Below are 67,154 nucleotides of genomic sequence, written 5' to 3'. Positions count from 1 at the left end.
CAGCCACCCAGCCAGTGCTCCCAGCCCTGGCAGCAGCAACAGCCCAGATTTGAGCCAAGGCTGGAGAATCCTCTCCAAAAACCTTTCATTTACAGGCTCAGAGTGCCATGGAACAGGGAGGGTCACTCCAGAACTTGCTGGCTCCTTCCCAGGCTGGGCTGGCTGGAGGGAGGAACCCTCTGGGAAGAGAGGGAGCACCCCAAAGCTCCTGGGAGCTCACAGACATTCCAGCTCCAGGCACAGTTTCTGCACAGATCTGCAGTTGTGTGCGTGGAGCAGTACCAGGACCACGGATATCTTGGATTAGGGCAGGGCTGTACCGTTGTTTTGTCTCGTTGTCTGTCACTAATGTAGCCACTTTTGTTCCAAAGTGTCCCCTGAATTCCACTTTTGTTCCAAAGTGTCCCCTGAATTCCACTTTTGTTCCAAAGTGTCCCCCAAATTCTAACAAAGGAATCAGATCCTGGCTGGGGGAGGCCTGAGATGGCTCTTCCCAGTTTGGGCAACCAGCACCATTCCAAGAAATCACTGGGCTGCAGGAAGGCCTTGCACTAAAAAGCTTTTCCTATTCCAGCTGCTTGCCTGAGGTCAGCCACACGCCACAGCCAATTTTGGCTGGAGCCAGACCGGAGAGAGTCTTGACTCCTGGACTGCAAGCCAATAACCTGAGGGCAGCTGGCATGGTTTTCCTTCTATTTTGCTTCTTGATTAACAATTTAAGCCAAAACAGAGGCAGCAGAGAGGCCAGGCCGTGCTGGGAGATGCCTCTGAGTTGTGGCAAGGAGGAATCTTGTTGTTGAGTGGCTTTGCTGGGAAAGGCACTGCCAGGGCTGATTGTTCCTGCATTTCCCGGGAGCTGCCAGGGCTGATTGCTCCTGCATTTCCTGGGAGCTGCCAGGGCTGATTGCTCCTGAATTTCCCGGGAGCTGGGAGGGTTCCCTGGGCCAGGCCAGGCTCCTGGGCACTGCTGGGTGTTGGAAGGGCTGTCAGCTGCTTCCACTTCAGAGAAATGCAAAATTCCCCTTGCTCAACCTCTGTCCCTGTGCCTCCCCACACACCTCCCTTGTTAATATTGGCTCTCTCCAGCCAGCAGCACTTGAGAGCAGCCAAACCCTCCCCAGAGCAGTGAGTGTGACTGCCCAGGGTCTGGTTTGTGCCAGGCAATGCCAAGGAGTCAGGGAGCAGTACCTGGGGCCACTCAGGATGGGATTGTGGCCACAGGCAGCAGCATTCCCTTGGGACCAGCTCATGGATCAGGGGGTGCCACACTCTCTGTATGAGTTACAGGGTGGGGTGGGGAAAGGACACCTCCCCAAAATTGCGGTTTCTTCCCTCAACCCCTTTTTTTTTATATTATTATTATTATTATTATTATAGCAGTCACGCTTGTTTGTTTTAGGGCCTGTTTGCTGTTTATAAAAGAAGGCTTTGCCTTAAGTTTAACTCTTTGCACTATGGACTAGATACTGAGCAGATTAAAACATCCTTTACCAAAAGCTGCGTGCTGCCTCGTTCTTGGGAAGGATTGTTGTTTTTTTTTTTTTGTGGGGGAATGTGTTTTTGTGTCTCCCCTGTGCACTCCTGGACTCCACAAAGGGTTAGCAGCACCTGTAAGCTCAGAATGCTGTGGGATGGAGCCAAGCTCCTCACAGGGAAAATCCAGCACCCACGAGAGGAATTTACACCCAATCCTGCCCCCAAATCCTGCTCTGCCAACCCACAGCGAGAGGGAATGGTTGTGGGTTTGCCACACCAGGGGACAGGAAATGGGGCTGGGGTTTCCCAGGGTGTTCCAGGCTAGCAGGATCATGCTGGGACATGTTAATCCCTGTTCCTGCAGTTTTCTGAGGCCTCAGTGTCCTGTGCCAGACTGTCCCGGGGCTGGAGGCAGCACAGGGCTGGGTCCTGCCTCGCAGAAAGGCTGTGGTTGATGGTGAGCAGATGCATTTGCTGCACGAGGAGCGACTCCCTGGCTCGGCTCTGAGCTCCTGGCAGGTTGCTTCGTGCTTTTAAGCACTCTCTGCTTCCCCAGCATCCTTGTAAATTATTTGGAAAAATGTCTCGGGCCTCTGATGGGCAGAGACTCCAGGAGTCCTGGCTTGCCCTGCCTTGGCAGGGCCCTGCAGACAAACTGGCTAATTTTAATGAGGATGAAAACCAAGAGATGGGAGATGGGAGCTGCTGGGAGGCCGGGAAGAGGCAGATATCTGCTCAGGCACAGGGAGGAGAGCCGTGCTGGCAGCTCTGGCGGGGTCTGGTCACACATGTGTGACAACTGGGCACACTGAGACACTTCTCTTGCTGCCCGAGACTGGCTGGGCACCTGGGGAGGCTCAGAGGGGACAGGAGCAGGGTGGGATCAGCAGGGAAATCAGCCAAGCCCTGCACAAGCAGGATGCTCCCAGCCCAGCATCCCCCGCAGGGGATGGGATGGGTGTTCGGCCACCTCAGGCCACTGCGGCCGAGCTTTCCCAGAGAGGACAGGATGTGCAGGACACACCATCCCCCGGGAGCCATCCTGCACACACTCAGCTCCATCTCTGCTCCAGCAGCCAGCAATTACAGGAGGAAAACGCTGCTGATGGGCGAGGGGCCGTGAGAGCTGCGTGCTCCCGTATTTTGGGTTTCGGTGTGGGGCCGCACCTCCCGGACAGCAGCAACGCTCACAGAGCACTCCAAACACCAGATCTGGAGTCCCCGGGGCAATTCCCTGCTCCAGAACACGCCTGGGAGCCTCCCACATGAATCTCAGCTCATCAAAGCCCCAAGACCCTTCCCCAAGGAGGGAGGAGCGTGATGCTGATGGGTGACCCCGGTTTAGGGGGGTCGGCGCCGCAGACAGCTGAGAGCAGGAGCCCCCGGGCGCTGAGAAAATCCCTTTTATCATCCCGGCTGCAGCTCCCCCGCCCTAACGAGCGGCTGGTCGCAGCCTGGGGACAAGCGGCACGCTCTGCCGGGCAGCCGGGAGCGCAGATGTGGCGCAGCAGGAGCGGGGAATGATCGCCGGCCGGCGGGGAGGGAGCAGCTGAGGATCCGCAGCCGAGCCACGGGGAGCCTTTGGTCACCCTCATTAGTGACACAGCTCCGGGAGCCTCGGACACGGCGCCTCCGGTCCCTCGGGCACACGGAAGGGCTGAGGCTGCCGGGGATATCGCGGTCACCCAGCCTGGAGTGGCTTGCAGGGCTCTGGGGATAGCGGGAGGGAGACTCTGCTGCTCCTCTGAGCCAGGGTTTGATCAGCTGAGAAGCTGCTGCCTGCCATTCTTGTTTGAGTTTGGAGGAGCTGATCCTTTGTACCCTTGGGCAGCTCTGCAGGACACGGGATTCTGGCAAGGAGATCCCCGTGTCTGCTGTCCTAAAATCCTTTCCTTGCCCACCCCGCCCCCACCAGAGCAAGAATTGTCCCCTCCCCTGCCCATTCCCAGGCAAAGCTCTCCTTACCAGGTCAGCAGTCCTGAAGGTGTCTGGAGAGTGTTCCCTGCACCTCATCAGCAATGGGGGCTCTGAACCTGGGCCATAATCACAAATTCTGGGGGGAGCAGGAGCCACCCTGCTGCTGCCAGGAGCCACCAGGACACCCTTCACCCCTGGGGGCATTTCCACACCCTGACACCATAAGCGCTTATGCAGCTGTAGGGTCTCAGAGATGATCCAGCTGATCTCTTTAATGCCCTCTCTGGTGCCTGCTGACTCCTCGGGTGACCTTGGAGTGCCAAGGGCACGAGTGCTGCTGTGAGGAGAGGTAGTGGCATTTATTTTTGTTTCTAAAATCCCACAAACCAACCACAAAAACCTCGAAAGAAAGAACAAACCAACCCAACTGCTGCCTCTGTGAGCTCTACTGCAGCACCTGTGGCCTGAGCCTGGCTCTTTTATAGGATTTTTTCTTGCCCTGGCTGAGGGGTACTGGCCCCTCCCTAACCTGGGCTCAGCTGGAACGGGGATTCCAAACTCTCCTTCCTCAGGGGGAAGCTGGCAGAGCTCATCAAAAGCATCTGAAGCTCACTGGAAATTTGTCCAAGTCTTCTGCAATTCTTCCGTTATCCTTTGCTCACCCCTCCCTCATCCTGCCCAGGCAGCAGCAGTCCCTCCCTGATCCCAAAGTGTCCACACAACCAAGAGCATCAGCTAAAATTTCTGAATGTCTGCTTGGGATATTATTTAAATTTTAAAGGTGCAAATCCTCAAAGAGCATTTCAGCTTCTCCCCAGTACTTTAAAATATCCTCAGAAGATTTAAGTGAAAAGTCATAGTATAGGAATAAGATACTACTATAAAGGAAGCAGAGCGCAGAAACGGCTGTGCCGAGCACTGTGTGTGTCTGTGCTGACCGTGCTCCCCCTCATCGTGACAGGGACCAGGGAATGGTCCCAGCCCCCACACACCTCGTGCAGAAAATTCCCTTTCCTCCTCCCAGCACAGCCATCGATCTGCTCTGCGGTGCTGTTTGCCCCGGAGCGGCTCCGCTTACAGAAAAGGCCATTTCCAACCCAAACAGAAGCTTCCGCTGCAACCCGACCCCGGCGCGGGGTGAGGGGCGTGCAGGGTGGCTCCAGCACAGCCCCTCTGCACCCCAATGGTCACCCCAGCACCTCCACAGGTCCCCACGGGTCGGGGGTGGCCCATGGCCCTCAGTCCCGGAGTGGGGGTCCCATTGGGGTGGCACTGGCCCCGTACAGGGGCACACGGGTGTCCCCACGGCTGCTGCCAGCCTGTCCAGCTCTGGTAGCCCTGGGGGTCCATACAGCAGAGATGGGGGGCAGTGAGGGGTCCGGGGAATGGAAGGGTTGTCCGGCTGTGTACAGAGGTCCTGGACTGGTGAGCGATGCACGGTCCCACTGGCACGGCCGGGGAAGAGCCGGTCCCATCTGGCACCCTACAGCGGGCAGGGCAGCGTCCCAAACCCATTAAGGGGTTCGGCCGCTGGCCAAGAGCCCCCTCCCCGGCTGGTCCCCGCAGGGACCCTATTTTGGGCAAGGAATGAGGAAGCTCTTCATTCCCCTGCTAAAAATAAAGACCTTTCCCAGCCGCGGGTCAGCGCTTTCACCCTGGGGCGGGGCGGGGGCGGGCACGGGGGGCTCCGAGAGCCGCACTGAGGGGCCACCCCCGGACCGGGGGCTCTGCTCCCCCCGGGATGGCCCTGACAGCATCGGGACCCTCCCATCCGGCGAGGCTCGGTCCTCGGGGGGATCTCGGGGCTCCGCTGCCGAGCCTTGGGGAGGTGCCGGGGGTGTCGCAGCGCTGCGCTGCTGCCTCAAGGACGCCGATGCCACCATCTAGTGGCTCCCGCTGGCCTTGCGGGGACAGCACGAAGCGGTGGCCCCGGCCTTCCTTTCCTCGCCCCGGGGAAAGGGCACCGCAGCCCCGAGGGTCCCACGGCACAGGCAGGCGGCACACACACAGGCGGCTGAGCAGCCCTTTATTGAGGGGAGGGATGGGACAGGACCCGCGGGATGGGCTCCCGGCCCCGCAGCCCCGCTCGCCCTGCCCTGGCGAGCGGCAGGAACCGCGCACCGCCCGAAATTACAGCGAGCGCTCACACGGCGCCGCTCCGGGAGCGCTCCCCGCGCGGCAGTGGGGACAATTCTGTGCCCCGAGCAGGGCACGGTCCCTCTGCCCGGGCTCCCATCACGCTGGCAGCCGGGAAGGGGCGCGTTCCCCTCGGCAGCCGAGTGCTCTCAGGCGAACACGGCGGAGTTTTGCCAGTAGGAGTAGACCAGGAAGCCGGTGAAGGTGCTGTCCGTCTTGACGCTGGCGTAGAAGCCGATGTAGTCCCCGACTCCCACCTGCACCCACACCTCGTCCTCGGGCTCCAGGCGGACCAGGGTGCCCCCCGAGAGCGAGGTGGGCTTGGGCCAGTTGCCGTAGTACTGGAAGAAGGAGGCGATGGAGTGGCCGTTCTTCATGATATCGAACTGCAGGCTGGTGCGGTACACGGTGGCGTGCACGGCGAAGTAGTAGAGGCCCGGCACCTCGCAGGTGAACTTGCCCGTGGCGGGGTCGTAGTGGCCCTGCTCGTTGATGAGCACCACGTCGAAGAGGATGGGCTGGTCGGCCAGCGGGGGACTGCGCGACTCGGAGCGCTTGGCGCTGAAAGCAGAGCGAGGGGCCACGGCACACTCGCCCTGAGCGCCCTTCTCGCCGTGCAGCCCGTCCACGCCGGGGCTGCCCATCTCCCCGCGGGGCCCGGGCGCTCCTGGGCGGGCAGGAGGGGACAGGGTTACCTGAGAGTCACCAACACAGCCCCCCAGCCCTCCTGCCCGATCCCAATCCCAATCCCAATCCCAATCCCACTGGGCAGTGGGGAGCAGCACAAACGGGGAGGGCAGGAGAGAAGCTGGCGCAGCATCAGGAGATTGTTGGAGAAACCCCAGCCCAGGAGCCAGCGGGGGATGATCCAACCCTGTTGGTGATGGCCCCTCCTAAAGCAGGGCTGGAGGAGAGGGGTGGCATCGGGGATGGGGACAGGCACAGCTTTACTGGTGACAGGGAGCTTTTGCGGGGACACAGGGTTACCACAGGCAGGATCAGATGGGTGGCGGTGGGGTGGGAGGGGCACTTCTGCAGGATTTGCTCTCAGACTGGCAGTTTGTGCCAGCATCAAGGAATCCTTCCCCGTCCTGAGGGTGTTCCCCACGGGCAGGGAATGGCAGATCCCCCTCCCCACCCGGAATCTCTCCTTTCTTACCAGGAGGGCCCATCTCGCCCTTTTCCCCCGGCATCCCCGTGGCCCCGTCCCGGCCGTCTCGCCCGTCTCTGCCTGGCAAACCCTGGCCCCCGTGCAGGCCCGGGGTCCCTGGGATGCCCGGCTGCCCGGAGCACAGCCCCGGGATCTTGTTGTCTTCAATCTGCAAGGACCTGGTGATGAGCCCGAGGAGGGAGAGGAGGAAGAGCTGCTTCATGGTGTCCCGGAGGAGCTGGAAGCCGGCAGAGAAAGATCACAGCGCTGGGGAATGCAGAGAAGTGTGGAATGCTTGGCCGGGAGTGCCGGGGGTCAGCAGGGGACATTCCTTCTTTTCCCTTTCCCTGCACCTGCCGCAGCATCCCCGTGGCCCGTCACATCACCCCGCAGCCCCGGGACAGCTCAGGGGGTGTGGGCCCGGGGGCTGGGGAGGGGTCTGGGCACTGGGAAAAGAGCCCAATTCCGGGGGCTCTTTGGGGTGGGCGCTGCCCCATCGCGCCTGGCCATGGGGTGCGGGCAGGGGCATTTAGGGCTGTCAGATGGCGAGCTGCCAGCGTGCCACGGGTGGGGTTGTTGCCTCCGGGGGTGGGTGGGTGCCGGGGCGCGGCGCGGGGCTGTCCGTGGCCAGGCCCTTGGCACATCCCGGCACATCCGCGGCGGCTCCGCTCCACCCCCGGCCGGCTCCCCGCGGCCGCAGCATCCCCGGAGCACCCCTCTGGGGGACCACCCCCCTGCCCGGGCTGCCCCCTGCCCTTCCCACAGCACCGCGACCGGAGCTGAGCCCCAGGGCCAGCGCTGGCCCCCTCCCCGTGGCCCTGACTCAGAAAAGCAGCTCTCTTCCCCCTCCACGACTGCAACAAAGAGGAAAAGGAGGAGAAAAGCGTCTCTCCTCCGCCCAGACGCCGGAGGCGGGAAGCCAGGAAGTCCCAGCTCCCCCAGCTGGGTATCCCCACTCACTGTGATCCTACAGCTCCTGTCCCGGGACCTCGCTGCTCTCTGCTGTGCAAGGGCTGAGGCTCTTCCTGGCCACTTCGCTCTGACGAAGGCCCTGAGAGAGGCAGCCTCTCCACCCCCCCTCCTCCCCACTCTCTCCTCCCAAACTCCAAAGGAAATCAAGGGCCTTGGGAGCCAAAAGCTACAAGACAAGGGGAAAAAGAAAAATAATCCCATGATGTCGGAAGTGCTGTAAGCAGGGGGAAGGGAGAGCGCTGCAAACAGCCTGGCTGAGGGAGAGGAGGCACAAACTGTGAACCACCTCAGCTGGACACTGCTGGGCACCCGGGCAGGATGGAGGGGAGGGAAACACGGAAAACAGCAGCAGGGAAAGGAAACAAGATAAAAGCTGAGGAAGGGAAATCCAGCAAGGGCAGGGAGGGTTGGAGCGGCAGAAGGAAGAGGTGTGCTGGTGCCCTGACTGACAGAGATTTGAGGCGAAGGGGAGGGCAGAAATGCACAGCCTGGCAGTGCCAGCCCTGRGAGCATCCACRGGAAGCCACAGSATCCATCTGGGCAGTCCCAGCACGTTGGTGGGAGCGTGCAGGGCAGGTGGAAGCGCAGGCAGAGCAGCGCTGTGCCCGTGCCAGGGCTGGCCCCGGGGAGCTCCGAGCACGCGGCGCAGCTTTCGAGGCGCTCCCCGCTCGCCTTTAACTTGTTCCAGCGCCGAGTGCGTCCAAGGGACACGGTCACATGCTGGCCAGGGGGGCGGGCCTGCGGCCGGGGGAGTCCCTGTGCCCAGCAGCAGCTGGGACACGCAGGAGAAAAGGAGCTGGGGGGGTTCCAACCCCCCGAGCCGGGTGGGAACGGCAGAGCCGTGCTGGGTACGGGGCAGAGCGGCGCTGCCCCACCGGGTCCTGATCCCAGTGACCCCAGCTGCTCTGAGGAATTCCCCACGTGCTCAGGGCAGCAGGAAACACGATGGCACTGCCAGCCCTCACCTCCCTGTGCCCGCAGAGGAGCGGGTGACATCGCTGGCTGATCCCCTCTGATCTGGGTGCCCGTGGCCAGGCTGGTGCTGGCAGGGAGCCGCCGGTCTCCTCTCTCCCGAGGTGTGAAGGGACTGCTGTTTTTGGCCAGCTGAACGCTGGTTTGTGGCTATGGGTGTTGCCAGCCCTGTGGCCACCAGGGTGGCCTCCAGCCAGCTCAGGCAGCTCAGCCAGAAGGGGCACAGCTGTCGGTGGGGCAGGATCGTTTCCCTGTGCACCATGGGGTCACCAACAGGACTTCCTTGAAACTCATCCGTCTCCCTGGACCCTGCAAGCCCCCAGCCCCATAAGGGCACAGCCAGCTGCCCATTCTCCCCTATGCCCCCTGTCCATCTCCCCACCCCATCCCTGGCTTTCCTCTCTTGGCCCATGCCTCAGTTTCCCCTGGATCTGGCAGCACCCACCCACAAACCCCCCCTTCCAAATGAGTCACCTGCTCCACTGGCTTTGTCAGCTGCTCAGGCTGTTTATTCTGCTGCTTTGGGGCTGTGGCACACGGGCTGGTCCGGGATTTGGTGCCTGCAGCCTGGCTCACCTCTGCCCAGCCTGGCTCCGCTTGAGGGGCATTAACCCTTTTTCTGGTGTCCCCAGCACAAGCCTTTCCCTGTGGGATGTGCCAGCTGCTCTCTGGGGCTCTGCAGCTGTGGGCCAGCCCGTGGCACCAGGCACTGAGCCAAGCACTGGGCACCGGGCTGACCCCAGGGCAGGTGAGGGGCCACCCCAGCAGCTGGGTATTTATGACACCAAGAGGATGGGTGCGACATTTAGGGCTGGGAGGGCGAGTTGAGCCCCTGCTGCTCTCGTCCGGCCGGCTCAGGGCTGGAAGCACTCCACGGGGTCGTTGGAATCGGGCAGGATGTTGCAGTTGATGGGCCAGAGGATGCCGAGCAGCCCCAGGGACTGGCGGCAGCGCAGCTCGGCCGCCTGGCACACGGTCCGGCAGGGCTGCAGCACCCCCCCGTCCGGGGTGCACTTGGGCACGAAGAGGCTGCAGATGAGCGGGCGGAGGTGCTGGTAACACGCCAGCTCCATCAGGGTCTGCGGGACAGCGGGGACAGCGGGGACAGCGSTGTGAGCCCGGTGARGTGCGGCAGCCCCGCGGGCACCCCGCCCCACAGCTCACCTGGTAGTCCTGCAGCACCTCGGCCGCGCCCTCCTGGTCCGGGATGGCCAGCCAGATGTTGGGGAAGGAGGTGGCGTTGTAGCCCAGCCCCAAGCACATCTCCACTTCCACGGGCTCGCAGACAGACCCTGCCGAAGGGCGAAGGGGTTCATTTGGGACGGTGACAGTGCTGCCCAGCTGCTGTGCCAGCGTGTCCCCCGATGGGGCACCCGGGTGGCGCTCACCAAAGGCCGGGTAGGACACCCCGGTGCAGTTCAGCTCGTCAGTGCCGTCGGGGCAGTCGTGCCAGCCGTCACACACAGCCTCCAGAGCCTGGCACTCGCCATTCCCACAGGAAAACTCGGCGGGGCTGCAGGTCTCTGCAGGTGAGAGGGCAGGGCATGGCTGGGAGCAGCCTGGCCCCTGCTGACCACCCCTGTCTGCTCCTCTTGGAGAGATCCCAAATTCCCTGGGTTATTTGGGGGCAGCCCTCACTCCTCTGTGCTGGTGAGCCCTTCCAGGTCACATTCCCTGTGCTCAGATCAGTAGGGTTCCAGGGTAATTCAGGTGAGAAGGGACCCTGGGGGCCCAACCTCGAGCTGCAAGCAGGGTCAGTGTGGAGCAAGAGCTGTTTTTGTCAGGTTTTTACCCAGCCAAACCTCCCAAGGATGGCGCTGGCACAGCCCCCTGGCACAGCCTGTGCCCCTGCTGTGTACCTACTCTCTGTGGCATTTCGGGCTTGGTAGGTGGCAAAGAACCCGTCATCCGCCACTCCCTCGTCTGCCACGAACAGGACGGTCATGACGTGCCGTGAGGAGGTCAGGGAGGGTGGCAGCTGGTGGCCACAGAACCTGCCGAGGTCACGGCATGAGGGATGGGGTCGGGAGCTGACCAGCACCCCTCCAAATTCTGTCTCCTGCTGGTTCCTCCCCAGCAGCCAGCCCCGTGCCTCAGTTTCCCCAGGTGTCTCCAGGGTGGTGCAGCAGGGCTGGGGGTGTTGGGGGTACCCGTACCTGCCCATGAGGCTGGCGGTCCCCGTGCCCGCGCTGTCGTGCACCTCCACGAAGTCGAAGCTGCACTCTTCGTGCGACTCCAGGCTGAAGTTGTGGAAGTGCAGGTCGATGACGTGGCCCGGGGGCACCAAGATCTTCCAGAGGCACAGCTGAGGGGCGGGGGGCAGCCGGCGACACCCGTGAAGCKGGGCAGGGGCACCCCCCGGCTCTCCCGGGGGGGAGGTTGCCTTCCTCCCTGCCCGCCCTCACCCTCACCGCGCTCCCGCAGCGTCCCCTTCTCTCACCTGCTGGTGCGGGTATGGCTGCGGGTGGTTTGGGGTGGAGAAATGCCCCTCCAGGGCGGTCAGYGGCCCCCCACACTCTGGAGGGACACACACACACACAGATTTACCCCCGGCACCTCCTCCCYYCCCYYCCCSSCGGGSYKGGGGSYKSMRSGGGGGGCTCTGTGCCGCCCACCTTGGTGTCTCAGGCTGCAGTTGGCCTCGTCGCTCTTGTCCGTGCAGTCGTGGAAGCCGTCGCACACGAAGCCCAGCTGCAGGCAGAGCCCCTGGTCACACAAGTGCTCGTCCCAGGCGCAGCTCTCTGCACGAACACACCCGGGCTGGAGCGGCGGTTCCGCCGGGCATTGTCACCTCCCCGCTGGCTGTCCCCAGTGCCCGCCAGCAGCGAGGGACCCCGGCAATGCCCTGGGGTGGGGGACTCACTGTCAGCGGGATCCACGGCGCGGTAGCGGGCGCTGAAGCCCTGGGCGCCCACGCTGCCGTCGGAGACGAAGGTGACCCGCAGGCGGTTGGTGTTGGTGTTGAAGGTCGGGGGGCGCACGGTGCCACAAAACCTGGGGGGCACAGCGATCTGGCACCGCTCGCTGCCCCCGCATTTCCGCACCGCCGCGCTCCCCGGGTGTGCGGGGCTCTACCTGGTGGGGCCCGCCCGGGCCGGGCCGGGGGCTGTGCCGGCGCTGCCCTGCTCCTCGTAGAGCTCCACGCGGTCGAAGAGGCAGGAGGCCGTGCCCTCCACGCTGAACGCCTCCATCCTCAGCTGGATGGCGAGCCCGGCGCTCACCTCGATGCGCCAGATGCAGAGCGCGTTGGGGGGATACGGCCCGGGGTAGTTGGGGGAGCTGAAGGARCCCTCGGCGCCCCTCAGGGTCCCTCCGCAGGCTGAACAGCAGTAGCGCGGGCATGAGCTGGAGCGGGGCACCCCCGCCCCAAAGCACCGCCCCGCACGGGGCACCCCCGTTCCCAAACCCATCCCTAACTCACCCGGCGCTGCTGTGCGGGCCGTGGGCAGCCCGCTGTCGCTCGGGGTGGCGGCGGTTCTGGGGGCCGGGCCGTCCCTTCGGGTGGGTGCWGCGGTGGCGGTGGCGGTGCCACGGGCGGGCAGGGCAGTGGCCGGGGCGCCGGGCGGGTGTGGGGAGGTCAGCTCTGAGCGCAGGGAAGAGCAGGGAGTGCTCAGCCCCGGCCGGAGGGATCGCTGAAGGGTTTTGGGAAGCCCACCCAGCCCTGTGCTCCCCCTTTACCGCGGGTGTGCAGCTCCCCCGGGCAGGGATCCTGTCACATCCCAGGAATATGAAAATCTCCCTTGCTCCTACTCATAAGGTCACCCTCTCCCACAGCGGGCAGACCCCGAGATGTCCTCTGAGTGCCCCTCTCCCTCTCTGAGCCCGTTCCGTGTCCCCACCCCCGGCACAGCCGCCCCGCTGCCCTCCCAGCTCGGCACTCACGGTGGATGACGATGCCGAGCAGGAGGGCGATGAGGAAGAGCAGGACGGCGCTCATGAGAGCCACGCACAGCCAGGTGAACTTGCAGTCGGCGCGGTACTTCCAGCCCACCTGTCCCCAGAGCTGCTGGCCTGGAGGCGAGGGCAACGGGCAGAGCCGGGACAGAACCGGGATAGAACCGGGACAGAGCCGGGGAAAAACCGGGATAGAACTGGGACAGAGCCAGGACAGAGCCGGGGAAGAATCGGGGAAGAATCGGGGAAGAATCGGGGCAGAGCCGGGACAGAGTCGGGGAAGAACCGGGGAAGATCCGGGGAAGAACCGGGACAGAGCCGGGACAGAGCCGGGGAAGAACCGGGGAAGAACCGGGGAAGAACCGGGACAGAGCCGGGACAGAGCCGGGGAAGAACCGGGGAAGAATCGGGGAAGAATCGGGGAAGAATCGGGGCAGAGCCGGGACAGAGCCAGGATAGAATCGGGACAGAGCCGGGACAGAGCCGTACCCCCGGCTCCCTGCGCATCAGGCTCAGCCCTGTCCCGGCCCCTCCCCACCGCTTGTCCCCGCGGTGCCAATGTGTCCCCAAGCAGCCCCAGAGCCCCCCAGCCCTAACCCAGCCCCAAGGACAGGGGTGTGGGTACCCCCAGGCCGGTACCGAGGCCGTCCCGGCGCGGTGCGGGGCCGGTCCCATCCTTGTCTGGCGGGTGCTCCGCGCTGGGCGCTGTCCTCGGCTCCTCGCCCTCAAAAACGGGGTTGCAGAACTCKGTCTGTGGGACAGCGWGCGCGGGTGGCACCTTGGGGACCCKTGGGTGGGTATGGGGGCACCTTCAGCAGCACCCACACCCCCGGCCGTACCTTGCTGCCGTCCAGAGCCTCGGGACAAAGCGTGATTTCRGTGAAGTCTTTCATGGCAGCAGGCGGTTCTCGACGTAGCCTRGCTAAAATCCTGCCCAGCGCCCCGCGCCCCCCAGAACAGCCCCCAGCCCCACCGCCCGCCCCTCCCCAGCTGCCCCCATGGACCCCGGGTCGGCGTGGGGACCCCTGCTCCACGCTCCGGGCCGGGGGTGGTGGCAGTGCCAGCCCTACAGGTGCCAGCCCAGCGCCGGAGCCCAGCCGAGGGCCATGCCCGGCGTGCCGGGAGTGCGGGAACMCCGGGAGGCTGCAGCCCCAGTCCCCTCGGCAGGCCCCTTCCCCCTCGCCCCGTTAATCCAGCTCAGCTGAGGATGCCGAGGTCAGGCTCTGGCACAGAGAACYAGCGTCTTAAAGGGGAACGAGTGTTCGCACCCATTCCACCGGGAGTCCAGCCCCAAGGGACCCTGCCCGGGGGTGCCCACAAGGATTTTCCATCTGTCTCCAGGCTCCTCGCTGCTCAGGGCACACCGCAGGGGCTGTGTTGGGGACCCCGGGATGAGCGTGTCCCTCCTGAACCCTGGCACCTGCATTCCCGCTGCCCCTTAATGCCCGTCTCCGTCCCTAAGCAGGGGAGAAAGGAGCCATTGTTTCGGGGTTTTGAGGGAAGTGTGGGCACCCGGGAGCTTCGTGGGGCTGGAAAGGCTCCTTCTGCCTCCAGGAGACCTTTCCCCACATCTCCCTCGCTCCAGGCCAGCCCTGTGTGCTCCTGGGTGCCCACCGGTGGCATCTTTCTCCCTCTGCGAGACCAACCAGAGACAAAGCACACGCACCCAGCACCCTGTTCAAGCTCAAATTTATTCCTGCACGAGTCTCCCTTGTATGAGACACTTCCCACCCGTCTTGCTTACACAGTAAACAAGCCACCTGCCGAGCAGCATCGCTGCCCCAGCCCAGCTCCTGCCGTGGGCAGCCCCCTTTTCCCATCCTGACCCTCCCGAGCCCCGCTGGGATGCCCCAGGCCGGGCAGGATGCTCGTACCAGCGCTCAGCCCGTGCCCGCAGGGCAGCGAGGGCGAAGCCGGCCGGGTGTGGGGTGGATGGAGCTGCCYCGAGGGCTGGGATGGTGCCCGTGTCTCCTCCCGCTGCGCCTCAGGCAAGGCAGGACGGGGAGGAGAATAAATTAAAGGCTAAAAAGGCCACTGGCATTTGCTAGCTGGAGGACAGAGCAGCAGGGCGGGTCCCCGGGCACCCAGGGGGGCTCCTGATCACAGCGAGCAGAAAAGCCCCGATTGCAGATGGTCCCGGAAAGCCACTGTCCTCCCCTCCCTCTGCTGCACGGGTTCCTGTGCAGCCCCCAGGGCCCCCCGCTCCCCTAAATGGTTTAAGGCACCGTCGTATGAGGAGGCAGGTAAAATCCTACCCGGAGCAGCCCCCGGCACGAGTCCCTGGAGAGGCAGGAAGCGGCGGGGGGCTCCAGGCGAAGCRAAGTCCACTATAAATACATATAAATTCCACAAAAGGTTTTCCTCCCTCCTGTCCGTGGGTCTGGGCTCAGGCTGCTCTGAGGAGTGTGTGTGGGGCAGCTGCTGGGGATGGGCTGCCTGAGACGGGACGGAGRCCACCGCAGGGCTGCAGTCCTTTGCCGGAGGAGGTTTGGAAGTGCCGGGAGGAGGTCGGGAGCAGTTCATGAATCCTCTGGGATAGCCAAGCAGATACAGGAGCGGTGAGAGGCCAGGAGGGATGTGTGAGGCTCTCCTGGGTCCYCAGCTCTGGGTGCTGTCCCAGGGGAGCAGAGGTCCTGGTTGAGTCAATGGGACGGGCGGCCCCATTCTTGTAGAGTCCCTTGCTCAGGTTTTTTATTAAAAAAAAAAAAAAAAAAAAAAAAAAAGAAAGAAAAAAGAAAAAAAAAAAGAAACAAAAGAAACTAAAAGCCCCGAGGTAAAAATCAAATGCCAGCAACCAGGAGGCGTCTGAGCTGGCTGAGCCCGGTCCTGTCACGGGCTGCCCTCCTCAGTTCGGAGCTGGGATGTCCGCGCTGGGCTCTGCTCCAGGCTGTCCCCAGCCTCCCTCTGCAGCCACCTCGGGGTGTCTCCTCTTCACCTCCCTCTCGCTCTGGGGGAGCTGAACACCCGAATCCTGGCGGAGCCGGCTCTGAGGGGTGGCACAGGGGGTCCCCAGGGAGGCAGGGCTGGCTACATGCGGGAGGACGGGCTGGCCAGCTCGTAGAAGAGCAGGTAGGCATCGCTGCTGCGCACGTGGCTCGAGGACATGGGGGTGACACTGCAGAGAGGGGAGGAGGAGAGCTGTGAGCAGCGGGGATGGGATGCCCTGAGCAGGGAACTCTGCTCGTTTGTGGCACCCCAGGCTCACCGGGAGTCGTTGAAGGTGTGCCACTCGCTGGACACGGGGCTCTTGCAGTAGGCTGTGTAGTGACCGCCCATGGTGGTGCCCGAGTGGTTGGAGACGGCGTAGAGGTTGTAAACGGCGTGGTCTGTGGGGGRCAGGGGCACTGCTCAGCCCTGCTGCCCCCCAAAATGCCAGCACAGAGACACCCAATGTGCCAGCACGGAGCTGGCACCCCAAATCTGTGCCACCCATCCCTCACACCTCTGCCCCCCGCCACCGAGGAGCCCCAGAGTCACCGGGAGCTCAGGGCTGGGACAGAGACACACGGGGGGCAGGGACTCACTGCAGCTCTGCGAGGCGAAYTCCCGCAGGTCCAGGTCCTTGAGCGGGAAGTTGACGAAGGTGGTGAGTTTGCTGCTTCGTATCCTGGCCTCGGAGAAGCGTTTCAGGTCTGGGGATCACGTCAAGGGGGCCAAGGGACAAAGGGCAGCCCATGAGAACCCATCTGCTCCCCTCCTCCCAACACTCCCTGTGCCCATCCCTCTGCCCRAAGGATACGAAGCACCAGGATCTTGGGGAACTTCTGGATGCTGAATTTTTTTGTGCACCTCGTCCTGGCTTTGCAGCGACAACACGTCTGAGGGAAGCAAACAGCACAGGCAGGAGGGTGAGGGCAGAGGTGAGGGCACCGAGCAACACAGGCACGGGGGAAAGGGGCCCAGGAAGCCCCCAGGAAGCCCCCCGGCCCATACCGGTTTCTCGTCCCCATCCAGCACGTCCTCTTTGGTGAAGAGCCGGAGGCAATCCATGAGTGTCACCTCCCCGTAGCCTTTCTGTGGGAGTACAGAGCAGGTCAGGGACAGGGAGTGTGGGACAGAGGGAGTGTGGGACAGAGGGACAGAGGGACAGAGGGAGTGTGGGACAGAGGGAGTGTGGGACAGAGGGAGCGTGGGACAGAGGTTGTTCGGGATCCCTCACCTTGGGGATGGGCAGGGACAGGTCCCAGAAGGGGTCGAAGGCTGTGGAGCAGTAGCCGCACTCGCTGCAGGTCAGAGAACTCTTCAGCTGCCCCACAAAGAGATCTGGTGGGATGGGACAGAGCAGGGTGAGATCCCAGCTCCCAGCCCCGCTCCCAGCCCAGCCCTGCCCTCCTTTCCCCGGCCTTGCTCACCGCTGATGCGGCTGTCCTCCCTCTCCTGGTACCTCCTCCACATCTGCCGGCTCTTCTCGTCGTCACTGCAAGGATGGGGACACAGCAGGGCACTGAGCACAGCCTGGGGGATGCCAGCCGAGCCAACCAGCCCAGAGGGAGCGTCATGGTCACTGTCCCTGGGCTGCTTTGTGGGCAGTGAMCTCTCCCGGGGGAATTGCTGGGTACCAACACTTACGGGAGGTGATCCAGGCTGTCGGTGCTGGCCCGCGGCCGCACCAGCACGCGGTTCACCTCGCTGTGCAGCCCGTCCAGGAGGAACCTCAGGAATTCCTGTGCATCCTGCTGGCTGTACAACACGGGGAATGGTCAGCGAGTGGCCGTAGGGGGCTCAGCTCCCCCACCACCTCTGCACCCGCCTCCCTCACTTGTATCCGACGAAGCGTGGGGCGTATCTCTGGATCTGCGTCTTGAACTCGGAGGGGCTCAGGGTGTCGTTGGGGCACGAGGTCCAGAGCAGCTGAATCAGCTTTGCAAACTCTGCAGGCAGAGAGGCAGCTCGGTAGGTGAGGGAGCACAGCCATGCCCTGGGGGGCAGCTCAGCACCCCATCCCGGGCTCCCTGGGTCTGATTGTCATTGTGGCTGGGCACCCAGAGAGGAGCACCGAGCTGTGGGAGGGGCTCCTGCAGGAGCTGGGCTGTCCCAGGGGTGYTCCACAGGGATGTGAGGCAGGAATCGCTGCAGGGAAGCCCCGCAGAGGCCGGGCAGGTACCTGACATGAGCGCCGTGCGCATGCGGCTGTTGTTGTTGAGGTCCCGCAGGTACTGGTTCTGCAGGCAGTAATCCCGCAGCTCCTTGGTGTTGCTCAGGCACTGCAGGATGGAGTTCATGAAGCACTGGGGGAGGCAGAAGAGAAAACCATGGCAACGGGAAGCAGAGGGAGGCAGGCCGTGGCAGGGGGACACCCGGGGCGGGCAGGGGATGGGGACGAAGTGCTGAGGAGCAGGGGACGCTCCTCCTCAGGCAGCACCATCGGGAGGTGGTGCAGGGAGCTACCAGGGCAAGGTGAGGGTGCTGGGGATGAGGTGAAGGGACAGGGCTCCCTCCTGCTGTCCCCAGGGTGGGCTGGAGGCCTGGGGCCGCACTCACCGTGTTGCCGAGGTTCCGCAGACCGGTCAGCCCCTGCACGGTCTTGGAGCTCTGCAGACAGAAGGAGCAGGAGTGAGAGGGCGGCGGGCTGGCCATGCCTGCGGGCAGCCCCGCGAGGCCATGGTGCCTCAGAGCTGCCCGGGGAGCGGCCCCTCAGGGGYGAGCAGAGACCCCATCCTGCTGTGACATCATGGGCAGAGCCAGCAGCGAGCTGCTCTCTGGGCCCAGGGCTCGGTGACAAACCGCGGCTGGCCTGCCCCGTCCTGCTGGCCCAGGACAACGCTCAGGGCTCAAAGTTCTCCCCGCCTGGCAGCACTTTTGCCCCATGCCCTGGATGGCAGGTCAGATTGGCAGCCCAGGCCGCCTCCCCTGCCACCTCTGTGCCCTGTGCATGCCCCACACCACAGGAGGAGCACAGTGCCCTGTCACCGCCTGCCTGGTCCATGCTGGGTGTCCATCCCCTCCGGGACACCTGCACAAGCACAGCCCAGACTTTGGCACAGCTGTTTGGCAGGATAAAGTCCACCTGGGAATGTGCAAGCCCRGCCCTGCGGCAGCCAGCCCAGGGAACGGGGCTGTGTGCCCAGCGGTGCCCTCCCAGCTGCTCGCTGCCCTGGCTGCGCTGCACCTGGGCCRTGGGGTGGCAATTCCAGGTGCTCTCTGAGCTGGGAAAAGCAAAGATGGGCATAGGCAGCTGGGTACCGGGGCCAGGAAACATCATCACTCTTTGGTGGAGAGACCAAGAGCACTGAGGGGTCAGTCAGAAAGGGTCACTGCCCCTCTTCCAGCAGGACAGGGTGCTGGTGGGGGGCACTGGTGGGAGTCCGGGGGTCCTGCTCCCAGCCCTGCACAGGAGAGCAGAGGGATGAACCCCAGAGCAGGATGAGGGTCTGACAGGGCTTGCAGGGTCAGACTGCTGATGGCGCTCCCCCAGATGCCCAGGATTTAAGGATCCTTGGGCAAACGCCCCAGCTGCCCACCCCAGGCTTGAGGAGGAGGAGAGGAGGGGAGGGGGCCCAGCAGCTCCGAAATAGCAGCAGCTGGTGCGTGTGTGGGAGGTGCTGAGCACCCAGCCCTGACAGCAGCCCAAAATAACCCAGATCCAGTTACACGTGCTCCTTAGCGACGGCGCAGGCATCACCCACCGCGCCAGCCACCGGCACCAGCGGCCACCCGGCCACCCTGCGTGGGCACACGCAGCTCTGATGGACTGACCGCCTGCCCCCGCAGTGCCCAGAGCACAGGGGTGTCCCCAGATGTGGCTGCCCACGGCTGTCAGRGCCRGGGGTRGCTGCCCAAAAGTGCCAGGCAAGTYCCCGGCTCCTTGCCGGGCTGGAGACAGGCTTGGATGGGCACAGGGTGGCAGCAGGATGTGACAGGTCAGTGCCACACCGCGGCTGGAGCTGGCCTGTCTCCGCTCCCCAAGCAGATGGCGGCAGGAGAGGTGGGCCTGTGTCCCAGCACCAACCCACATCCATCCCCTGAAGGATGTGAGCCCCAAGGCCTTGCTCGTGTCCCCACACCCAGCACAGGGAAGGTCACGGTGCCAGGGGTGAGCAGCAACCCTCGGCAGCTGCCCCGGTGTGCCCCGGCCATCCCCACCAGGACGCTGCTGGTCCGGTTGCCCTGGTTGGGCAGCTCCYGCCGTGTGCCAGGCAGGACTGGACAGTCCTGCTGATGTGGGTGCAAAGCTCCCCACAGATCCCTCATTCCCCCACAGCCAGGTGCCAGGCTATGCTCCCAGTGCCCGGAATAACCCCAGGGGAGGGCTGGAGCCGAGGAGGGGGTACCAGGGGCTCTCACAGCGTGGCACAAGCCCTGTGTGCACCGAGGTGTTATTTCCCCCCTGGATTTCCCTCCCCTGGGTGACTCAACTCGAGCTAATCCCCCTCTCCCGTACAGGGCTTTATCTAGGACACGACATGCTCAGAGGCGGTGAAGGAGAGCTGGCTCACGCGGCGCGGCTGGGGACTCCCCGAGGCTGCACTGCAGGACRGGGACAAGGGACAGGCGATGGGGACAAGGGACGAGATCCCGACCGTCCTGCCCCATCCAGGTCCACATGCCAGGYGCCCGTCGGGGCAGCAGGACAGCCGGAGCAGCCAGACTTACATAAGTGCCCAAACCCTGCCCTCCTTGCCCCTTGCTCTGCCATCCCTGCAGGAGAGACCTGCCCCGGCGCTGTGGCGCTGGGGACAGCCGAGTTCACTCCGGTGACACCGCCAAGGGGCTCCGTGTGGTCAGCAGACCCTTCCATGCGGTGGGACACGGGGACCTGGCCAAGGTCACCGCAAGGGCAGGGCTGGCAGAGGAACCCAGGTGTCCTGACACGTGCAGTTCACCTGCTCCCTGCCATCCTGTGGGACACCGCGACACGCCGTCCCCACGGGCAGCCGAGAGGGCACCCACCCCCAGCACCCCATCTCGGGCACGGGGGATGGCACAGGGCACCCCACACTCCCCAGGGAGGGCAGGGGCTGCCCCCTTCTCTGCCCCCAAGCCGGGGCACGGGGGCTGCGGGCATCTCGTACCTTGGTCTTGTTGAGGACGAGCCCGACGAAGGTGGAGACCAGCAGGGACCCTGGCATGGAGGTGCGGGGCCGCAGGTCCTTGTGAAGGTCGGGGAGCGCGGGGGGCTCCTCGGGCAGCGTTACCGTGTAGGAGTCCCTCATGATGGCCCCGGCGGGCACCGCAGGACGGCGGGGAGCAGCCTCGGGCACCGGGGTGCCGGGGGGCACCGGCCGGGCTGCCCTGACCCGGGACCGGCTGCTGCCGGGGGCGCGGGGGCAAGCGCGGAGCCCCCCGTGCTGGGCGTGCGGGGCCGGAGCCGGTGCCGGCTGCGGGGCTGACGGCACCTGAGCGGCTCTGACATCAAATGGGTGGAGAGGCGGCAGCCGGGCTCGGTGACGGCTCGGTGACGGCTCGGTGACGGCCAGCCCCCGCGCACCGCGTGGTACAGCGCGCCGGGAGCCAGGGGGGCCCGCGAGGGGCGGCTCTGCCCCGGGGACACGCTCCGGAACGGGGCGGCGACACTGCCCCGGCTCCGGGGAGCTGCGGGGGGCTACGGAGGGGAGCGGTGCCCTCTCGGCATCTCTCTCTGCGGGGCTCCCCGCGCTCCCGCACCCCAACACCGGCGCGGGGCAATGGGGAGCTGGGGCGAGGCGGCAGCCAGAGCAGTGCCTGCCCCCCCTGTGCACCCCCGTGCTCCCAGCGCAGCGTGCCCAGGGCTGGTGGCACCGGCTGCCCGGCTCCGGCCAGTGGTCCGGCCAGGCACTGGGCAGCGAGTGGGGCTGCCCRGTTGGGGGTTACTCGCCAAAATTGTCTCGGTAAAAGTGGGACAGTGCTACAGCGTGGGGATGTCTGTACCCACAGAGGGGCTGCGGGGCTCCCGGGTATGTGCCTTCCCTGCAGTGCCAACACCAGGTACCCGGGCAGTGACATTTTGGGGGAACCCCCCTGTTTGGGGGATGCATTAGCGCTGAGCTCAGGGGGTATTTCAGTGCCTTGCACTGGAGAAAAAAACTCCTTGCAATTCCTACGTGGAGCAAAGACCCCACCTGGTGTCTCCCCTCGGTAAACTGAGGCACGGCCCGGGCAGAGCTCCAGCTCTTCTCCTGCAGCAAGGGCAGATGCGGAGACTGGCAGGGAGCCCGGGTGTCCTGCGTCCTAGTCCTGCGTCTCCCGCTGCTTCACCCCTCTGACCGCGGCAGGACGAGCGCCCGAGCCCTGCGCCTGCTGTGCGTGCCCAGGTGTCTGTCTGCCCGCTCAGGGAAATTTCCATGGGCATCCAGGGCAGGGAGTGCGGGCTCTGACACAGCCACAGCTTCCAACCTCACCGAGAGGGCCCTGAGCAGAGCCTGSTTTCCTCCCCTGGAGCCCCCAAAASCCCCGCAGCCAGAGGCAGGGGCTGCTGAATCCTGCCGGCTGCAGACGCAGCCTCCCCTGTCCGCGGCAGAGCTCAGCACAGCCAGCGGAGGGGCTGGCTGGGGACGGGGGGGAGGGAGGGAGGGAAGGGAGGGAGGGAGAGGGACTATTTTTGGCACCAGCAAAAATATCTGAGGAGGCATCTTGCAGCGTTATTCATCTGCAGGGCCAGGGCTCTTTGCATCACAACAGGAGGCCTGTCGTAATCGGGGCCTGCGCGTGCTCACACGTGTGTACATGTACACACCCCGTGCTGTGTACGCTGTACACACACGGGGACACGGTGTGCACGCCGGGGAACACACCCCACTGCCCCCACCACAGCCTGCCTGGGTGCCCTGCCATGCCCAGGGGCACAGCTCCCCAAAATCCACCCTGCCCGGCAGCGCGGGTGGGCACTGTGGGGGCAGGATGGGACCCTGGTGTACAGCCAGCCCTGGCACCGTGCAGGGCRCTGGGGCAGCTCTCCCATGGGGATGCACCGTGCTGGCTGAGCCGGTTCCATGGCGAGAGAGCGGCTGGGCCACATCCCCTGCTGAACCTCGTGCCCCGGTGACATCCAGCTCCCCGGGCCAAGGACTGAGTTCCTTCCAGCCAGAGAGCAGCACGCAGGCTCTGAGGGTGAGGCCGGAGTGGGAGAAAGAAGGGGACACCRGGTGGGATGGCATCACCCAGAGCCAGGTGCCTGGCCTCAGCTGGCCCCTCTGTAGCGGTGACCTTCTGCTGCGGGCAGAGGTTGCCACAGGCCCGGTTGGCACCGCGGCAGCAGGCAGGGCCGGGACTGGCTGCGGGCCAGGGACGTCAGCTGCTCAGGATGGGACTGCGGAGAGCTGCCGGCGGGTTTGTGGGTGGCCCTGCCCTTCTGACCCTATGTACACCCAGGGTGCTTAATGGGGCGGCACAGCTCCAGTCCTGCCCCTYGCCACACTGCCCTTCCTGGGAGCCAGCACGGCCCTGCAGCTCCACGGGCACAGCCCCTCGCTGAAACTGCACCTTCATGTGCCTCCCTGTGCCCACGGGGTGGTAAACTGAGGCACAGAGCGATGGTRAGGGAAGGGACACACGTAGATACCCGTGCTCCTGGCTGCCAGCCCTGTTGGGCGGTGGTTTCTGTGGCGCAGAGGCAGGAGGCAGCGGTGGAAAAAGGGATGGGAGGAGGCACTGCTGTCCCTTGGCTGCGTCGGGAGCGGGTGCTGCTGACACGGCCCTCGGGGCTGGGCAATGGGGCAGAACCGATGGCAGCTCCGGGGCTGCAGCCTGCGCTTGTTTCCGGCACCTGGCACCACCGCAGGCACCCAAGTCTGGTTTACGATCGGGACATTTGCTTGGGAAAAGGAGGGGAAAATACCACAGCAGTGGAAAATAGCAGGTGTGCCCATCAAAGCACCAAGGAAACCTAAGCCAGTGTCACTGACCCWGCCTGCCCTGGCATGGGTGTCTGTCCCAGCACCCTGTGCCACCTTTGCCACCCGTCAGCCCAGGCTGTGCTCACGTGCAGACCTCAGGGGATGTGGTTTGGGACTTGCATGGCCCCTGCTGCCTCATGGATATCCCATGGGAGCAGGCTGGCACCCCACACAGYAGAGTGTGGGCACATGGGGTGAGGATCCTGCCCTGGCAGTGGCAGCGAGGGCTTTTGTGAGAGCCAGAGGCTGCAGCAGCTGCTGGATCCCCCCTTGGTGCCCCCCACCAGGGCCTGCTGTGGGAGGGGGAGGCAGGAATTCCCTTCCACAGCACTGATCCTCCACTCTCCCGACTCTCCAGCCTGCTCCCTCAGCCCAGGGCTGGGGCCAGGGATGGGGTGGGTGGGCACAGGGGTCCCACGGTGGGACATTGCTGAAGGTGATTCTGTGGTGGAAGGCACTGGGAGGGATGTGGGGGCACTGGCTGCTACGGGAAAGATTGTTGGGGAATCCTTTTCTGCTTTCCTCTGAGCAGACAGGACTTTTCCTCACGGTTCGGGGGAGGGCGGTGGGACAGAGACGCGAGGAAGCAAAGGGCAGGTCAGCCCATGGGTGAACGGAGGGTGACTGGAAAGACAGCGGGAGACAATGCAGGCAGAGCCTGACCAGATCTTGGAAGGAAACCCGAGTGGAAAATTACCGGGCTGCTGCCCTGCACGGGCTGCGTGTGCGGTGCCTGCTCCCGGTCCGGGCTGGGGCTCCGGGGACGCTGCAGCACCGGCGGGGACCTGGGGCACCGGGTACCTGCCAACACGTGCGGTGCTGCCCAGAGCAGAGCGGCCATGGGGAACCTGCTGTGGCCACCCAGGCTGGGGCACAGGGCCCCAAACCGGCAGCAATGCATGGTGCCAGGGAACCGGCATCGCGGGGCACCGGTGAGAAACCTGGCTGGCAGCTGGGCACTGTGGCAGTGCCAGCAGCAGCCAAACCARCCCTGCCCAGCCTGGTCATGTCACCTTCCCTGTCTGGGATGAGGCAGCAGGAAATCCTCGTCAGCCCCACATGGGACTGGAGCCATCACCTGCTGTCACATGCATGCAGAAAGCGCAGCGGGCACAATCCTGGGCACAGACCGATCCCGCCTCCTTGGGGAGCGTCCCCTGCGAGCACAGCCCCTCAGAGGACGCCCTTCTGCCCGCACACGGCTGCCTCAGCAGCTCCAGCCGGGACTGCTGCGCCAGCAAGGGCATCTCGGAGGGTCACAYACAGAAACTGAGGCACGGAGCAGCACACCGAGATTCCCAGCGAGAGCAGAGTGCCTCGGGCTCCCCGGCTCCCCACCAGCACGGATCACATCCCCCCACAGCACGGCGCAGCTCCGTCCCCCACCCCCAGCCAGCCCCGCGTACCGTGGGGTCCTGGGAAGGCGCATCGTAGTGGTCATCGCTCCTCTCGCAGGGCTGGCTGGCACAGCGGGTGCCCGAGGGCGGCAGGGTGGCCTGGGAGGGGCTGAGATGGCCGGTGGAGAGGCTGCTGTGGTTGCTTTTCCTCCCGTAGCTCTCCAGGTAGCCACGGACGTAGTCGGAGTGAGCGGCAGCCTGGTAGAGCCCCTGCAGGTTGCCGAGCTCCGGCCGGCCCCGGGCGCTGAGCGCGCCGGCCGCGGGCAGGTAGGCGCTGTCGGAGGTGTGCAGCCCCGAGAACTCCCGCGCCAGGTCCGAGTGGCTGATGGATTTGTGGCGGCTGAGGGGCGCTGCGGAGGGCAGGTAGCCCGTGGGGCTGCCGGGGGTCCCGGAGAAGGCGTAGCAGGCACCGCCGCTGAGCCCGGCGCCGTGCGGGCGGGGCTGCGTGCGGAGGTAYGAGGGGCTCAGGCGGATGTTGGGGTCGGGGTACAGCCGGCCGCTGTCATAGCCGGTGGGGGACAGCCCCCCGGCGTGGTGGTAGCGCGGAGGGGGCAGGTAGCTGGCCTTGAAGCCGATTTTGTCGCTGTCTGCGTAGGACACGCTGGAGCCATAGGAGCTGTAGGAGCTGTAGCCGCCGGGMACTTTGCTGTAGGTGGTCTCGGCGTAGCGGGAGGAGTCCACGTACCGCTTCAGGGTGGAGGAGAGCTGGGACATGCTGCAGGCTGGGAATCAGCAGGCTGTCCCGGAGGCATCGGCTGCAAGGGAAGAGCGCAGGGATCAGCTGCCACGGGCTGTGGTCAGCACCACAGGGCACCCAGCATCTCCTGCCCAGTGACTCCTGCCTCACCCAGAGACCCCGGGAGACAGAGGGGATCCAGGACATGAAGGGTGCACTGGGCTGTTGGTCACAGAGTGGACACAGTGTGGCCCTTGCCACCTGCCACCCTTCCTGGAGAGTCTGGGATGGCAGGACCCAGCTGGCACTGCCACCCCTGTGCCCCCAGGCACCTCATCCCACAGAAGGGAGCCCCAGGGCACAGCCCAACATCCCCACAGACACCAAGAAACTGCAGCAGTCACCTCTGCCCCAGCCCTGGCATCCCTGCCACACCATCCCATGGCTGTGCCACTCCTGGGGCTGCAGAGATGTCCCCAGTATGGGAAGCAGTGGCCTGGTCACACTCATGATGTTTAGGCCGAGCCCTGGCTGAGACAGGCAGGTGGTGTGGACTGATCCAGCCAGCCCAGCACCTTCCCCTGGTTATTCCAGTGTCTGCTGGGGCTTGGCAAGGAGCTGGCATTTCAGTGAGAGGGAAACTGAGGCAAGTTCAGGGTCTGTTTCCCTGCCATGGCTGTGYCCCGTGAGCCCCCATCAGTAATTCAAGTTGAGTCCTCCTGGTGAGATGGCAGCCGTGCCTCTGCCAGCCAGGCAGAGCCAGCACTCGGTCCCCATAGYGAGCTGGTGGCTTCTTCCCCGCGGCACCCACAGAGGGCAGGAGAGGAGCAGACAGGGGACAGGGACAGAGCCCCCAGAGCACACACGGAGCCAGCCCGGAGCAGGGACAGGGCAGTGCGGCAGCCAGCAGCCCCAAACACGGGCTGTCCGGAGCCCCAAACACGGGCTGTCCGGAGCTGCAGGAGAGTTCTCCCTCAGCACCCACGCCGGCAGCTGACGGCTGGATCCCTACCTGTCCTGGGGCCGTGGGTGGCACTGGGGCGGGCGGGACCGCAGCCGAGCTCCTGTGCCCCGGCGCTGCTGGTGCTCGGCTCCCGGGGTGACTGCTGTCCCTTCCCTGGCAGGACAGTGGCTCATGTGGCTCCGAGAGTCTCCAGTCACCCGGGAGATGACCCTGATTCAAAGGCTTTTCCCAGCCCAGCCGGGGCGGGCTCTGGCCCGGCTCCAAGCCAGGAGGTGCCGGAGCCTGTGCCTGGCCCGTCCCTTCCACGGCCCCGGCAGCACCGCGGGGGCACCCGGACCTGGGGATGGGCACCGGGTCCCGCAAGAGGAGCCACTGCGATGTCACTGCCTGCCTGGCCCTGGGGGACGCAGCTCCTGCTCCGAGCCTGGAGGCTGAGTGTGGAAATGCCCCGGGAATGCTTTTAGGAGGGGATGGTGAGAGACGCCGGCCAGCGCCGTGGGCTCCTGGCCGGCAGCCTGGCTTTGCAGCCAGCCGGGCTCTGTTGTTACTGCCCGGGAGCAGCCATCCCACAGCCGAGAGGGAAATATTTACAGGCAGCAGCAGCGAGGTGGAGCACACGGACCTGTTTGGGGACGGAGGCCGAAGGGTGAATAATCTGCTCCCAGGCAAGGGTTCAACCCAACACCCGGCTCTTCCCAGCCTGGCTGTGGCCACCCTCACCAGGAGAGTGGCTCTGCCAGGCAGGATTTGACATGGACAGTGGGGAATTTCGCTCAGAGAGAGTGGGACCCCAGCCAAGGGACTGGCACTCGAGTGCCAGGATGAGTGACGGAGCCCCTGGGCTCCCAGGGAGCACATGCCTGGCTGCCTGCCCTGCTGGGGCACGGAKCAGCCTGGCACAGGCACTGCCCCTGCTCCCCATCCTCCCTGCCAGCGCAGATRATCAGGGCTTGGGACAGTGCCAGGACAGCCCCACACTATCATCCCCTGCCAGGTGCCCACGCTCTCCCATTGTACCACCTTTGGCACCAGCAGCATCAGCAGAGTACCAGTTTGGGAGCTGGAGGGCAGCAGGTGCTCCCTGGCAGCAGGACAGGTCTCCACAGGGCAGCACCTGCCCTGGGGATGCRGAGGAGCCGATGGAGGGATGCGGGGTCAGGAGCAGGCACTGCCCCGGACACAGGACCTACCCTATTCTTGGGAAGAGAGGCCTTACCATGGAGGAATGTCACATCTGCTAGGCTTGCCTGTGCTTCCAAGTCCCCGTGTCACATCCGAGCGGACCCCAGGGCGGCGGGAGAGCGGAGCGTGCCGGGAGCCAGAGRAGCTGAGCGGGTGTGAGAAAACCCCGGTTCCTCCCAGCGCTTCCTGGGCTGCCTGGCCCCTCCCTGCCCGTCATTGTGCTGAGCTTTCCTGCTGCCTGGCAAAGCCCTGGGGCTGGCACGGCTGAGTCAGGCCTYCTGCACCCTCATCATCCTCCCGGGGTGTCAGGGGAAGCTGAGGCACAGGAATGTCCGGTCTGCACTCACGCGGCCAGGCAGGAGCAGCACCAGGACATGGCAGTGGGGACACTGCGGGGCTGCTCGGGGTGCTGGGGAGTCCTGTCCCGGCCTTCCCAGAGGGAAGCTCAGCTCAAGGCAGGGAGGCAAAACCTTCACCCTGGAGGCAGAGAAGCAGAGCCCCCGCTCTGTCCCCAGCTGCTGTCGTGCCCGTGCCCAGTGGCAGGTGTCCCCTCGGCCGTGCCCGTGCCCGGTGGCAGCKGTCCCCCTCGGAGCCCCCGAGCGGCTCAGCTCAGCTTACACAGCGCTGGCTCCATCCAAGGTGTCACAGCACAGCTGCTTCTCGCTTACGCAGGCTCTGAGCCGCGTCCCCTGTCCCCTGAGACACAATGTCCCAGCCTGGAGGTTACGTGGGAGCTCCCAGCGTTCTGCAGCGGTGGAGGCAGAGAAGGGACCCTGTGTGAGGCACTTTGCACTCTCCAGAGTACCAGCGGCGTGGGGCTGAGGGGCTCCGTGTCTGGCTGAGAGTGCTGGGGGTGGGACAGCCTCCTGCCCTTTCTCCAAGGGGAGAAGGCACCGAATGCCTCCAGGTATCCATTTCCTCCAGGAAGGGTGACCCCAAGCAGCYCTGGGGGAATGTGCCACAGTGTTTGCTCTCTGTAAGGGACTGGAGACCCCGGCGCCCCTCTCACAGCCCTGCTCTGTCACTGGGGGGGAGTCAGCCCAGTTCCAGCGCTGCCCCCCATCACTCGCACCCCCAAAGTGCCAGGCCCTGCCCAAGGTGACTCGTCCAGCCGGGGCCAGGGCCCTTCCCCTGCCAGCCCCGGCCTGAGGACCGTCCRAGCTCCCACCACATGTCCGGGAGTCATCGCCCTGGCCTCGCTCCGTGCTGCTGACACATCCCCGCCCGGCTGCAGAACCTGCTGTTCGCTGCTCCTGGGTCACCCCCGGGCTGCAAAACCTCAAACCCACGGGGACCCTGACGTAAGAGCCAGGGCACGGGTTATTGCTTTGAGGTCTGTGGGTGGCAGAAAAAGAAGGGACCCCCRGGCAGGCGGCTCTGCCCTCGCCGGGGGATGAGGAGGGTGCCGGGGAGGGAGGCTCAAAGCCCAGATTTTGTGTGTGAACTCTGAATCTCTCCCCCAGCTGCTTTTACCCAGCTGAAGGAAGCAKTTTTGTCCGTCTCCGTGTCCCCCTCCCCAGGGCGGTGTCCCCACGGCACCCCCTACACTCACCTGCATGTGAGGCGGGTGGCCGGTGGCTGCTCAGGGCACGGCGAGGGGCGACCGAGCAGGCATTTGGTGATGCCCTCGGGGCCGATCCTGCCCGAGCTTCCCCAGGAGCTTCCCCGGGCACCGGAGACGGGCGATGTGGAGACGGGTGGCAGCCGAGCCCTTTGGAGGGGACGGGGCACCCCCGGCTCAGCCCCTCCACCCTGGGAGGCAGCGCAATGGCCGGAGGGGGCCGAGCCCGAAGGCTGTGGGGCCGCGTAAAAACACCACCGCAGAAATTCAGGGCTCAGGTTACCAGCCAGATAAATATAGTGTCTTTATCTGACCTCACAGGGCGCTGAAATGCTCCTCTCACATTCCAGCCCGCSGAGGCTTAAAGGGGACGTGAACCCGAGGGGGCTGGTGGCCCAAAGAAAGGGGTCCCGGCAGGGGAGGCTGCGGGGGCAGCGGGGGCTGTGGGAATGGAGAAGGATGGCTGAGGGTGAGCCTGAGGAAGGGAGAGATTTAGGGAGGGAGATCGAGATGTGGGAGGGAAAGGATAGGTGGAGGGTTAAGGGAGGGAACGGGGTGGGACACAGCTTGGTGTGGGGGGCAGGGAGCCACAAAAAAGGGGTCCCAGTAAGGTCTGCTGTAGGGCATCTGGGCGAGGGGAGGAGTTGGACTGGGTTTTACTTATGGGAAAAAAGCCCCATAAACCTTCAGCAAATGTGGGCAGGGGGCAGCTGGCATGGTATGCCCACCCTTCATGGGTCCGTGGGGACRTCATGGGGACACCGGGGCCGCTGGGGGACGCCTGACCCGCCCAGGGTACGGCACCTGCGCGGYCGTGACTCAGCGAGCATCTGCGAGGATAATGACGGGGGATGTAATTAGGGTGGCATCTTCTTCCCTCCCTCTCTCCCTCCCGCCTGGCTCCAGCCCTTCAGGGAGGGACGCGTCGGGGCGTCACTCTGGGAGGTGGCACAGGGTCACCAATGGTGTTAGGGGGTGGTGGCARGATCCTGCTTGTTGTTCCTCGTGCCAGGGTGGCATCTTGACCCTGGGCAGGGCAGTGTGTGGCTCCTCCAGGGGACAGGGGAGCCTTGGGCAGCCCCAGAGGCAGTGTGTGAGCACAGGGGCTCCGGCAGGACCCTGGTGTGACCCTGGTGTGACCCAGCCCCACTCCTGTGTCCACTCCCATCCCCAGCAATTCCCTCCCCAGGGGACGGACGGACCCTAAATCTGGGGATTTAGGGATGGGGGAAAGGGTCTGGGTACTGGGCACTGCTCCAGGTGGGCAGGAGGAGGTTGCCCTGCTCGGGGAAGGCATGCCTTGCCCCGCTGTCTGCTTCGCTCCCACAGGCTTTGTGGTGCTGGAGGCACAGAGGGGCAGCCTGGGGGGCTGCACCCCTCAGCAGGTCCTGGAGCCCAGCCCCACACAGCCCCTGTCCCCACCGCCGCACACACGGGCGCCCATGGCTCCAACACACAACCTAGGTAGGGTTTTATTGTGCAGACAGAGGAACACTCCTGGATGATAAGGTTTTTTTTTTCATCGTTGTTGCTTTTCACAGGGTTCTCTTTTTTCCCCCGTTTTTTTTTTCTTTTCCCTTAACAGAATTTCTCTGACGACAAGCTGTGGAAACAACTACAAATGTTCACAAAAAAATGAGACTCGAGCCGCGTCCACGCTCTGCCGCTGGGCTCTGCGCCTGCCCTGGTGCTCGCCAGCACGCCCAGGGAGCTGGGCACAGCCAGGCCTCAGCTGGGCACGGCCTCAGCAGCACTAGACAGCAAGCAAGCAGGCAGGGATGGGCAGGCGCCTGCCCTGGTGCTCGCCAGCACGCCCAGGGAGCTGGGCACAGCCAGGCCTCAGCTGGGCACGGCCTCAGCAGCACTAGACAGCAAGCAAGCAGGCAGGGATGGGCAGGGGATGGGCACCGGGGTAGGAAGCAGCTCTGGAGAAGAGCAAGGAGTGGGGAGCAGCTGCTGTGTATTGCTCTAAGCCGTGGTGGCACAGCCCGGGCTGCACAGGAAGCACAGCTGGGGTTCAGCCCATGGACCTGGATGCTCCTGCCTGCATCTTCCCTTCGCCGTGCCCTGCCCTGGGGRAGGCTCCTCGGGCTCCCGTGGGCATCGGGGCAGCCCTGGGCTGGCGAATCTGGGCTGTGCTGGGCATCCCTGTCCCTGCTCTCACCAACCCCAGGCACCATCCTGGCCTTACTGAGGTTGTGGGCTGCCCTCAAGTCCTTTTCTGCTCTTAAACGGAGATGGGGAAATGCTGAAAGGGAGGAGGGAGAAGGGAGGGGGCACAGGTGCTCCTCCCAGGGGCATGGTGGGATTCGAGGGAGACTGCTCTGCCTCTCCATGAGGAAAGACTGGGGTCCCCAGACATTCCCTCAGGGAAGACAAGGGGGTGCAGAGTAGTCCCTATGGAGACCCTGGGGTCAGAGTCCGAGGGGAGCCCCCTCCCCACCAGCCAGCCTGGGCACAGCTCTGGGGACCCTGGAGAGGGGAGTGGGGCTGTGGCTAGCTCAGAGAGGCTCTGCTTGCCTCCACTGGTGCTGGCAGCAATTCTCTCGTCACAGCTAAGGGCTGGTCCCCAGGGGGAGTGGGTGATGTCTCTGGCTCGGGCAGCCCAAAGGTACCAGATGGTGTCTGCAGGAGGCCTCGCTTCCCACTCCGCTGTAAGAAACAGATTAGGAAAAACTTGTTGCCGAAGCACATTCTCACCGAGCCCGATCCCAGGGCCCCAGGACAGCCCTAAGGAGGCAGGGGGCTGTTTGTGGTGTCTCCTAAACCCRCTCCCCCTCTCCTCCCCTCCTGCCAGGCCCAGCAGCATCCCGTGGCTCCTCTGTTCACTGAGACAGGACTCATTCTGTGCCCCTCCCAGCTGTGCCAGCTCAGGGTGAGAGGAGCAGGGTGAGGAATCAGTCACCCGGCTGGCAGGCAAGGCAGGTGGGGACACCAACAGCCCTGTCACCTCCAGGGGCTGTGGGCACAGCACCCACCATGGGCACCCTCCACACGCTCTCGCACCACCCCTCTCTCTTACCTGCCGATCCAGCTGTCTTTCCCCAGYTGAGAACAGGCAAACCCCAAGAGTTAAAGGGATGGAACAAGCGAGGCTGAGGCCTCAGTGCTCCCAGCACAAGCAAACCAGCCAGCCTACAGAGCGAGGAGGCATGATGGGAGAAGCAACGCTGCCTAGCAGAGCCACCATGCTTCGGAGCGGGGCGCGTGTGCGTGGGATGGCGGGCCTCGGCACGGGACGGTGGATAGCGTTAGATATACGGCTAAATAGAGATAACACAGAGAGGTTTCACGGCTTCCAGACGCTTCAGCTTCTCTTTCCAGGGGCTGCGAGGAAGGCGGGGTGGCTGAGGTGCTCGGTGTGTGCGTGCGTGTGTGTRCGAGCGCTGTGTGTGTGTGAGTGTGAGTGTGTGCGGGTGTGAGTGTGCTTTGCCTTTCACAGGGACACGAAGTCCACGGCTTGCAGGAGAGGCAGGGAAAGGAGCAGCAGCAGGAGCCACGAGGTGTTCTGGATCAAGAGGCTGAAGCCGGCGCATTTCTCCAGTTTGTCTGTGAGGAGAAGGAATGAGGAGGGAGAGAAGAGAAACCATGAAATCCTTCAGGGACTGGGCTTGGGCTGGGTGCTTTGGTGGTGCTGGAACCCAGCTTCTTGACTTTGCTCTGCCACAGAAATGCAGCAAGTCCTGCTCTGGCCTGTTTCCCTCCCAACACATAGCAGCAAAGATTTTTTGGGACCCTGAAAAGCATAACCCTGCCTGTTCCTGACTGAAGTGGCAAATGGATGGGCACCCGGTGAGATGAAGGCCTCTGCAACTGGAGAACTGCTCCTGAGGGATGTAGGTGTGGAAAACCCTCACTGTCCTCTCTGTGGGAGGATATCTAGGCAATGTGCCTGAGGTGGGACCCAAAAGAGGCAGGAAAAGCRGAGTGAGATGGGGCAGAGTGAGCCCTTCTGTGGGATGAAGCCCATCTGRAGGGCATGTAAAGGTCAGGACACATTTATGGAGCTCAGGAAGGATCTGGGKACACCACAGGGAGTTGTGGTGTTCTCTACAGGCCTAGTCAAGCCAAGGAGGAGGTGGGAAGGGCTGCAGCTGGGTGCCATTGCCTGTCTCACCTTTGATAACAGTGATGTTCCTTATCTGGTTGCCGGTGTAGTCATTGGTGGCCTTCAGCTCGCACATGTAGATGCCCTCATCGCTGGTGGTGAAGCTCTGCAGGTGGAGGCACACCAGGTTCCTCTGCATGGTGACATTGGCTCGGCTCCGGTAGATGTTCTCGGAGACACTGATGGTGCTGTGGATGACGTGCTTCCTGTTGTCCTTGGTGATGCTGAACTCGTAGGTCAGGGGGTTGTCGGTTTTGTTCTCATAGCGACAGTCCACGCGCAGGTTCTGGCCCAGCAGGCAGGCACTCAGGTCCTTGATCATCTGGCAGTGGGCGGCCTGGAGGACTGGGAGAGGCAGGAGGGGGTTGGAGAGGGAACRGCGAGCTCTGGGGGTGCCCATGCAGCCTCCAGGCTGCTCTGGGCCGAGCTGGCTGGGGAGCAGGGAGGGATGTACCTGTCAGGATGACAGCAATGCCCACGGTGGGGTTCATCTTGCTGCTGAGGTGCCCGGTGGAGGCTGTCTCTGAGAGGGGAACCTGGGCGGGGGGACAGAGAGGAAGTTAGCCAGGCCATTGCCCCACAGATGTGGTCACTCGGTGGTGCAGGCATGGCACAGGCTGCCCTTCATGCACAAACAATGCTCTGGTGCCTCCTCCTCCTCACCATGGTTCTGATTCACTGCACAGAGCCCGGCTGGTGCTGCAGCCAGCTGGGAATTGCTGTGTGTCTGCCTAGCATCACCCATCCACATCCTCAGGCCCCATCCACATCTTATTTTCCYTGTCCAGATCCCCCCCTAGCAGACATTAAATGAGCATTGCCAGACCTGCAGCAAGGCCTGCATGCTCTGCCTTCCCCCCGTTCTACCCAATGGCCAGCCAAGGTTYGGGCAGGTGAAATCAGGCTGAACCCCTTGACCAGAGGTCCGTGGCTCACRGTGAGGGGGCTGCCAGGTGAGGGACCCGGTCTCGGGGCCGGCGGGYGCCCGCCCTGCCAGCGCTCCCGTGGCTCCAGCGGGTGAGCTCAGCAAGGATGAGTCACTGCGATGCAGGGAGGGAAAGGGGCCAAAAGCAGCGAGGAAGAGGGACACAGCAGCTGGACAGGGAGCCAAGACCGCCAAAGGATGGCACAAAACCTCCAGGAGCTGAGCTCAGCCTGCCTGGCCGCAGGCTGGAAGGGGTTTGAGTGGCAGCATCCCCTCACTGGGTCCCGGCCCGGTGCCTGTCTTTCTCCAGGCTGTGAATGCGGGTATGGGGCCGTGATGTGCCATCAAAACACCAGGGCTGCCKATTCCAGCCGTCCCAATGCGGCCACAAGGAATTAATTAAAGGTTTGCAGCTTGGCCAAGCAGCCGCGTGGGGAATCCAGCCGCAGACATGCGGAATGGAGCGACAGGGTGGGGGAGCAGCGAGGCAGCCGCCGGGATGAAGGACGCAGCGAGCAGCCCGCAGTCAGCCCTCCATGTGGGGCCAGCTCCAAGAGGGGGAGCTGATAGACCACCCCTTCGTGACTCCAAGCTGGCAGAGGGGAAAACAGACCCTCTGTTCCTTCTGAACCTGGCAAAGCACACAGGGAAGAGCTAGGAATTGCCTGTACCACAGCCAGTTGGATTTTTCTATTAAGCAATTTTTGGGTCTTTCATATAACGTTCTAAGAGGAAATACCAAACCCATTTGCTCACCCTGAAGCTCTCAAAAATCTGTTTATCCAGAACCCTAAACCTTGGCCAGGAAGAAAAATTCCCTTCTGTCTGATCTTGACAACTAAGAGGTTGCCAGTGAGGCAGATGCTTGAACCTCTGGATTCCTAGAAACTGCCCCCCAGTCCTCTGCTTTGTCATTTCCCAGAATCAACCTCCTCCTTTTTGAATGTCCTGGGACACTATCTAGGTCATAGGCTGGCTTTCCTCCAGAAAATCGGTGCCAATAAGCCCCCAGAGAGGGGGGGGGTCTTCCTCCCATCAATGTACCCAAGCACTCAGATTCTCCAGCCTCTGCGATGACAGCCCTTGGACCCCTCTTTTCCTCCTGACAGCAGTGCTGGGAGCAGAGCACGGCCGGTAACTCTCCCTCCTGCATGATCCCAGGGGTTTGGCGTAGGGACAGGGCTCAGGAGGACGGTGGCATTGAGGACGGTGGCATTGAGGACGGTGGCATTGGGGGGGCTCCAGCTCTTGCGGGGCAAAGTTCCCGGCACGGTGACCACTTGCTCAGCCTCACACCGTGGCGGTACCTACCCCCTGTGCCCACCAGACTGACAGGCTAAGGGTGACAGACGAGCTGCTGAGATGGGGACGGAGGCGTGCAGAGCCAGACTGGTGGGCTGAGAGAACTCCAGAGCCGAGGAACCTGCCTGTGCCGGGGGTTGGCTGCCAGCAAAGGGGGTGCTCGGGGATGCGGTGCGCAGGGAAGAGGGATGAAGCGAGGGGCAGGAGGGCTCGGGATGGGCGACATCCCCCGCTGCAGCAGCGCGGAGCGGGARCGCGGCTGCGGTGCGGGCGTGCGCGCGGGCGCGCCCACCGGGAATGCCGCAGTCCCGAGCCGGGGTGGGGGGTACCGGCAGCGTGGCGAGAAGCGGAGCCCGTCCCCTCCGCCAGCGCGCTCCGTCCGGCCGAGCATCCCCCGGGCGAGGGGCGAGATGCTGCCGGTGCCAGCGCCGCGCCCGGCGGCTGCGGACCCTCCCCGCGCCCGCAGCCCCGCGCCGTGCCCCGAGCCCAGCAGCCCATCCCGCCCCGGCGGGGTGCGGGSCGCTGCGGGCGGTCGGTGCCTACCTGCGGGCGCTGTCCGGTGCTGCCCGCTGCCTGCGGGGCTGCCGGCGCTGTCCGGGGCTGCCCGGCGGGCTGTGGGCGCGTCGCTCCCGCAGTCTGGGCAGGGCTGGGCGGGCGGACCCAGCGAATGGGGACCGGGAGGCGTCACTGAGGCTCGGCCCCCGGCCCTGCGGCGGGGGGCGGTGCGGGGGGGCCCTGCCTCTGCGGGACTCGGACACCCCCGCCCCGGACAAGGGGCGCGCACTGATGCTGAGGGTCCTGTTCGACCCCCCTTATGCTCCCCAGGAAAGGCGAYGCATCCCATTGCCATGGGAACATCATTTTGCGGAAGAGCTGCCAACCTTCATCCTCCCCGGCAGCGTGGGWGGTGTTTTGCTGGGAAAGGAGGATGGTTGGGAAGGGGAAAAGGAGCTTGGCGTGGGCTTTGCTGAGGAGGGGGCAGGTGCCATCAAAGAGGCCACCCTGCACCAAGTCACCAAAGGCTTGTGTGACACACATCTCCTCCATGTGGGAAATCATGGAGGGAAAGGCAGGACACACAGCTGAATCAAAGAGTCACAGTATCTTTAAGGTGGGAAACTCCATCGAGATAGCTCCAACAGCTATCCCAGCACTGCCAAACCCACCACTAAGCCATGGCCCCAAGTGTCACATCCACAATCTCTGCCCGTGATGCCACTGGCCACAGACCTTCAGCTTCAGGCCCAGGTCTAATGACAATGAGGACACACTGAGGTTTTGCTCCACACAGGCTCCCATCAGTAAATGTTTGAGAAGGGGATAAGCAGAGCTGCTTCTGCACAGTCAAAATGGCTTTGGATCCAGAAAGCAGCCTGGGACAAGACCTTCCCTGCTCTCAAGCAGAGTCGTGACAGGAGAGGAGGGCAGCATCAGGGAGCTGTTTTCCCCAGGAATTTGGGTTCAGAGGTATCCCAGAAAGGCACAGAAATACACAGAATGGCCTGCCCCATCCTCACCTCCTCCCACACCCTGGCTGGGCTGTGCTAAAAGGGCTGACACTGGGAAAGTTGATACAAAAGTCATGTTCTGCTCCAGCAGAACCTGATCTCAGGTGACACTAGAGTGCTGAGGTTTTGCAAGCTGGCTATGCAGGGGGTTTTGCTAATTCTACAAAAGCCTGGATCTGGCTGCTCGCTCACTGCGTGGGCTGCAGGTGCACTGGCCCAAAAGGGCACAGTCCCCCAAGCTGCCTGGGGGGGSCTGTGGTGCCCTGGGAGTGTTCAGCAGGGTCCCAGAGTGCTTCCATGAGGAGGGCAAAGGTCTGATCCTGTCTGCTGTGGCAGCTGGTGTTGAAGGCACTGTGGCAGCACAATGACACACCAGACTGCTGGCCCAGGATGGCTCAGACCGGGCCAGCATGAGATGGCATGAGAGGCATGGCAAACTGACATGGAAAGATATGGAGACTGGGAGCAGATGGATGCAAGGCAAAGAGACAGACATGAGRCATGCTGCAGTGCTGGCAGAGTGGAAAAATTGCAAGCACAAGGTCTGCGTCCAAACACAGCTGTGATGTGGGGCAGCACATGTAACCATGCACACACACACATACACACACACACACACAGGCCCTTTTCACACTGAGCCTCACATCTCCCCCAGCGGTGTATCCTCCCCATYCCCACCCTCACCCCCAGCTACCCCATATGGAACCAGGGAATTCAACCTCCAAGGACTGGTTTTTGGAGGTATGCAGTGCTCCAAGTCCCACTGCAAGATATTTGGGCTTCCTTTCACTCTCTGGCTGCAGTGCTGTGGAGGCAGGCGTGAGTATGCAGTTTCTGGGCAGTGCTGGCAGCCACTGTCCTGCCTAGGTATTTGCAGGAGGCTCCTTGCAGAGGTTTTCCCTCTGGATAGTCCTTTTGCTGCAGATTGCAGCCTGGCTGCTATCCATAAACCAGAGAAAAGCACCCCCTAAGTCACACCTAATGCAGAGGCCTCTGGATRGAGGCCAAAGGAAAGGGGGGGAGGAGAAAACCTAATAATGACAGAGCAGTGGAGAGGGGGGCAGGCGGTGTTTGCAGTGGCAGGTGTCAGTCAGGGAGACAGACAGCAAAAGGGACAAGGAGGCAGCCAAACAGGCACAGTGCAGCACAGCAGTGCAGACACCAGCAGAGCAAGTGGATGCGGCAGGGCAGACGGACCAGCAGAGGCAGGGCACAGGCAGCTTCCCTGGGACCTCAGCCCAGTCAAACTGCCCCTCGATCCTCTCTGGAGAGGATGTCCCTGTGGGGAGATTCACAGCTCCCAGTAGCTCAGTAGCCKCTGAGGCAGGCTGGCAGCAGAGGCTCAGAGGGGCACCATGACTCGGGTGTCTGGTGATGCTGCAGCAATTAAAACCTGGCCTTGCCCAAGGACATTGTGCTGCAGGAGACACCCTTGTAGGAGAAAGGTGGATGCACATCCTTCCCAAGAGGAAAATCTCTACCCTGCCCTCAGCCTATCCCAAACACAGGAATTGCAGAGTCTCTCCCTTTCCCTCCTGCTCATGAATCACTGCACAGCAGCACACCCTGGTCCTGCTCAAAACAATGCCCACGCAGCAACCATTTGCTTCCACACTGCCAGTTGCTGGGGAGAGGAGATGTAAGGACATGGACAACRGGACCTGAGGGCAGCAGCGCTGTGGGGAGACCCCTGACACCCACTCCAAGGCCACTAGTGCTGGGGAGTCACAGCATGGACAAGTAAGGGAGGGCATCTGGGAATCAGTGGTGGATCTGCAGAGATCACAGCCCTGAGAGTGGCTGATGCTCACCTGCCCCACAACTCAGCCCCTGCCCCAGGGACAGGAGGCATGCAAAGGGTTTATTCTTCACTCTACTAAGCCAAACCCAAGTCCTTCCCACCCGGTCTTTGAGGGACAAGGAAGGGAGGCWGCAGAAGAGCTGTGCCCTTGATTGGAGGGACAGAATGGCCCTCGGGAGCTCAGTGAGGCCCCACAGATGCTAAATGTAGCATGGCCCAGATATGAAGCCCCTGGGCTTTGTGGCGGTGCTGCACAGAGCAGGGGTGGAGGAGACTGTGCTCCCCTGCTTCCTGCAGGCAGCACGAAGCCATGGAAAACAGGGGCAGGCAGGACTCCGGCTGCAGCACCGGCCTGGGGTCTCTACCTGCTTTGTGCCTGTGTCCTGCACAAAGAGAACCCCACAGACTGAAGACTTCAGTCTAACACTGATCAGGGCTAAGGAGCGCCTGTGAGCAATCAGCTCTGGCCCTGCACTGACACAATTGCCAGAAAGAACATCCCTCCCTTCCCTCTGTTCCTCCCTGTTTGCTGCACAGTGTGTCCTGTAGCTTCTTGTAGCCCTGGGCTCTGTGCTTACATCCAGTCATACAAGTGCTCCAAAGTGGGAATTTTGTCATGGGGGCTTCTCTGGGAGGCTGCCAGCACTGAGTATTCACTGCAGTGTGGGGTCCTCCATGGTAAATACCTGCTGGGATCCACCAGATAAGAGCCCAGCATGCAGTTTTCCTGCCCAAGCAGGAAATCCATCTGGAGGGGTGGGTGATATCTCTCTGCCTTCAGCCCAAGACCACTAAAATCTCCTTGCAAGAGCCTCCTTGCAGGAGCTGAGCCTGGAAGAGGAGGTTGACTGAGGTAGAGAGCTCTTAGTTTGCTCCATCTGCTCTCCAGACTGAGTGGGAAGGGTGCTTGGCTGCCTGCTCCAGCCTCCTCCTCACCGCCTCCCATCGCATCCTGTCAGTTCTTGGCAGGGGCTGGGTTTTTTTTGGGAGAGCTGCTTTCTGCACAGTGCCCTGCAAACCTGGTCTCTGCTGAGCTGAGAGGGAGACTTATCCCTGGGGGCAGGAGAGGAATCTGTGCCAGCTGAGCTGGGCAGGTTTGGCAGGTGACTCCTGGCTCAGAGTTTGCAGATCTGTCTCTTACCTGCTGGGTCAGTGGTCACAGGACCAAGCTCTTTGCAAGGTGCCACATCCCATGCACTCTTTGGACAGGAATGAATATGGACAGAGAGTTGGAAKTGGGAAAAGCTGCCACTTCAGGTGRTGAAAYTTCCCTCCTTCTCCTGCTGAACACCTGTGACACACCACCACCCCCACTCCCTTTAAAATGGGGAGGTCCTGTGGGTGCTGGTGCCAGATTGTACAGCATTAGAAGWCCCTGACAGGGAGCTGATTCCCAGATAAACCTTAAGCCCCTTTGTTATAGGGRAATTTGCTCACCTTGGAAAGGTGAAGCTGCTGGACAAAGAAAGTACTATGGAACACAGCACCATTTCTGCCGCTCATCCCCAGCCATGCTTTTGACTGTCTCAGGAGAGATGACTAATGCAAGTTACAGAAAATGGAAATAGCTTCCTTGATTTTTCTTTTCCTCTCTGCTGGGCCTTAAGGAATAGAAAGTGTTTATTAGCATTCCTTATTTATGAAGGAACCATTAAGCTGAGTTGGTTAACTCTCACCACACAGGTTCCTAGGGACAGCACCAGAGAGGAAGCAGCTGCCTGCAGGGTCTCCCTGTGCTCTGAGCCAGCCAAGAAGCCCCAGACTCTTCAGAGAGGCAGCTTAAATACAGTCTACAGCTAAACATAGCCTACAACTTCCTCCTGAGGGGAAGCACTGATAACTGCTCTTGGATGACCAGGGACAGGACTTGAGGGAATGACTGGAGCTGTGCCAAGGGAGATTTAGGTTGGATATTAGGAAAAGAGGGTGCTGGGGCACTGAACAGGCACCACAGGAAACARTCATGGTCCCAAGGCTGCCAGAGCTCCAGGTGCGCCTGGCCAGCGCTCTYAGGGAGAGAGGGGAATTGTGGGGCTGTGCTGTGTGGACTCAGTGACCCCTCCCAATCCAGAATATTCCACGATTCCATGACAAATAAAGGCAGTTTTGCCCCTTTGTGGCACTACACAGGGCTCAGTCCTACCCTGAGGCTGTCAGGAGCCCTGGCTGTGACCGGACAGTGCTGGCAGGGCCGAGGCTGTGGCTGCACACACAGAGCTTCCCTTGAGCAGCCGCCAGCTGCTCGTGCACTGGGGTTTGTGTCATGAGCTCCAGCGCTCCCTCCTCTCCCCATTGTTAGCAGGGACAATGGCAGCATGTGCAGGGCTGAGGGCAGAAGGGCTTTCCCTGCTCCCCAAGGAGCCCTCCTGCCCCAGCCATCACGGAGTGCCTGGAAGAGGAGGAGGCAGCCGTGCCTGCCCACACCCTGGGCTGTGGCTCCTCCAGGCACTCGGCCAGCCCTGCTCTCTGCATGACCCTTCTCAGCATCACACCCCAAACACCAGCAGCTCTCCAGCCACATCAGCCTTTTCTGCTTTACTTGGGCACTCAGGGATCCTTCCCAGTCCGTGTTTGGAGCAGAAGGGATTTTCAAGTGCTTTGCAAGCAGCTCAATACCCAGAGTTGTCTGTTTGTGCTTTAGGCTGGAGAACCCACACGTGTGTATGCTCACTGCAGAGCAGGGAGCCCAAGGCCCCCATCCATCCTATTACTCCCCTCAGTGATAGAAAGTGGGTCACTTCGCATCCCTGGGGAGCAGCTTTGCTACAGAAAAACACACCCTAAGAAATAACTTCCTTTATTTCAGTCCAGGCCAACCATCTGATTGGAAATATTATTGCAGGAGGGATTGTGGATAGAAACAGCACTGTCATAAAGAAGCTCTGAGCTTTAGAAAGGAGAATCCCACTGTTAGAAAAAACTTAGAAATGAAAGGGGGAAAAAAACCCAGGTTTGTAGCAGTGAGAATTTACCCAGGCAGATGATGAGACATGAGTGCTCCTTGCTCTGAGCTGTTAYTCTCTATTATCATTAATTATTTATCTATTACTATAAACAATTACTTATCTATTCATTATTATCTACAGCACTTAAAACTCAGCAAATGGAGGTGCTGGCACTTGAAGRATGCCTTAAGTTAGACCAAGAAGGACAAGAAAGATGAATAAAACCAGAATGGCACTCTCCTGGTGCAGAGGAATTCACAGCTGGCTGTGCCTCGTACCAACACCAAGAACAAACAAGAAATAGCAACGCATGTTTAATCAATCTCTTACATTTTAAAATCTTCATTGCAAAGAGCAAACAGCTCCTGTCTGTGTTTAAAGGAAGAAATCTCTCCTTGTGGCTCAGGGAGCTCCAGCATGTTCCAAAGCAGAAGCTACACAGCACCGGGTGTAACATTTACGCCTAAGGGGTTTGGGATCCTGCCAGCCAGCACTTGATTACAACTCACTCTACTTTTCAGAAAATTTACAGAGATCTGCCCATAAAATGTCAGCTAGGCAGTGGCGCCTACCTGGACACCAAAATATGATAACACAGCTGCATTTAGGAGCACTAAGGATTGGACAACACCTCATGACATGACAGTCTGCAGCTGCAGATGAAAATGTTAAAAAAATACAGTACAATCRTATGTGCATGAGAGAAGAAAAATGCTGTATGAAAAATTGCAAAATAGAGACTGAAAAAGCATTTTATTGGTGGAAAAGAAGGTRGAGGAAAAGTAAAAATGGCAGTCACAGCTGCAGTTCCTGGAGAGAAGAGTTTTGTGCATGCTGAGATCCAGATGTGTTCTCCCCAGTGAAGATGCTGTAAAAAAAAAAAAAAAAACCAAACAGGTTGAGAGACAAGACCACCATAACTTTTCTACACAATCTGCTAAAAAATCTGCCAATGGTTTTCCTAGAGTACTTCTGTTTTTTCCTTCCAACATGTTCACCCCATGCTAACATACTTCCAAAAGCTTCTTCCTGTACTTCACAATTTTCCTCAGATTTCACCCCAAAAGGTTCATTTTGTACACTATATATTATCTCAGATTTATCCACAAAATATTCTCTAAGGAGTTATCCAACTTTTCCCTCCAAAACCTTGTTTCCCTCAAAATTTACCTCAGATTTCACCCCAAAATGCCCATTCTGTCCACTATAGATTATCTCAGATTTTACCCCMAAAATATCACCTACAGAGGAGCTCAGCTCTTCCTCACACATTCTTTATTCTCTCCCTGACAGATTTTACTTCAAAACAACCTCTGGCTCTCACTTCGAAATTCCCTCAGCTTTCCCCGTGAAGCTGTTGTGTCCTAGTTGAACTATCCCTCACRAAGTGCACCAAAACACCCTGCTGCCTTCTAAATCCGCTGCCCAACACTCCCTCCCTCTGCAACACCCCCAAATCTGCCCCAGAACCGTTGTAATGCATTTTCTCGAACCGCTCGGAGCGCCCTTCGCCGGCTCCCGCCTCAGGGACCGCGGCTCCGACGGCTCTGAGGGCGCTGAGGGCTCTGAGGGCGCTGAGGGCGCTGAGGGAAGCGGCGGGAGGCGCCCCCTTGCGGGGCGGGAAAAGCTGCGCGGCAGCGGCACAGCCCCGGCCCGCCCCGTCTCCCTCAGAGCCCGCCCAGTCTGGCTAATGGCACCTTTATGGCCTCCCGGTGACCCTCGAGGGTCCGCAACGACACTCGGGGTGCCTGCTTCTGCCTCAGTGACACTCGGAACACCTGTTTCTGCCTCAATAATACTCGGAGCACCTGTCTCTGCCTCAGTGACACTCGGAATCCCTGCCTCTGCCTCAGTAATACTCAGAACCCCTGCCTCTGCCTCAGTGTCCCTCATGGCCCTCAGCGAAACTCGCGACACTTACTTCTCCCTCAGTGACCCTTACGACACCCTAGTGACACTCGGAACACTTGTCTCTCCCTCAGTGACACTCGGAACCCCTGCCTCTGCCTCAGTGTCCCTCCTGGCCCTCAGGGAAACTCGCGATTCCTGATTCTTATACCTCAGTGACGCTTGGAGCACCCATTTTCTCCCTCAGTGACCCTCGTGGCACCCTAGCGACACTCGGGGCACCTACCTCTGCCTCAGTGACACTCAGAACCCCTGCCTCTGCCTCAGTGTCCCTCATGGCCCTCAGCGAAACTCGCGACTCCTGCTTCTCCCTCAGTGACGCTCGGAGCACCCATTTTCTCTCTAGTGACCCTCATGGCATCCTAGCGACACTCGGGGCACATTCCTCTGCCTCAGTCACACTCGGGGCACCTACCTCTGTCTCAGTGACACTCGGAATCCCTGCCTCTGCCTCAGTGTCCCTCATGGCCCTCAGTGACACTTCTCCCTCAGTGACACTCGGGGCATCCATTTTCTCCCTCAGTGACCCTTAGGACACCCTAGTGACACTCGGAACACTTCTGCCTCAGTGACACTCAGGCCACCTGCTTCTCCCTCAGTGACACTTAAGGTACCCATTTTTTCCCTCAGTGACCCTCATGCCGTCCTAGCGACGCTCAGAACACTTGTTTCTGCCTCAGTGGCACTCGTGGCACCTGCCACTCCCTCAGTGACGCTCGGAGCACCCACTTTCCCCCTTAGTGATCCTCATGGCACCCCAGTGACATTCGCGGCCCCTGTGTCTGCCTCCATGTCCCTCATGGCCCTCAGTGACACACGGGGCACCCACGTTGCCCCTCAGTGTCCCTCAAAACCCTTCAGTGACATTCAGGGAACCCAAATACCCTTCAGTGAACCCCATGAACTCCTCAGCGGTGCACGGGGCATCTGCTTCCCATTCTGTGACAATATTCTGTTCCATTGTTAAAACTGAGCCCTGCGAGATAGTCAAAGTCCTGAAATAAATGTACAAACATGAGATTATAAAAAATAAAAATATCCTATTTATATTCATATGCCAGCTTAGAAACCTTTGGAACCTTCTCCACTTGTTGTTGCAAGGATTGACTTATTTACTATGTTTATTTACATATAAACAGGTGCTTGTGATGAGTCAGTTATGACATGATTTGTCATTTTACTCTTTCCATGGGATAGAATTTTTTATGCTGTGGGTTTTTTTTTTAGTGTCATGAATCTGTTTTGAAGAGATTCAAATTTTGGTCAAAAAATGTTGGGCGAGATACTCTGAAAAAGCAATGTTTTCTTAACTTAAGGGAAGTATTAATAGTACTTATTTATTTCGGAGATTACATATTAGTAAATGGAAAAAAAAAAAACCTGAAAGGGAGGTTTTTGCAACCAAAGGAAAATTAGAAAATTCTGCTGGTATAAATCAGAGGCAGGGATAAAAAGATAGGCAAAATGAGAAAGACAGGAAAAGAATTAGATGAATACCAGAGGAAAACATTGCTATTATAATCATGCTCCACACAGGCACAGGGGAGGCTGTACTTGCAAACACACACTTAACAAAGCGGGATTTACTAAGCACCACAAACAACATAACCTGCTGTTTACTACAAGAAGAGTAAACAAACGCTAGGAACCTACCCACGGCTTCTTTTCATGCAATTCCTCTCTATGTGCTGGCAGGCCAGGGCTGCATTTCTGAAAATATATTGGAAATAAATCACAAGAAGCTCCATTCAGAGGAAGCAAAGCRTTGTAAATATGAATTAATCATGTGTGAAGGGCCAACAAAGACAGCCCATGTGTCCTCCTCACGCAAGGCAATGATTTTATAGAGCCAGCCTCTTCCTCTTAATAATACACGGATTGCTTTTGCCTGGAGAGACACGAGGGARTCAGAATCCCAGAATGGTTTGAGTTGGAAGGGRCATTAACGCTGATCTTGTTCCARCCCCTGCCATGAGCAGGGACACCTTCCCCTAGTGCAGCTRCTCCATGCAGGGAATTTACAGGGAAAGCAGTAAAAGGAATGGTGAGAAAGGGCAGCAAAAGCAGGGTGTGATTCCTCAAAAGAACCACGAAATGGCAGCATTGCCCTTCGTTTTGGGCTGGCGCRCACCCCTGCTGGTGTCCCAGCAGCTTAGTAGATGAAATGATGAAAAGAGCAACACAAGTCCTGAATGATGTGCATGGAGAGTGCAATGGGCTCTTCTAAGTTTTATGGTTGCACCAAACAGGCTCTAGTGAGGATTGCTGGCAGGGAGAGAGTTATAGAATCACTGGAAAGCCAGACTGGGAGAGCCTTTAAATAACACACAAGTCTTCCTTCTCTGTCCCAGGCTTTTCAGAATGAGCGATGTTGCTGGCACACCTRTGTGTGGTGGTGGAGGAGTGAGGGGCTTAGAACTGGGAGCTCTCCTGGATTGTTTTTCCAGGCCTAATATGTCCATCKTCTGCAAGTGTTGACCTTTGACCCTGTCTGGATGGCTGTAGACCTCAGAGTCGTGCTGTGCTTCCTGCCTGGCTGCAGCTCAAGCTACCTTGACCTACAAAATCATTTCCAGCCTGTTGCTAAACACAACAYGGAACTGTTCATTGATCACTTAAATGTTTTCCAGTCTCCCATCTAGCCAAACTCTGTCTCTTTGGCACCACTTACCGCTCAGAAAACCACAGCTAGCAGAAAAAACATTTTTTCCTTGTTTACAAAATAAGAAGTAAAGAATGATTCTCTGCTTCAGAGGCCTGGGGACCTTGTTTGCCCTCCAGCCTGGAGTGAGWTTTTATGGGCAGCTTTATAAACCCCTGCACAGCCACCTCTGCAATGCTGACAGACCTTTCAGTGTAGCTGGTTTAACGCCTCTGCTCTGACAGCAGCGCCACTGTGGATCTCAGGGACAGCAGCAGAACAGACAGACATTTTTGGCTATTGGCAGGCTCGTGTGTTCTGCAGAAACAGAACTAAGCGAGTGGAGCCCTTTCAGTGTCTTGATGGGGAGGGGGAAGGAATTCAGCATGAACAAGGCAAACCCGTTCCAGTCCTGCCAAWGCTGCTGTTTTGCTCTGAGTTTCTGAGGCAGAAACTTGGTACAGAGGGAAGGGAAAAGTGCTGGGGTGTGCCTTGTCCTAGAGCTGTCACCAGGAGCRTTCAGTCACCAGTGTCACAGCACTGAGGAACCTGCAAACCCCTCAGTGTTCCCTGTGCCCTCTGGCATGTGTTCTTCTGCAGGCTTTGGTTCTTCCTTATCATAAATCCTGTAGGATTTAACTTCTAGCTACTGATCCTTTTGACAGTAATGGACCATTAAATAACTAGACATAAAATTGAAAGTGTAAATCCCTCTGCCTTGGGGAATTAGAAAGCAGGTTTAGGATGCAGGCCATAAAATGCAGGAGTTCATTGTAATCACAAACGAGGCCTGATTAACTCTGCCTGCCCAGCAGCCTGGTCTGTGCCAGCTGATGAACGTGAGACCAGGAGCTGAGACTGGTGCTACAGRACATTTGCAAGTGCCAGGGGAAAGCCTTTAGTCTTGGAGCTTGAGCTTGTTTATCCCATTGCCAGGGCCTTCCCTGTAAGCCAGTGAGGGAGTCTGGGCTGCTGAGGATTTCTCTCCAGACACTGATGCTGCACTGATTGGAAATTTGGTGTGTTTTCCTTTGTTGAGACAAGGTGAGAAGGGAAGACCAAAGGTGAAGGTGCCTCTGCCCCTGGGGAGCAGCATCAGGAAGAAGGATGAGGTGATGGAGGAGCTCTGTRGTTTGGTGTGTGCCAAGTCCAGTTCCCAGCTCTTTCTCTAGTGACATCACAGGGCTCCACTCTGTGTCTGTGGGAGTAAGTTTGCTTCTCTCTCTCTTCACTAGACCTTGAGATCAGTACCCACTGATTAAAAAAGTTAATTACCTTCCTCTTGCAGAAATGACTCTGCTTTCAAGGTCTCCCAGGCCCTTAATTGAGCATCTTTCTTTGAAAGAACTTTTGATTGAATTTCAGTGAGTCACTGTTAGAGCCACGATGGCCAGGTCAGAGGGGGATGCCTTCAGGGAGCCAGCTGGGCTCTGCATGTGGTGRATGGAGTGATCCCAAACTGCTCAGGAATAAGTGACTGCATCAGAGAGGAGAGGTGTGTGTGTGCTCTGGCATTTCCCTCGTTTCTCTGGATCTCGTGGCCACGCTCCTGAGCTGGGACCCTGTGCCATTCATCATGCCAGCAGCACAAGAGTAACTGGGAAAAGTGTCTGGAATTTATCACCGGTGGCAGGAGCTTTTGTCTGTAATAAAAAACATTTTCCCCCTCCTCTCTTTTAGTGCTTTTCTCCTTCCCTTCTCTCATTATTATTATTAAGAAGCTTAATGCCATATGTCTTGCTGTTTCATAAATAACCCCTGTAATCAAACAGCACTGGGTAAATGGGCAGTCCAGCTTGTGCAATTTGTTTGACAAAATGAATCCAGAAGAATATGAGTCTGTGGAGGAAAGACAAATAGAGCAGCTTGGATGAATGTGTTAACCARGAGAAAAACGGCTTGGCAGAGCAGTTGATGCTATTTTTATCCATGCAAATGGAGTTCGGGGCTAATTTATTTAAAATACAACTAGAAGCTTGCCAGAATGGTCAGTGTCTCCTGGGATGGGGAGCAAGAAAGGTTCTCTGCCTCCTGGGGGCAYAGGGGGTGCAGCCAGCCTGGAGTGTGCTAAAGCTGCCAGGAGGAGGGCTGGGCCTGGAGCATCGCCCGGGTGGCAGCAAGGGAGAGGCTGGTGGTCCTGGCACCATCCATCCATCCTCAGGGAGATCCCAGAGCTACCTGAGGCTCCAGAGAGCCAGCTCCCAGCTGGTCATCACCCTGATAAAATCACAAAGAGACAGGGTTGGATCCAGGCATCTTCCTGAACAACTGAGCTGCTGCTCCCTGTCCCCTGCTCAAGATGACCCCGAGTATCCAAGTGACCTTCCTTGGGCAGGRGAAGCTGAGAGAAGCCTTTATCACCTCCTGCAAGGCTGTGTCTCTTCACCAGTGCTCTCTGCAGTCTCTTCCATAGCAAATCCATCCCAGAAGACAGAGAGAGCCTGGCTCAGCCTGGGAGGTGCTGCAACCTAGAGGAGAAATCCCTTCATTCCGCAGCAGGGCCCTGCCTGTCCCTGACCAGCAGGCGGTGATACAGGCTCTGCTGCCCGGCCGGGCTGGGGTGCGCAGATGAAGGGGAGCATTTTTCATTGATGAGAAGTATCTCATCAATGCTACTGCTCCCTGYATCTCCCCTTTTGTACACCTGCCCCGTGGCCAAGGCAGCTGAAGAGCTGAATTTTTAATCAAAGCAGTGAATGTGTTTCTAGGTAAGGGAGGATTGTGTATAGAGCATGTTTCCCTGCCTCCTCACCTCCTTCCTTCCCTCAGAGCACCTGAGGTGTCTTTGCTCTGACTTTGCAAGCACAACACTGCTTTAGAGGCTCGAAGGGAAGCCTGTGGGGTGATGTGCACACCGGGATGCAGGGGGGAAGCAGAGGCTGGGCCTGAGCTGTGTGCTGGAGCTGGAGGCAGGCGAAGCTGCAGTGCAGGTGGCTCACGTGTCGGACTGCACACATCCACAGCCAGGGATGCTGGCTCATTAGTCGAGGAAACACCTCTCTCCTGGCTGCTTCCCTCCCCCTCCTCCAAGTGGGAACACAGCCCCCATCCTTTTTCCCCATTCCTGGTGTGTATGAGTATTCTTTTTTAAGTGGCAAGCTGAATATTTTAAACAAACACTGCTTAAAATCTATAATTTATGGGCAAGGCTTCAGAAGAAGAGATCAGTCGTCTGTTGGTGCTGAGGGTGTCTCTCCATCTGCAGCAGCCCCCACTACTCTGTTCCCTATCAACTGGTGCAGCATAAGGGATTAGGCTTGGGCATGGCAGCACTGAGCAGTGCCCAGAAAATTCCCAACTCTAAATGAAGGGAAACTGGACTATCTTCTCTTGCAGGCAGAAGCAGCTCCAAGCCCTCCACCAGCGAGAGAGCCCTCCTGCTRGCCCACCTGGAAGCAGCTGGCTGGACCCCACATTTTGGCTCAGAGCTGGGCTGCTTGGCACAGCCCTTGGAGTGGGCAGGTAGGAATCTGCAGCCCCCCTTCAGCTCCCACCTTGCCCCTTACTCAAAAACTGAGGGAGTCAGGGCACAGGCAAGGAGACCGAGCTGGCAGAGGCTGAGCTCTCAAAGCTGGCAGGTCACACATGATGAGAAGCTGAATCAGGATCTGCACCTGAGCTCACAGGCACTGCTGGGCACTGTTAGAGCCCAGGTCACTGGGAGAACACCCTGCCTCTGCTGTCCTTCTCCTCTCTATGCTCCTGCATGTTCCCCAATGCACTGCATGTGGGAGGATTCCAGGCTTGTTCATTAATGGGAGTAGAGAGACTTTTTCTTCGATTAATTAATTTGCTGCTCTTCCCCATTTTCARGACCATCTTTTATTCATGGCCAAGTAGCTCAGACACCGCTGCTTGCTGCCTGTTCAGGATGCTGGCATTAATATTTCATCCCAGAGCCTGCTTGTGCCAAAGAGAGCTCATGTCCCATGCTCCTGCCTCTTCCYGTTGATCTGCTGCCCTGGCCCAGCTCACATTCCCCGCTTCCAGCCCCAGACTGGGTTTCCCTGTCTCTTCACCAGTTGCACGGCCTCTCCTCGGATTGTATTCCCTGGGAATTAAATGTGCCACACTTGGAGTTCAGTGCCTTTGTCTGCTGTGGCTCTGGGCAATCAGCCCTGCACAGAGGGTGTCACTGTGGGAATAATGGATTCTGGGAGCAACTTGTTGTGATATAAAGCAACAGGGAAAGGGGAGTGACTCTCATCCTGCTGTCCCCTCCCAGAAAAGCAGGATATATATTTCACTTGCTGGAGGAACAGTGTGGTGCTGTAGCTGCAATCTGGGAGAAAAGAAGGCTGCTGAAGGAAAAAAAMCCTGGCTTTACCTTCAAGGGGAGCAGCAGAAATGATGGAATGACATTCTCCTGCTTCTTCATGTCTCCCCTGGCTCCTGTACATGCACCCTCCGTCATTCCTTAGTTGTGCAGAGCTCCAAGGCCAGCAGCAGCCTTTGCCTGCATGCAGCTCTGCAGCCTCAGCAAGGCACCGTGTCTGAACGAGAGCAGGCCACAGTGCAGCTGTTTGGAGTGGCACTTCATTTACTGAATGGCAGCTCCATAATCCTCTTCAAATAAAAAGACTGTGGAGTCTCTGTACTGGGAGCTGATGGAAGGCTTTGCTCTCAGGCAGGTGGCACAAAAGGGAGTATCTCCCTGCTGCATGCAGGAGTTCCTGGGYTTTGTTTTTTGTTTATTTGTTCTCTTTGTCACTGGGGCTAGTGGATGTGATTCGTTCTCCCTGACTGAAGCACTTGTTTTGGCAGGGAAACATTTCCCAGGTCTCACAGGGTGGGAGGAGAGGCCTTGTAAAACACAATCTGTGCCCTTCCCTCTTCATCCCAGAGATGCCAGAGCCGATTCTCCAAGCAGAGCCAATCTTCCAACCCTTCAAGAACGAAACAGCACAATAGCTCGTGGGCTGTCTGGCCCCAGCCTTCTGTCTCAGAGGCTGTAGGGTCACCAAACCAAAGCATCACCTTAAAAGAAGTRTCCAGACTGGGATGGGAAAATGTGTAGTTGGGAACAAAGGATGGAATTGTGTTGGAGAGCACATGCACATGCCTGTGGATCCAGACATGTGTAGTGGGGATATGTTCAATTAAGGGAATGTGACTGCAGGTTGCAGGATGTGGAGGCTGCAAGTGGCAGAATCTCCACAGCCTCATTAAACTCTTATGTCCAAATTAAATGTCAGATTTGCATTTTGGTTCTRTGTTTTCAGGCCCATTATGCAGCAGCCGGGAGGAAGCTGATCMTGGGTGGGGGTGCTGTGGGTATCCAGATTGCAACCCCCTCCTGACAGCCCTGCAACGCCAAGCACGTGAGATTTTAGGGAGAACTAGACATTAAACYTAGTTTTACAAGATTCAGGGCTCTGTGCCTCAATTCCTGCTGGTGGAACAGAGAGCTGCATGTGGTGCATTGTCCAGGCTCCCAAAGCAGCTGCTGTGAGGTTTTCATTGCCCCCTTCTTTCAGGACACAGAGCAAGGGCACAGCAGTGCCTGGACTCTGGTTATAGAGCTTCACCTCTGGGAAGCCCTTTATAATTTTCCCCAGGTTGGATTCCAGTCAGATCATGTTCCATGTTCTAATCCAGACTTAATTACTTGTGAAGACAGACAAGCCTCTTCCTTGTCCCCTGGGAAGYCCAGGCAGCAGGGTAGCAGGAATTGGGACAAAGCCAAACTGCAGCCCAGGTTGGTGAGCCCCTGATGTGCACAGGAGTTTCCACTGTGTCTGGAGACAGATAAATGTGTCCAGGGACTGAGCTAAGCAACACTGGAAATCAGTGATCCAGCACCTGAGAGAGGCACATCCCTCTCTGCAGGTAGTGGGAGATTTCCCTGGCTTTGTAGAGGAATGCTGATTATCCATGGAGACTCCTGCCAGTGGTTTGGCAGAGCCTGGAAGGTGCAACAGGAAGGTGCTTCCCAACAGCATTCTGGAGGAGCTAAAAGTAGGAAAAAGAATCCCAGTCACCTGGGTACACTGCTGGGAGTTGCCCCAGTGTCCCTGCTGGGACCTGAAGGTGCCATGAAGCCCATCTGCTCYAGTCCCTGGAAAGAGATGGGAAGCAACGAGAGAGAATGAGGTCTCTGTTGCTCTGGGAAGTCTGTGCCTGCTGCCCTGCACAGCTGTGAAGCATGTCACATCCCTGATGGGCCAGATGCTGAAAGATGCTGAACATCCTTAGAAGGTCAAAGTCAGAAGGCAGAAAACCCTCCTGGCTAATTCTGAGACACAGCAGTGACAGGGCCTGCACGACAGGAGACACCCGGGAGGCAGAGCAGCTCTGAGTCAGCCGTCTCCAGAGAAAGATTTGTCAAAGGCTGGGCCAGTTTTCACTAGCTCCACAGCTGGTGGCAGTTTCTGCACTTCATTCGAGAAGCATCTTGTGTGGCTGACATGCTGCTCCCTGGAGGGGAGCCAGGGGATGAGACCCCTCCTTTCTCACTGGGGGTCGGTGCCTGTGGACCTTATCCAAGCACTCACTGCACTGCAGCACCATTTCCCCAGGAGGAAAAGGGGCCCAGCATCAGGGAAGAGCCTGCAGGCCTGGAGGAACTGGAACTGAGGGAACTGAGGGTCTGAAACATCTTCTCTGTYCACCTTCCCAAGTTCTGCCTGGCTGTGAGTCCTGGCTCTGAGTGCAGCCCAAGCTCACCCCTTAAGGCAGGCTCTGGGCAGGTAAGGACGGAGTAATTCCAGGGGAGTTGTTCCTGATTTACATGACYGTAAAGAGAAAGGTTGCAGCCTTGATTAAACTTCTTCTGAGCCCTAGGTGGAGCTGGAATAAAACTCCGAAAYCTGCCACAGACTGCCTTTATGTCAGTTGTATAATTCCTCCTGGTCCCAATTCTCCTCTCCATAAAAGCTGAAGTACCTCCTGCCTTGGTTATGAGGGATGCAAACCTTTCAGGGCTGAGGCTGTTCCTGCCAACCACCACAGCATCCAGGAGAGTGGTGCAGCTCCATGGGCTGCTCTGCTGATSCTTCATCCCTGATCCTGGGCTGCCAGAGCTGCCCATGGAGCAAAGCTCACGTTTCCCTTCCAGGTCCCCRGCTGTGAGACAGCATCCAGCTGCTTCAGCCTGTAGTGGTAACAATCCCAACAGCCTCTGTGCTCTCCAGGCATCCCTTGGTGCATTCTCTTCCCACAGCAGAGGCTGCTGTGCTCGCTGTGKGGTGGATGASAGCATCCTCATGGCACAATGGAAGGAGTGAGCCTGAGGCTCCTGCAGGCAGGACAGCAAGCCATGTAGGACAGCCGAGGACATGGGGCTCTGAACAGGAGCTGTGCCCAGTTTTAATGTGCATGGCCTTTTGTGTTTGCCTCTATTCATGCTGGGAAGGAAACTGCTGTCTCTGTATCCATCTTTCTGTCGGAAAATCCTTAGCCTCGGAATAGATTTACTCTCCAATCTCTAAGCTGGTTAGCACCAGGCCTGTCTAGTGGGAGGAGGTGAATGGCTCTGGAGGGCTTTATTGGCAGGACAGTGCTCTGTCAGAGGCTGGCTCACATGTTATTGATGGGATCCTTCAGTGGCGCAGACAGCCTTGAGGATAAGGAGTTGGCCAGTGGATAGTCCAGGATTCCAAAGTTGGCTACAGGTTTGACATTCCCCCCTGTACCCACGGGCAAATCGCTGGTATCCACTTTATTCCTGTAAGAGTTGCCTGTCTGTACCCCCCAGTGAAGCGTCCCTCTCTCCGTGGATAGTGATGCAGGAGTCTCCTCTCCCCTCCTGTTTCAGGCCCAGAGCTATTTGACTGCCCATAAATAAACAGCCAGGTAGGTTGTGGAAAGGACACCACCACGGAGTGCTTGCTCAGCCTGTGCTTTCTGTCACTGCAATGATGGTGCAGACAATTCCTCAGCTCCTGTGGCTGGATTCCCCAGGGGCTCTTGTTAATGCTGCTTTCCCAGCTCTTGCACTGAGCTGTCTCTGCCTGCTGCACTCRTATAATCAGGAGCTGTAAAACCACTGACAAGTCCAGAGACCAGAATGGAGATTACATGCAACATTAAAATTAAAAATGGGCCAGACTCACCAAGTTGTCTTCATTAGGCGGCTGTGTTTTATTTGTGGCTTTTACTGCCAAATAAATAATCTTTCAGGTGAGTTAGTTAAGTTGCCCTCAGGAGCAAGACAAGATGGGTGAGGAGAGGCAGTTCTGCACAACCTCTGGGATTCCTGCCACAAATCAGCTAGTCTGGAAATGGCAGAACTGGTGTGAAATCAGGATGAAAATCTTAAAAACCCCACGAACACTCAATGCAAAATGACACAGAACAGTCCCCTCCCCTGAGCCAATGCAGAGCTGACTTCAGTGCTGAGAGTGAATTCAGCCATTGGARGCTCTGCCTCCATCACAGCCTCTCTCTGTCATCTGTATTCATTTGGTTCCTCAGGGTTTTTTCCTCTTCTTTTCTGCCAGACTTTTGGCTTTAGGAATGTTCTGAGGAAAAGGATTAAGAGGAGGCAGCACTGTRGATACAAGGGCAGTTTTAGAAGGCATTTTTGCCCCAGAATATTCCAGGACTTTCTATGGAGAAAGTGCACTGGTCATGCACTCACCAGGTGTCAGTGCCTGTGGGTTGTGCTCCATGTGAATTGCTGATAGAAACTGCAATGCATGAATGGCTTGGTTTGACTCTGCATCAGAACCACACGAACTCTTGTCTTTGCTTTTTCTTCTTTTTGCACTTCTAGACCCTTTCAAACCACAGGCTTGAAGGGCATGACAGTTGTTCCCCCAGGGATCAAAGAGTMTCATGCAAACCACGGCAAAATCACAGCAGTGGTGCTGCTGACACTGCAGACAAAGTGGAGGCAGGGAAAAGGTGCTAAAATTCTTTCTTGCTTCCTTGCTGGTCTAGGTTGGGGTTCTTTCTCCCTTATTATTCTCGACTCTGCGACATCATGGTCAGGAATCATGGCAAACACAGAACTGCCCTCCTGCTTCTGCCAGCGGGTCAGAAAAGATCCTCAGTGCTAATGAGGGAAGATGAGACACACTAGGTAAGGCCAGGTATTCTCTGATTATCTGCTTCCTCATCAGAAAACTTCTTTAATGAAACTGAAATGCTTTGCAGGAAACTCTTCCACAAGTAAGTCGATTTTCACAAGAAACATGATAACAAATATATCTGTAGGAAAGAATGAAAGGTACTGGTGAATCATCCCATTTCAACACTTCCAAAATGAAAAATAAAAAAAAAGCCACTTCATATTTTGTTCAGAAAAGAAAGTAACTGATATTATGAAAAGAAAATCACAAAGGCTGAGCTTACGTGGATGCAGATAGTGAAGGAGCTCTTGTCCTCCTGCTCAAGGAGTTCAGACCAAGCTCAGCTGAATGAACTTCATCCTTTTTCTGACCACCTCTTTGACTTTTAAATACCCTCCACTGCAAAGATGGAGCTGTGAGCAAGCACTTTGCACAGTTTGCAAATAACATCAGCTGGTAGGGTGAAAAATAAACAGTGCAGGAAGCTGTGAGACACTTGGTAATCTGTCCCCAGCAGTTTGGGGACCTTTCCCTTGGTGTGTGACATGGCTCTGCTCATGTGGATGCCTTTGGGTAAGGGAGACTGTCARGGGGCTGTCATGGAYCATCAGGAAGAATTTAGGAAAGTTTCAGGAAGAATTTCTTTGTGAAAGGGGTTGCCAGGCATTGGAAGGGGCTGCYCAGAGAGGTTTGGAGTTCCCATCCCTGGAAGTGTCCAAGGAACATCTGGATGTGGCATTCAGTGATCTGTCACAGGTTGAACTTGATTGCAGAGGTCTTTTCCAACCTTAATGATWCTGTGATCAGATTTGGATACTGATTAGCGCTGATTAAAATGTGCTTCTTGGCYTCTGTTTTGTCATTTAGATTTCCCTGTCTTTATCATCTCCCTGTCTGGAAAAAAAGAAAAACAACAAAAAAACAGGAGAAAAGCAGCTCACAACCCCCTACCCTAAGGATGTGTGAAGCTGGAGAGGAGGTCCTGCACAACAGCAGGAGAGGTTATTCAAGCCTTGGAGATGGTTTCACTGGCACAGATGTTAGCCATAATGAATTCTCCCTGCCAGCTCCTGCACGTCACATGTGACAGAGGGCAGGACAGAGCCCACAGCCCYKCTGGCAGTGCCCRAGTGTCCCCTCCCTGCTGCCAGCACTGTGAGCACAAAGGGAACTCCTCATCCTTCAGTGGGAGCGATGGCTGAGAGCTCCTCTGCTCCCCGGGGAGGCAGCAGCAGAGCGTTCCTGCTGCGTGGCTCTGTGTGTCTGTGTGTGCTTTTTCCCTGGCAAAATCAAATCAAATCTTCCTTGGCTCATCTGCCAGGGCATGAGGGAGCTCCCTCCCGCCTGGGCCATGAAAGACTCATCACCCTGTGATTCCAGAGGGGCACAGCAMGAATGGCTGTGCTTGTCCCCAGCTGTGCTTTGAAGGAGGTGGTTCTCATTCGTGTAACGTCCTATTGTGAGGGGATTTCATTAGCTGTGGTTTGTTCGCTCAGCAGACACAAATGAGGTTTTAATTTTTTTGTGTACAGGCGCGAGATGGTTTTTATTCATCGCATTGGGAGCTCTCACAGGCCTCCCACGTCAGAAGCTGTCTCCAAGAGGATGGAGAGGGCCAGACAAAACGGGGATGATATTCCAGAGGTGGCACGATGGGCTGCAGCTTAAACATGAGCTGATTTTTTCTTTAGTCACAAACACGTGGCACKACAGTGTGCCCTTCCTCTGCATTTGCAGTGTTCCTGTCTCCAGCAGAAAGCCCCAAATCCCAGCAAAAGGAGAGTGTGTGGATGTTGAGAGGGCTGGGGAGCAAACCTAAGCCTCTCTAAATCTTTCCAGAGCCTCATTTCCTTCTGCTCCTGATCATGTCTCTCCTCTCTTCAGGCACCCAGAAGCACAGTGGCATTTACTTTCTTACTTAATGTCAATATTTGCTTTGCTTTGGAACAGTCTGTTTAATAATAATAATAATTCCTGAGCACAGAGGAGAGCTGAGGCCTGTGTGGGTTCAGACTGGGGAGAGTGATCCCAACATTCACATTTTATTTACTTTCTCCTGGGGCTGGAGCAGCAAAGGGAAGATTCCCAGAATTCAGGATCCTCACCCAGAGATGGCTGATTTCTATGGAATGCCAATGCATCAGGTTCTTACTCCTGTATGTTTTCCTTCCCTCCCTTCCTTCTGTGATGAATGCTGTCTACAAGACAGGCAGCTGCAGAGGGAGATGCAATTTTTCTCAGCTTGCCAGCCATCAATCTCCTGAACAATAGCCTGCTAATGAAATGGCAATGTTATCACACGCCTGTCACCAGCAGTAATGGGGCGGCCGTTCCAAACTCAGACCAGACAGAGGAAAAGCAAGCAGAGCTCCAGAGTTTGCCTTCAGGGTGTGATTCCTCCTAAATGCATTTGCCAAACTCTGGGCATCCTTCAGTGCAGAACCAAGAACCCCTAGGCGAGGTTTGCTGACCACCTCCTCCTGCTTTTCAAGGAAAAAGTGTCCACACATGAGCAGCCACTGTCCTGTTGTACAACCCTGAGTTTTCACCTGAATTCCCCACGTGGGCACCTGTGGTCATCAAGGAGGCTCTTCCTCCTGCCCCCTTTGGGATCCGACATCATCAAGAGAGCAAGAGTGTCCTTGATGCTTCTCCATTTGAAATCCAAGTGGTTTTGAAGAGGATAGACTCTTCCCTGACCTGTTGCTATTCCACCCCCTGCTTTTCCCCACTTGGAACTCTTCAGATTAAACAGCAAAGAGCTCATTGAGTGATATTTTGTCCCAGAGGCYCTTCTGTCCGTGATCCCAGTGAATCCCAAGGCATAAAGCACAATGACAAGGCTTTCTGCTCTGCATGGCTCGTTTTTGTGCTGAGAGATTCACTGCAGCCCGATGARGTGTTTCATTGTGAGGAGCTGGAGYTGGTGATGGGGACTCACCTGGAACTTGCAGGAGGCATCGATCAAAGCAGAGGTGTTGCCTGGGCTGTGTATCATGGGGCAGACTCTCCTTCAATGGTGATTTCCTAATTTCAGTTAAAATAAYCCCCCTGGATGTGTGAACAGATGGCAGCAGCTACTTGGAGGGAATGAGAGATGAGGGGAAGTACCAGAGGGACAATCTTTCTAGAACACAGGGCTGCCTCCAGACAGGAAAGGTGAGCTGCCCTGTAGGTCTCACCCTGCTGAAAAAAACGCCTGTGGTTTCTGTGCAGGACCAGCAGGAGAAACTCCATCTCCTTCCCCAGGTTTCCCACAGCCAGGTGAGGCACTGAGAGCCTGAGCAAACCCTGAGCCCTCCTTTCTCTGAGGCTGCTCCCAGCTCAGCATCCTGCTGCAACATCCTGCTGCTGCCTGCATGAGCACTCACACCTCCAAACTGTGAGAAGTACCAGAAATAAGGTGTTCAGAGCACTTTCTTCTGTATTTAACAGGTACAAGTTAGGCTGAGGATGTCAGGGGGTGCAGAAGTTGCAAAACTGCAGTGCAAATCTCCTYAGTTCATCCAAGGTCACAAGGATTTCTCTAACAGGTGGATACAGCCTGATTGCTTCATCCTTTAGAAATCATGGTTTACATGACTGCTCCCATTCTAAGTCCTGCCTGGAAAAATTGTTCTTTTTTAGTAATAATTGTCACTGAACACTGAAAAACAACCATGAGAAATGACCAGAATATAACCTCTTGAGAGTGCTGTAAAAATTTTTGTTGTTTATTTACTTTGGGAAAAAAAAAAGAAAAATCAAAGAGTAGAGTAAGAAATCTACTCTGCGATGAGAGAAAAATGCAATTTACTTTTTAAAGCTCTTTCTGATTTTAAAGTGATATACGGAAAAATATAAATGGTTCTAGAAAGCTTCACCAAATAATAGAGAGAAGAGAAAATAACTACAGTGAAGGGCAGTATATTGAGGGTCATATCTGCCTCCATCTCCCGTAAAACAATATTTGCTGCAACAAAAGCATGGGTGTTYTAGTTATTTATTGGCGTGTCAGCTACAAAATATTAAGGAAGTAAAAAAATTTTAATTTATCCTGCCTGAAGTCTGGTGGCCGAGAGACTGCCCAGGAGCATCAGACTTGAATGCACAAGCAAGGAGGGATGAGGAGAGCAGGGAAAGCCTCTGGGTAAGGAAAGTGGGACTGGTCCTTTTCCTTGAGTTGAGTGCAGGGAAAAAGGTGAAATGTTCAGACAGCACCTGCTGGGAGAGGGCTGAGCTCCTTCAGCCCCCATAGGTAGACCACAATAAACAAGATTTAAGTGTCAGAAATCCATCATCTTTTAGAAAAGGAGTGGTGTCAGYTCTTCCTCACCCCAGTTTGTGCACTGAGGGTTCAGAGTCCTTTTCAATCCAGCCCACGAATCATCTTGTCCCTTTTATGTCTCTTCTTCACACAGCTGGTATTTGTCATTAGCACATTTTATTAGTCTTTGTTCCCCACCCCCGGCAAAAAAAAAAGTCTTCATAAAATGCCAGAACACATACTGAGCAGAAGAACAAATTGTTAATGCAGTCATTAAACAAACACACTTTTCCTCCAGTTTTTGGATGGAAATTAATTACCCTCCTGGAATTTCAGCCTGGGAGTGGGCTTTAACTGACAGCTGGGGGCTGTGCCTGAAGCCTTTTTTTAAAGGATGAAATTAGAGCTGGCCCCTTTCTCARTCACGAGGAAGGTGATGGCAGGACTCTGAAGGGAGGGATGAGACAACGGATCATGGAAGTTGGATTTGATGTCAAAGGCAGGAGCAAGAGCTTGCTAAGCCCCACCAGCAACTTGTGGGATTTCTCACTGGCTGGAGGCAAAATCCTGGCCTAGCTGAGGCTTYGCTCATAATTAACATAATTAACATTATGATTAGGGCAGGATTCCTCTTCATCCTGGCAATTAAACACCCTGAGACCCAATCAGGTGCATCACCCCACTCCTGKGGAGAAAAATCCTCCAGGTCCAGATGTGCTTCTGCCACCAGCTTGGTGACACTTGCAGGACATGTAATTGCTCTGCCCCATGTTCTGGGTGCATTACTYGTGCAGGAGCATGAGATAATGAACCTTTTAGCTGGGAGTAAAGAGGGTGAAAGAAAGAGAATGAATGAGCTGGGCAAGAGAGAATGACTGYGGATTCAGTTACTTAATAAAGGGATTGCAGAAAGCAAGGTGAAGAGACAGTGGTAATTTTATGCACTGCCAGTCAGGCCCATTTGTCCTGGGAGCAGCTCCAATTTCTCTCTGAGCTGTTCTTTTTTTTCTTTAGAAATGGAGCTGTGAAAAGGGGAAGAAAAAAAACCCTCCCTGATTAAAATCAGCACCCAAAGTGACAAGGAAAAAAGCCATTTTAATCTCCACATCCATAGATGGATCTTCTTCCAAATAMGTGAAACAAAAGGGAGTTTAGAATATTGGCCAGTCTTGCACAGCACAGSCTGAAATCATCCAAACTCTGATGGCAGTCTTGTCATATCCCAGCCCTAACCACAAAACAAAGCCAAATTTCATCTTTACAACTACTAATTCCCACTCATACAYGAATCTCTCTGCTCCGCCCTCATCCACTCCCCATTCATTCATGACCATTTAAGAGTAAACCTCCCTCAAACCCCTAATTAGCGCTGTGATTTTGATGTTTTAGCTCTACAACTGGTTYGAATCTTCCTCTTGTTATTAAATATTCCTAATTCTGCTTTGTAACTCCTAACTCCTGATCTGAGGCCAGAGAAAGACAGAACTGGGTACCCATTGCCTTGTTTTATCCTGTCCATCTCCACCCACTGGTCGGTGTGGATGGCAGCTGAGGCAGGAAATGAGAACACTCAGAGCTCTTAGAGAAGCTTTCAGKGCTTGTCTCCATGGGAATCAACAGAAAGGTCCAGGGGCAAAGCCAGTGCAGCTCTTGAAGAGGATTTAACCTGCTGTGGGCTGCCCCTAAGCACGGGGCCTTGCACAAAAGGSTGAGAGTGCTCATAAAGTCTGTTTAACCTCTTTTAACTTCCCTGCCTTTCCCTGTTTAACCAGGTGAGCACAACTGCCTTGTTCTGATCCTGCTGAGTGCAAAAAAGGGAATGGGATTTTTCCCCAAGGAAGGCACCAGCAGCGTGTGCCCATTCCTCAGGTGCCCAGAGGATATAAACTACTCATCAGCAAACCAAAAGCTTTTATTTTTGTATCAATATCCTTGGAGATGAATGTGTGGAGCCTGGGAAACGCAGGCAAGCAGGGTTTTGTTAGCCAGGAGGATGCTGTGGATGTTACTGCGAGGAGCAGCAGAATCAGGGGGTTTGTGTGATGTGGTTCAAGCTCCGGGGGAATTTGAGTCCCCTCTTTTATTAGCAGTGGTCTCCTTGAGTGGAGGGATGGGATTTTTCCCCAAGGAAGGCACCAGCAGCGTGTGCCCCTTCCTCAGGTACCCAGAGGATATAAACTACTCATCAGCAAACCAAAAGCTTTTATTTTTCTATCAATATCCTTGGAGATGAATGTGTGGAGCCTGGGAAACGCAGGCAAGCAGGGTTTTGTTAGCCAGGAGGATGCTGTGGATGTTATTGCGAGGAGCAGCAGAATCAGGGGGTTTGTGTGATGTGGTTCAAGCGCCAGGGGAATTTGAGTCCCCTCTTTTATTAGCAGTGGTCTCCTTGAGTGGAGGCTGCAGCTCAGCTCAGTTTATCCCTGGCACAGGGGCCCTGTGATCGCATTACAGGGAATTATCAGGTGGCTGCACCTGCTTTAGAGAGCTCCAGGAAAGCACAGGGGTGCAAAAGGGAAGGCAAAGCACCGATGGTTTATGAAATTAAAAAGTTCACGAATGCCAAATCCACATGCTAGAGAGGAACTGAGAAATGGGAGAGGTCTCAGCAACATCTTATCAGGAGGYAGGACAAGGAAATTGGAGTTGAAAGCACTGTAGTGCCTGATTTGCTATCTCTCCTCTGCACCTTGGCTGCAGGTTCTGCCTTTAGGGGTTTGTTAGGCAACTTGGGGAGAAATATTTTGTGTGTATTCAGTGGGTTCTGCTTGCAGAAGCTTTAGTATGCATGAGGTGGAAAAACTGTCTGGGGAGATGGGATTGAGTGTCCCTTGTACCCCACAACAAACACAAACACAGGAGGGAAAAGGATGAAAAATTGTAACATGGGCTTGACGCAGCTTTTTTGGAGATGGAGGATAAATTCTCCCCTGYGCTTCCCCCTAAGCCTGTGTGCCTGTAAACACAACTGGTATTTGCATTGTAAATGTTATTGAGGTGAACAATTCCTGTTTGAAGGCTCCTGGCTGTGCCTCCATAGGAGAGAGGCTGTGCAGGGGCACAGGGCAGGCTTTTCTTGGGTGAAGTTGTGGGGAAGGGAAGGAGAGGCAGCATCGATCTGGAGCACAGGACTCTGCTCTTTCTGAAAAGAAACAGCGCAGGACCAGCCCTGGGAAGGAAGCTGACAGAATCCAGCAGATCCAAGTGCCTGTGGCAGGTAGGAGACATGCAGGGCCACAGCTCAGCTTGCTGTCAGKGCAGGAAAATCTGAGGAGATCAAAATCCGTAATTGATGCTGCCAGAGAAACAGAGATTCACTTTCTATACTATAAATATGGTTCAGCTTCCTGCTTTTACCTCAAGACCGTGCTGCCACTTGGATTGGGAAAGCAGATCAGGTTCTGCTTTGCTTTCCTCTATCTCCACTCTGTCCTCAAAGGAAAAATCTGGAAAACCTTGATTTTGGTGCATTGTCAGATGGTTTTTGCAAGCACAAGGTGGGTCTGGTCCTRTAGTTGTTGTTGCAGCTCAGAGATGCTCAGCAATAACATCACAACTTGATGGCAATGGCACAACAGGAAATTGGAGGAGTAAAGTATTTCCCTCCTTGCTGGAGCCCATTTAAATGTTTATAASGGAGGTTTTTAAGGCCCTAATGATGAGGAATGCTCATTGCTGGGACAGGATGATGAAAGCAGGGACAGGGTGATTGCAGGCAGCGAGGAAGGGATGGTAATGACATCAAAGGAAGCAGGAGGAGAGCAGCACAGTGGAGTGGCTGCTGTGTCCCCTGATCCTGGCACAGATGTGCTCACCCACCCTCTCCAGACCTCGGTGGGAAGGGAAGGAAAAAACAAGGAAAAAAAACCCCAAACAAACCAAAATCTCCTTCCAGCTGCAGGCTGCAATAGGAGCGAGCTGAATTTGTGCGTGGAGAGCTGCTGGGGRAGTGAGCAGTGCTCAGAGCAAGAACAAAGATGCTCAGGAGAGGCAAAAAGAGACAAAGGGCCCTGGAGACGTGGCTGAGAGCTCAGCCTGTGCAGYGAGGTGGGCCTGGAAAAGAACTGATGTGGTGCAGATTAAGGAGCTTCTGTTGGGTGCATTTGAATCAGAGGCAGCCTTTGAAGCCGTGCAGAGGGTGCTGTGGCTGTTTCATCTTTGGCAGCCAAGTTCTCTCCAAATTCTGCTTTCTGCCACCTTGCTGGTGGAGCAATGCCCCAGGGAGGTTTCTCCTTGGATGGAAATCTCTATCTGCATTCCTGGGAGATTTTAGGGCAGGGTACTGCTCTAGAAGAGGTGTTTGAGGAGATGTTCACTTGGTGACAGAAAAGAGAGAGAAGGAAAGAGATAAAGGAGAGCCCATGCATATAATTCAGCATAACAGAAAATAGCAGAGAAGGGAGTTMATGGAAGGATGCATTAAAGAACAAATGAGAAGAGAAATCCTGAGCAATTGCACAGGGCCTAATTTAAGCAGAGTATTCCCGATATTTCCTCTTTAAATAAATAAAACAGCAGAGCCCAAAGTGTTTGAGTTTTTCCCAGTCAAAGCCTTGGTATCAAACTTTCATCTATTCTTGACAGAGCAATTAAAGGGAGGGATACAGGCTCTGAAATGTAGCCAAAAGGAGTAGACTGAATATTTAATACAGTTCCAGGCTTTGAAAGTCCCAACAAACCAGTGGAATGGGAAAGCTGGTGACAGTTTTATCTTAATAAGGAAAGGGAGGGAAAAAAACCTTCATTTCTGCCAGCAAGGATGGCAGGGAAACACAAACTGGATGGGAAACAGGCAGCACCTTCCCAGATTGTCTTCTTGGATGTCATAATAGCATTTCTCAAATGGTGTTTGATGGAGAGGAAAGTGGATTTCCCACCTATCCTGTTCCAGCTCTTGATGCTGAAGAGACATTAGTCTGGGGCTCTCTGAGATAATTTTCCACAGTGCTACAGGAAGAAAAAAAAAACCTTTTTTTTAGGGTTTTTTTAGGGCTTCTTCCCTACTGCTGAGGACAATCACCTGCTCAGAAGCTGGGAGGGGGTGAAGGGAGAGCAGGGAGGGGAGGAAAGGAGAGCTGGCGAGTTGAACACACAGGTTGGCTCGGCTGCCAGGGCTAAACCAACTCATTAGAGGGATTAACCACCAGCCCTGACTGGATTTAGGAGGGTGGCTGTTGCTATCAATAAGTAATCCTGTCTCCAATCCTCTCTGTGGCTTGGGAAAAACAGGGAGCAGAGGAAGGGTGGGAGGGAAGGAGGGACAGTGAGGAATGAGAGGGATAATTTAAGGGAAATGCTGGAGGCACAGAAAAACTCATCCCAGAGAGGGCATGGCTTGCTGAAGAGTGAAATATTCCTTCTCCCTGTGCCCTGGTGAGGATCATGAGAGCTCTGGAATGGGGCTCTGCTTCCTCACTCTCTCCAAGGTGGAGTTGCTGGAGCGGGATTGTGCTGTTTGGTGACGGGGAGATTGAATTTTGATTAGCTCTGACACAATCTCTTATAACCTTTTCATTAGAAAATTACCTTTAATAGAAATTGTTCTGACACCTCAGCAGCGTTTCCCCCTAATTCATTACAGAATCTCGTGGTGGGAAGGGAGGGGAAGGAAATGGAAAGGTACTTCTCTTTCTTCTACTTGCATATTTATTAATCCATTTACAATATAATCCATCCCCTGTTTACCCAGTGACCTATTTGCTGACTTGTGTGTCTGTTCCTCTGCCTGCAATACCCATCCAAACCAGAGATATCTGCTTTTTCTACTCTGAATTAAAATCCAGAGCTCCTTTTCCCTGTGAAATGCAATTTTTTGGAAGAAACATTGTTTTGGGCCGACTGCAATATTTCTTTTCAATTTTGCCTTGAGAAGATAATAGTATAAAAGTCATGTTCTGCCTTAAAATGAAAAATGAAGGTGTTCCTTTCTAACAGCATTTCAAAACTGTGTTTCTCCTTTATCCAAAGGCATCTCTGCCTAATTTTTAATCAAAATTTCCACCCAGTTGATGGATGGGTGGGTGTTGGAGGCAAAAGAAGCAGAGCAGGGATGGAAAATGTCTCCRTGTTCTCATCTAGCATCAAAAACCAGCTGATCCATGTACAACACAGAGCAAATCATGTCATCTCAGCCTCTTCCCAGATCCGTGTGATGGAAAGGAATACCAGGTGTGGGAACATAAGGAATAATAGTTATTTGCAGAGCTCTTTGAGATCCTAAAAGGGAAAACCCTGGAGAGAGGTAAAGTGTTATTAAAAGGGCTGTAAGTTCTTTTCAGGCAGTTAAAGGGATAATAAATTCATTGCCCAGGAGATCTGATAGTCAAAGTTCTGTGCAGAACGTGGTAAAAAGAGAAGACTTTGGGAGACTTTTGGGTACTGAGGAGGAGGACAGCAAAGCCAGGCTTATCAAGTTAAGGCTTATCTTGGCTCTGGGTTGAAATTAGTTTTGTTGTTCAGGCAGACCCTTTCATAAAGCAATAAATGCATCTGGAGCTTGAGAATTTGGGCAGTTTTTAGTATTTAATCACATTGTAGTCAGGTATTGGGGCCTAATTTCTCATTAGAATTTCCTTGGCTTCATCTTGCAGTCATTGGGCTGTCTCTTTTTTTTCTTTTTTTCTCCCCCTCAGATTAACGAGTCCTTTAGCACCTGCTATTGTCTCCCCACAAAGGCTTTTATCTGCTCTAGTCAAGTCACTTCTCAATCTCTGATAAACTAAAAGGATTGAGCTCTTTCTGCCACTCTCCAGGGAGCGATGGATCAGCGCTCTCAGCGTGCTCTGCATTTGCCTTTGSTCTTTTCCAGGGAAAGCCCTGTCCACACACAGCTGCTCCAGAGAATTCCTGCTCTCTCCCAGAGCCATTTCCCCCCYTYTTTTYTTCCTTTTTCTCCTYAGATCTTYGGGCTTCCTGCAAATTTCATTAGGATTAATTTAATTCTTCATATCAAGATTATTGAGGGGAATTGAGTGCAAGGCTGGAAATGTGTTAAAGCTCCACTTGTGCCTCTCTCTCTCTCGTGTTCTCTCCTCCATGGGCAGCCCCTTCTCTCAGAAATAGGATTCTTAATCCATTTACCACGTGCTTCACTGATATCATATAACACTAATTTTTTAATCAGAAGGTTGTGAGATACAAAGTCAAACATCTTACAACAGCTAAATATATTATATCTCTGCAGTTACCCTTATCAACCAAACTTGTAATCTCATCAAAGAATGAAATCAGATTTGACTGACAAGACCTATTTTCCATAAAACCACGTTGACTGATGTTAATTATATTTCTACCCTTTAATTCTTTATCAATTGAATCATGTATCAGCTTTCCTGATTACTTTGCCAGGGACAGATGTCGGCTGGCCCAGATTCCCTGGTTCACCCTTGTGGCATCCACGGGCACCAAATTTCCTTTTCCTGCTGTGATTCCCTTCCTTTCCTCGGGAGCTGGGTAGGTGCGAGCTCTCTGTGTGCATCCCTCTCCCTGATCAACCATTCCCATCCTATTTTCCTTCTGCAAAGTGCACGGATTGTTGCAAAAGGGCTGGGATTTAAGAATTGAGGGTTTGTGTAAAGTTCTGAGTGCCTTTCTCCCGGAGCAGTGTAGGTGCGAGCTCTCTGTGCACATCCCTCCCCCCGATCAACCA

General features: G+C 57.3%; 5 protein-coding genes across 7 annotated transcripts in view; 1 reads left to right on the top strand and 4 right to left on the bottom strand.

Moving 5' to 3' along the window:
- The window catches only part of RNF26 (ring finger protein 26), a 3,695-nt gene extending 2,207 nt beyond the window's left edge, over positions 1-1,488 (top strand). Inside the window, exon 1 of the mRNA XM_057385071.1 lies at positions 1-1,488. This exon is cut by the window's left edge and continues 2,207 nt beyond it. The gene's annotated coding sequence lies outside the window, so the exon portion shown is untranslated.
- Positions 1,489-5,408: 3,920 nt separating this feature from the next.
- Positions 5,409-7,758, bottom strand: C1QTNF5 (C1q and TNF related 5). Of its 2 annotated transcripts, none has more exons than XM_057385070.1 (3): positions 7,640-7,758; positions 6,689-6,917; positions 5,409-6,196 (listed from the first exon to the last, which is right to left on the bottom strand). In XM_057385070.1, the coding sequence occupies exons 2-3, from the start codon at positions 6,900-6,902 to the stop codon at positions 5,679-5,681; spliced, it is 732 nt and encodes a 243-aa protein (XP_057241053.1). In that variant the 5' UTR covers positions 6,903-6,917; positions 7,640-7,758; the 3' UTR covers positions 5,409-5,678. The 2 variants fall into 2 exon arrangements, with proteins under 2 accessions (XP_057241053.1, XP_057241052.1); XM_057385069.1 differs by having other exon boundaries at positions 6,689-6,946; positions 7,640-7,705.
- A 1,344-nt stretch (positions 7,759-9,102) lies between these two features.
- Positions 9,103-13,410, bottom strand: MFRP (membrane frizzled-related protein). The gene is made up of 13 exons (XM_057385073.1): positions 13,357-13,410; positions 13,157-13,268; positions 12,506-12,634; positions 12,045-12,206; positions 11,699-11,942; positions 11,487-11,617; positions 11,239-11,364; positions 11,064-11,140; positions 10,780-10,928; positions 10,487-10,617; positions 10,012-10,146; positions 9,788-9,915; positions 9,103-9,702 (listed from the first exon to the last, which is right to left on the bottom strand). The coding sequence occupies exons 1-13, from the start codon at positions 13,408-13,410 to the stop codon at positions 9,478-9,480; spliced, it is 1,803 nt and encodes a 600-aa protein (XP_057241056.1). The 3' UTR covers positions 9,103-9,477.
- Positions 13,411-15,467: 2,057 nt separating this feature from the next.
- On the bottom strand, positions 15,468-27,738 carry USP2 (ubiquitin specific peptidase 2). 2 transcript variants are annotated; one of them, XM_057385067.1, is made up of 13 exons: positions 27,582-27,738; positions 24,735-25,480; positions 17,999-18,049; positions 17,622-17,745; positions 17,277-17,388; positions 17,087-17,197; positions 16,870-16,934; positions 16,677-16,780; positions 16,451-16,531; positions 16,257-16,335; positions 16,042-16,149; positions 15,723-15,843; positions 15,468-15,632 (listed from the first exon to the last, which is right to left on the bottom strand). In XM_057385067.1, the coding sequence occupies exons 2-13, from the start codon at positions 25,437-25,439 to the stop codon at positions 15,545-15,547; spliced, it is 1,749 nt and encodes a 582-aa protein (XP_057241050.1). In that variant the 5' UTR covers positions 25,440-25,480; positions 27,582-27,738; the 3' UTR covers positions 15,468-15,544. The 2 variants fall into 2 exon arrangements, with proteins under 2 accessions (XP_057241050.1, XP_057241051.1); XM_057385068.1 differs by lacking the exons at positions 24,735-25,480; positions 27,582-27,738 and adding an exon at positions 20,530-21,274.
- A 3,487-nt stretch (positions 27,739-31,225) lies between these two features.
- On the bottom strand, positions 31,226-36,077 carry THY1 (Thy-1 cell surface antigen). The gene is made up of 4 exons (XM_057385072.1): positions 35,987-36,077; positions 33,671-33,752; positions 33,226-33,561; positions 31,226-32,657 (listed from the first exon to the last, which is right to left on the bottom strand). Exons 2-4 carry the CDS (start codon positions 33,705-33,707, stop codon positions 32,545-32,547), a joined length of 486 nt encoding a protein of 161 aa, XP_057241055.1. The 5' UTR covers positions 33,708-33,752; positions 35,987-36,077; the 3' UTR covers positions 31,226-32,544.
- Between the last annotated feature and the right edge of the window lie 31,077 nt (positions 36,078-67,154).

The sequence above is a fragment of the Malurus melanocephalus genome, unplaced genomic scaffold, assembly GCF_030028575.1.
Source record: "Malurus melanocephalus ecotype Western Australia unplaced genomic scaffold, MMel_1.1 scaffold_776, whole genome shotgun sequence".
Lineage (NCBI taxonomy): Eukaryota > Metazoa > Chordata > Aves > Passeriformes > Maluridae > Malurus > Malurus melanocephalus.
This window is presented reverse-complemented; position numbering and strand designations above follow the sequence as displayed.

What these genes read in the sequence shown, in the direction of transcription:
- C1QTNF5 (XM_057385070.1), bottom strand. Translation starts at nt 6,902, where the DNA reads ATGAAGCAGCTCTTCCTCCTCTCCCTCCTCGGGCTCATCACCAGGTCC. An exon ending in GGGCGAGATGGGCCCTCCTG is followed by an intron (nt 6,197 to 6,688) that starts GTAAGAAAGGAG and finishes CTGCCCGCCCAG; the next exon opens with GAGCGCCCGGGCCCCGCGGG.
- THY1 (XM_057385072.1), bottom strand. Translation starts at nt 33,707, where the DNA reads ATGAACCCCACCGTGGGCATTGCTGTCATCCTGACAG. An exon ending in CATTGCTGTCATCCTGACAG is followed by an intron (nt 33,562 to 33,670) that starts GTACATCCCTCC and finishes TGCCTCTCCCAG; the next exon opens with TCCTCCAGGCCGCCCACTGC. An exon ending in GAACATCACTGTTATCAAAG is followed by an intron (nt 32,658 to 33,225) that starts GTGAGACAGGCA and finishes TTCTCCTCACAG; the next exon opens with ACAAACTGGAGAAATGCGCC.